The sequence below is a fragment of the Raphanus sativus genome, chromosome 4, assembly GCF_000801105.2.
Source record: "Raphanus sativus cultivar WK10039 chromosome 4, ASM80110v3, whole genome shotgun sequence".
NCBI lineage: Eukaryota > Viridiplantae > Streptophyta > Magnoliopsida > Brassicales > Brassicaceae > Raphanus > Raphanus sativus.
The window spans coordinates 19,773,189-19,845,277 of NC_079514.1; the positions used below are offsets into that span (position 1 = coordinate 19,773,189).

The 72,089-nt window shown below is 35.8% G+C and overlaps 5 protein-coding genes, 1 long non-coding RNA gene and 1 pseudogene across 6 annotated transcripts in view; 5 read left to right on the forward strand and 2 right to left on the reverse strand.

The window, feature by feature from the left end:
• The window catches only part of LOC108853915 (uncharacterized), a 574-nt gene extending 555 nt beyond the window's left edge, over window positions 1-19 (forward strand). Inside the window, exon 1 of the mRNA XM_018627396.2 lies at window positions 1-19. This exon is cut by the window's left edge and continues 555 nt beyond it. The gene's annotated coding sequence lies outside the window, so the exon portion shown is untranslated.
• Window positions 20-11,469: 11,450 nt separating this feature from the next.
• On the reverse strand, window positions 11,470-12,614 carry LOC108850541 (PTI1-like tyrosine-protein kinase At3g15890; annotated as a pseudogene).
• A 6,633-nt stretch (window positions 12,615-19,247) lies between these two features.
• Window positions 19,248-19,818, forward strand: LOC130511070 (S-protein homolog 4-like). Its single transcript, XM_057007902.1, has one exon. It carries the CDS (start codon window positions 19,254-19,256, stop codon window positions 19,722-19,724), a length of 471 nt encoding a protein of 156 aa, XP_056863882.1. The 5' UTR covers window positions 19,248-19,253; the 3' UTR covers window positions 19,725-19,818.
• Window positions 19,819-21,654: 1,836 nt separating this feature from the next.
• Window positions 21,655-27,091, forward strand: LOC130511101 (uncharacterized). The gene has a single exon (XM_057007943.1). It carries the CDS (start codon window positions 22,025-22,027, stop codon window positions 24,308-24,310), a length of 2,286 nt encoding a protein of 761 aa, XP_056863923.1. The 5' UTR covers window positions 21,655-22,024; the 3' UTR covers window positions 24,311-27,091.
• An 8,806-nt stretch (window positions 27,092-35,897) lies between these two features.
• Window positions 35,898-36,513, forward strand: LOC108851696 (nuclear transcription factor Y subunit C-5). The gene has a single exon (XM_018625158.2). The coding sequence runs from the start codon at window positions 36,011-36,013 to the stop codon at window positions 36,398-36,400; it is 390 nt and encodes a 129-aa protein (XP_018480660.2). The 5' UTR covers window positions 35,898-36,010; the 3' UTR covers window positions 36,401-36,513.
• Window positions 36,514-36,607: 94 nt separating this feature from the next.
• Window positions 36,608-38,795, reverse strand: LOC130511102 (uncharacterized). The gene is made up of 3 exons (XR_008944874.1): window positions 37,226-38,795; window positions 37,013-37,142; window positions 36,608-36,929 (listed from the first exon to the last, which is right to left on the reverse strand). It is a non-coding gene; the product is annotated as an uncharacterized LOC130511102 (long non-coding RNA).
• An 11,549-nt stretch (window positions 38,796-50,344) lies between these two features.
• On the forward strand, window positions 50,345-51,019 carry LOC108831685 (uncharacterized). The gene has a single exon (XM_018605215.1). The coding sequence runs from the start codon at window positions 50,345-50,347 to the stop codon at window positions 51,017-51,019; it is 675 nt and encodes a 224-aa protein (XP_018460717.1).
• Window positions 51,020-72,089: the final 21,070 nt, after the last annotated feature.

The window sequence follows — 72,089 nt, forward strand, 5'->3', positions numbered from 1 at the left end:
CAAGATTTATATGGGTTTATTTGATTGTGTTTTTTTGTGTTGGGTTGATTCAAAATTCTGAAATTGTCATTACACAACTAAGACGACGGATTTGATCTAAACAATAGAAAATTAATTTCTTTGCAACTGATGATTGTTGCAATATGTTCATGAATTATCATTTTGAATATTCATTCTTACCAAACTAAACGGATCAAGCTACATCTAAATAAGATTTTAGAAGTCCTGAAGGACATTGATTCAAACATAATCATTGTCGTTAGTAATTTAAGATGATTGGATAAATTGGATGCTATGTCAGGAAAGCAAAACAGCTTAACGTTGTCATCACTTATTTAAAGAATGCACCATTCATGCTAAAATCAAATAACATTTCAAAGCCTACATAACTAACAGAACAACACAACTACTACATGCGATCTGTTACATGTCAATGGAGGATTACTTGCATTGAAGGAAGCCTAATAAGCATGTGCTTCCAAGTTCCAATTTTTAAAATTATAGTATCAATACTTTCAGATTTTTAATAAACTAATATACACTTTATTTTTATTATAAACATACCGTAATAGTATCAATACTTTCAGATTTTTAATAAACTAATATACACTGGTATTGCATTGAAGGAAGCCTAATAAGCATGTGATTATTTATAAGTTGATACATATAAAATACTATTAATTATATATTATTTATATAATGGACCAATACAATTAATTATATGATGATATATATATGATACATAATAGTGATTAGGGTTGGACGTTTAGGTATCTATTCCGGTTTGTTTCGGATCTGTTTGGGTTTCGGGTTTCCGGGGCCAAAGATTTTAGCCCCATTCATATATTTTTAAATTCCAGTTCGAATTATAACTAGGGCTGGGCATTCAAGTATCCATTCAGGTTCGTTACAGATCTGTTTGGGTTTTGGATTTCCGGGATTAAAGATTTCAGCTCCCATTTAGATATTTCTAAATTTCAGTTCGAATTATATTCGGATCTTTGCGGGTTTAGTTCGGGTTCGGATAACCCATTTAAATTATTTTATAAAATTCATTATGTATTTTGAATTTCTTAAAATATATAAATAAAATAATATATTGTATATAAATCTGAATAACATATGTTAGAATACTTAAACTTAACATATAAATTGGTTTGGTTTAAATTTTAGATCAAAAAACAATAATTATTTTAAATATTTTTGGTGTTTTGAGTGCATTTCCACTATGTTAGGTATTTATATTTGACTATTTTATATATTTTAAAATATTTAAACCAACCTAAAAGTATCATATATATTCTGGATGTTTTTATATACATTAAAACTAAAAATAATTAATATATATATAAGTATATAAATCTTTTTCGGATATATTTTGATATCCAAAATACTTTGGTTCGAATTGGTTATGGTTTCGGTTGTCTAAAGATCAAAGTTTTGATAATTTGGATATTTAATCAATTTTGGTTTGATATTACTCTTTCGAATTGTGATCGGTTCGGTTCTCAAGATTTGAATTTTTTATCCAGCTTTGATATTGACATAAAAAATCTAGTTTTTATTATTAAAGTTGAAATACACAGTTAGATTGTTTGGAAACAAGAATTGTAGAATAAATGAGATATGTTTGGAAATATGGATAGTAGAATAAATAAGATATATTTGGAAACATGGATAGTAAAGATGTGTATTTTCTTTTATTTACACATTTAGCCATTGTATTTTCAATAAATTAAGAACAAATGAGAATTGTTTAGAAACATGAATAACATATTTAATACTTCTTTTGATTTAAACATTTAGCTACAATAAATTAAAAACCCTTCTTTCTATGTTTTTTTATTTACAATTCTGTCACTATATTTACAATTTTTTTTTATTTACAATTCTTTATGGTGAAAATAAAAATCCAAACTGAAATATAAATAGTATATTATATAAATTTTTTTTTTTAAATCTATATTATTAAAATTGAAGTACACAATTGGATTGTTTGGAAACAATGATAGTAGAATAAATGAGATATGTTTGGAAATATGGATAGTAGATTAAACAATATATGTTTGCAAACATGGATATATAGTAGAGATGTGTATTTTCTTTTATTTACACATTTAGTCATTGTATTTTCAATAAATTAAAAACAAATGAGAATTGTTTAGAAACATGAATAACATATTTAATACTTCTTTTTATTTAAACATTTAGCTACAATAAATTAAAAAAACCTTCTTTCTATATTTTTTTATTTACAATTCTGTCACTATATTTACAATTCTTTTTATTTACAATTCTTTATGGTGAAAATAAAAACACAAACTGAAATATAAATAGTATATTATGTAAAACAATTTTTAAAAATATTATTATTACCTTATTTAGTTTAGTCAAATATAAAAAATTTCAAGAGTTCAATTTTCAAAAAACAAATATCATAAAATTAATAATAATTCATAAAAACTAATGCAAAAATTAAAATTTTGAAACATGGATAAAAGTATATCAGTTTTTAAATATACAAAATGGACTAATCTAATTACCTAAAAACATTGTTTTGTCTAAAATAATCATAAAATAAAAATTTAAATTTTATATACATATTTCAAATCACAATAATAATTTAAAGTTGATTTATATCAAAAATTGATTTAAAATATGCATATATTCAAAAATTTATTTTTACTAAAATATTTTCCAATAACCATTATTAAGAAATGTTTTCAATATATATAAGAAAAATACAACAAAAAGATTAATTTCATACACCAACTTAAATTATGGGTTTTATATTTCACATTAAACTTTAAGAATATAATATATGTGATTATTTATAAGATGTATATATAAAATACTATTAATTATATGATTATTTATATGATAGACCAATACAATTAATTATATGATGACATATATATAATACATAATAGTGACTAGGGCTGGGCGTTCAGGTATCCATTCCAGTTCCATTCGGATATGTTTGGGTTTCGGGTTTCCGGGGTCAAAGATTTCATCCTTATTCATATATTTCTAAATTTTAGTTCGAATTATGACTAGGGCTGGGCGTTCAGGTATCCATTCAGGTTCGTTTCAAATCTGTTTGGGTTTTGGGTTTCTCGAGTCAAATATTTCAGCCCCATTTAGAATTTCTAAATTTCAGTTCGAATTATATTCGGATCTTTGCGGGTTCAGTTTAGGTTCAGATAACCTATTTAAATTATTTTTTAAAATTCCCTATATATTTTGAATTTCTTAAAATCTATAAACAAAATAATATATTGTATATAAATCTGAATAACATATGTCAAAATACCTAAACTTAACATATAAATTGGTTTGCTTTAAATTTTGTATCAAAACTCAATAATTATTTAAAATATTTTTGGTGTTTTGAGTGTACTTCTACTATGTTAGATATTTATATTTGACTATTTTTATATATTTTAAAGTACTAAAACCAACCTAAAAGTATCATATATATTCTGTATGTTTTTATATATAATAGAAATAAAATAATTAATATGTATATAAGTTTATAAATCTTTCTCGGATGCATTTTGATATCCAAAATACTTCGGTTCGAATCAGATCGTGATCGGTTCGGTTCTTCAGTTTTGAGTTTTTTATCCAGCTTTGATATTGACATGAAAAATAAATAGCAATATATTTTTTAAATATACATCCGCACGGGCGTGCGAGTCAAAATCTTGGAATATTGAAAAAAATTGAAATGTTTGGAAACATGGATTGTAGTCTTTAAAAAAAAAATTTGTTTGAAAACAAGGATAGTAGTATTAAGAAAAAAGTAATGGGTTTATGTTATTAAAAAATTGAAATTCCATCATATTATAGTAAATTATCTATTTGGACCAGCTTTAAAATATACGAAAATGGGTCAATCTAATTGCCTAAAATATCTTTTTCTAAACTAACCATAAAACAAAATTTAAACTTTATATATATATTTCAAATCAAAATAATAATTCAAAGTTGATTTATATCAAAAATTGATTCTAAGTATGCATATATTCAAAAAACAGATTTTTACTAACTATTTTCCAATAACCATTTTATAAAAATGTTTTCAACATATATAAGAAAAATATAATACAAAGCCCAATTTCAAATACCAACTCAAATTATGGTTTTTATATTTCATATTAAGTTTTAAAAATATAATATATGTAATTATTTATATGATGGTACATATAAAATAATATTAATTATATGATTACTTATATGATGGTACCTATAAAATACGATTAATTATATGATGACACATATATGATATATAATAATGACTAAGGATGAACTTTCGGGTATCCATACGGGTTTGGTTCTGATCGGTTTGCGTTTCGGGTTTTCGGGATCAAATAATCAATATAAAAGTAATGTACATTTGGATTCAAAATCATTCATTTTAACAACAAACTACACAGAACTACATATCAATATAAAAGTATTGTACATTTGCGTTCTAAGATCATTTATTTTAACAACAAGCCAAATAAATATGTTGATTGGAGAGGGAATAAAACAAAACCAGAAAACACATCGTCTACTAGAAAGACTCTGTGTGTCGAATTTATTATAAAGAATTTTTTACTAATATAAATACATTCAATAACTACAAACAAATAATATATTTCATAAAAGTGAAAATAATACCCACCTTTTAAAAGCGGGTCAAAATCTAGTTCTTATTATATAGCAAACTGAGGAAATGCCCAAATTTTGGTGCATGTCACTTGTCTCATATTTTTTACTAGGGGTATTCCGGCGCTACGTGCCGGGTTCGGACATATTATTTTCATGGGTTTTTTATTTTACGTATTTGTTCATGTTGTTTATTTGCAATAGGATAAGCTGACAGTATTTGCTACGTAGATAATATTTGAACATCGTAGAATTGGTATATTTAGTTTATGTTTTGGTGTAGTGATGGAAATTCATGTGCCGGACTTGTGAGTATGCTTGGTTTGGACGTCAGGTTAATGTATTATTGTCAATTTGGAATAGGAAGTAGATATCAGAGTAACTACAAAGGGAAATCAGAGTTACTTTTGAAAGGAAAAGAAAAAAATATATATATAGCCTTCCAAATCATTTTTACTCATATATCTTCTACATCTTCAAAAACCATCTACCAACAGAAAACCAAACTCCTAAGAAAAGAGAGAGCAAATTTGGTGGAGAAAACGGACAAAAAAACCATCCAAAGTAAAGTAAGCATGCTTGCTGCTGCACTCAGCAAATGCGATTCAGCATGTGCTCGCAACTTCTACAACACCGTTTTGTGATATCTCTTCAGCCACTTCTGCTATCACACTGGCTTCCTTAGATTTGTCTTTTGGTGTTACCTTTTTTGTCACTGGTAGTAAAAGATTGCTGAAAGATAAACAATCTCCATCAGATATTTATCTAGATAAGCGCACCACACTATGAGCAAGCAAGGAAGACATTTATAGATGCAATGGTCGACGGTTATTGACATGACTAATCATGATTCATAACAAACTCCAAAATAGAAAGATAGTCAAATTGTCATTTTCCCCATTATCTTTCAAAGCCAGGAACATTCAGTCCATTTGCTCAGTTATTTTGATACTCTGAGAATTAACTCGCACATGTATTACGTCACCAATTTCAGGCGGATGGTGCCCCTTTTGCACCGAGTTACACACAGCCTAGCCCATTACCCCAATCGAAAGGCACATTTTTATAATAATTCTATTTCATTTTTTTTCGTTTTCGCCTAGACTATTCTTTTGTTTCACTTAAAATGAGAAAATCAAGTTACATTAAAAGTTAATGTAAGTAGTTGAAACTATAATCAGTATATTTTTGTCAACTGTACATATATTTTGTTAACTATGACTGATTTTTGTGAATAATTTGTTTCTATTTTTATTAGTAATTTTTCCATCATTCTTTTTCAATCTAAGCTAAAGTTTGGTGCTTAAGAAAGAGAAAAACAATTCATCAGATATTTTCTTCTTTATTTTGATGAGACTTGGAAATATTTTATTAAATTATCATTTGTTGACAATAATTGATGTCAACATTTTGATTGGATTGGATTGAAAATAAAATATTAATTTAAAAATATGTTGTTGAACTTTCTAAATATAACATTTTGTAAAATTATAACATTTTGTAAACATGATTGTTTCCCTTGCTTTTTTGTAATCTTTTGTTGGAGTTCATGATCATCAACAGGCCTGGGCAAAAGGCCCGAACCCGGTCATCCGAACCGAACCCGGTCCGTTTTAAGTGGTATGGGTCGGTACCGGATCTTATGAAAAAACCGAATGGACTTGATTTGTTGAGAATGTCGGGTTATGGGTCGGAGCGGGTATAACCCGAAATACCGAACAGTTACCCCCGAAACCCGAGCTTCGCTAACCCTAACCCCTCTTTTCCCTATCGACACTCAAAATTAGATTTCTCTTGATCTTCAAGGAGAGAATCATGAAACCTTCCCAAATCTCGAACTCCCAAGATATTCTCACCGAAATTATTTCCTATCTCCGATTATTGTATCACATCTCCAACTGTTTTCTCACATCGTATCCGATTCTCTTCCTTGATTTGAAACCGCAACCCTAAGTCGAAGATACTATATATACTTCTGCTATCATCTTCGTCTCCTCCATCACATAACTCGAGTACTCAAGCAAAGGTACTCTTCCTTTTACAGAGTACTCGATTCTTGTTTCAATTTTTTTTCTTGCTTTCGGGTTTTTTTGTTACCGTTGAATTTTAAAGATAGAAACTTTTCTGTTTTGTTTCGTTTTAATCAAGCATCACGATTCAAGACTTATAATAGGTTTTGTAAGATACCAATTTTATGTTCTGTTTCGTAGTAATCAAGCATCAAAATTTTTGATCTAGCTTTCTGTTTTGTTTCTTGAACTTACGGTTTGGTTTTTCGTTTGTTTTTAAGAAGATCGAGAAGCTTATGTTTTGTCTCTTTTTAATCAAGCATCACGATTCATGCAAAAACAAGTTCATTTACATGAACTTGTTGACTTGTGAAATGAAAACATATCGTGATTGTTGATGTCTGTTTTGTAAGGAACTCTTTTGTTTTCGGTTATTGGTTCGTTTTGATGTCTGTTACTCTGTTTTGTAAGGAACTTGTTGGATTAATCATAGGTTTTATTTTTCATTAACTTACGGTTTAGTTTCGTATTAATCAAGATTCACTAGTAAACTAAGTTTTTGTTAGAGATAAATATGTTTCTACATTTAGCAATTTGCTGTTTTGTTTTACGGATATATATATATATATGTTTTGCAAAATAATTTCTTTCATGTTGATGTTTGTTCTTGAGAGATTAGCTGAGTTTTTGGATTGAAACTAATCATTGAATCGTCTCTTTTGATGTCTCTGGCAGATGGTTGCCTCATCCTCGAAGATCCCACAAACTGTTGAAGAAAACATGGCCGTTGATCTTCAAGTTGAAGGAGAAGAGTACGCACGAACTCAAAACCGAAGGAAGGCCATTGCTGTTGATGAAACTTCTGGTGTGTCTTCTCAGTCAAAGAAGGTGATGAAGGTCGTTGTGCCAAGGTCCGGTGTCTGGAAGAATTTCACCCGAACCAAAGAAAGTCGTGACAGATGCATCTGCCACTATTGTCAGAAGGTCTTCTCATGCGCTACCAAGTCAGGAACATCAAACCTCCAGAAGCATTTGTACATCTGCAAAGAGTACCAAGAATGGATTACCAGTCAAGGCACGAGTAAGATGGAGATCAACACTGATGGCAATCTGAAGTCATCAAAAGTGGCCGAGGCTGTTTTCAGAGAGGCTTCTAATGAGTTGATTGTGCTAGGAGAACTTCCTCTTTCATTTATTGAAAGCTCTGCTTGGAAACACTTATGCAGAAAGGTAATCAGTTTACTAAATCGTTACCTTTTTTATCTTCTTTTTACATTTACAGATACTAATATGTTTGTTATTTAAACTTGCAAGGTGAACCTCTACAAGCCACACTCGAGAAGGACTGCAACCAGAGACATCGTTGAGATGTATGTGAAGAAGAAAGAAGCTTTGAAAAACATGCTTCGCACAACCAAGCAAAGAGTGTCACTTACAACTGACATTTGGGTCTCACAAGTCACAGGTAACCTATTTAAAGTTTTTTCTTTCTTTTATTTATGCTATACGTTGCTATATCATAGAAAGTCATGTTTTAAAAATTCTAAAGTCGTTTACAACTTCTGTGCATCTGATATATTTATAAAGAATATTTTTTTTACATTGTCACAGGTAACTTACATTGTTTGTTTACTTGTTACAGGTGCAAGTTACATGGTGATAACAGCACACTTCGTGGACGCAACTTGGCAGCTGAAGAAGCTTATCATTGGCTTCAAGTATGTAATGGACTACAAGGGTCAGACCATCGCAACTGTGCTCTTGGAGTGTCTAGCCGAATGGGGCATCGAGAAGGTATTTTGTATTACAGTAGACAACGCTACTGCTAATACTTCTGCCATTAGGAGATTCCACAGGGAGTTTAGTGAGGTTTCCCCTGAGGCATTAGTTCTAGATGGTAATTTCTTGCATATGAGGTGTTGTGCACACATTATTAATTTGATTGGTAAGGATGGGTTAACCGAAGTAGGAGAAAACGTGTTAACCATTAGGAATGCTATCCAGTATGTTCGTTCTTCAACACCTAGGCTTAATGCATTTGATCTTAGAGTTACCACTGGGAGAATGAGTCGGGGTAGCTTGCCATTGGATATTAAGACTAGATGGAATTCAACTTTCCTTATGCTGTCTAGGGCTCTTCAGTTTAGAGCAGCGTTTGATAAGATGGAGGCAGAAGATAGGTTATATAATGACTATTTTTTGGAGATGGAAAATGGAGTTAAGAGGTGTGGACCACCTTCTTTGAGAGACTGGAGTGCTGTTGATAAACTCAAGAGGTTTCTCATAATCTTTTACAACAGCAATCTAGTTGTTTCTGCCTCATCGAAGGTGAATTCTTACCAATGCTACGGTGAGATAGTGACCATAGAAAGAAACCTCACTGCACTGGCCAACAGCTTCGATCCAGAGTTGAAGGTGAAGGCGTCAGAGATGTTGCAGAAGTTCCACAAGTACTGGGATGGTATCAAGAGTGTCAACAGGATGCTGATCTTAGCCACAGTTTTCGATCCAAGGAAGAAGATGCAATTTGCCAAGCTGTGCTTCGAGAAGCTGTATGAGAAGGACAGCTTGGAGACTAACGCAATGCTTGAATCCGTTGGTGATCTCCTCAGGTATATGCCCATTAATCCATCTCATATTACTTGTATAAATATTTAATTTATGTGCTTTAATTTTTTTTTCTCAGGTCTATGTTCAAGGAGTACAACACAAGATTCAGAGGGTCTGCTGGAGAAGCCTCTCAGTCAAATCACGCATCATCATCTCAGCCTCCACCCGAGTCCCAAGATCAAGGAGCGGATAGAATGGAGCTGGTGGTTGAAGATTTCGGTTACGAGAAGATGGACTGTGTGTACAAGGAGCTGGTCGCTGAGAAGGGAGAGGATACAAGGGATGAACTTGAAGTGTACTTGAAGGAGGCAGTTGAAACTCCTAAGGTCTTGCTTGGTGTTGAGTTCGACATTCTCTCTTGGTGGAAGGTTCAGAAGATGAAGTATCATGTGCTTGCTGAGATGGCAAGAGATCTCTTTGCCATGCAAGTTTCTTCAGTGGCATCCGAGAGTGCTTTTAGCACAAGTGGTAGGATCTTGGAGCCATATCGAAGCTGCTTGACTCATTACATGATCGAAGTTCTCATGTCCACCGAGCAATGGATGCATGCTGATATCAAGGTGACTGAGCAAGTGACTACAAATGAGCAGATGCTTGCTGATGTGGAGATGCTTGATCGACTTCAGAAAGGTGTGTATATCTCTTCCCTTAAGTTTATTTATACTGTCTTATGTAATGGATTTGTTTATGCTAAGCTCCTTCTTATGCTTTGTTTATATGTTGCAGAGTTTCAAGCACAGAGGCTTGATGATTGAAAGTTCAAGTTTGAAGTATGAAGTAGAAGAAGGCTGCGTGAAGGTTGAAGTATGGACCTTGAAATTTTCTGCATTTGGTTTTTATTTCTTTCTAGTTTGAATAATGTTTCTCAATTTGGTTTTATGGATTTGGTTCTGCATTTGGTTTTTGACTCTGCTATCAATAATAAAGGTGTTTTCTTAAAGATGTGTTGCCTTAGGTTTTTCTTTTCCGTTTGGATGCTATATTTCTGTGGTTTTGGCGCTTTCTTGTGCTGTAAGTTATGATTTCTTTTTAAAAATTTCGGTTACATTCGCTACAATCAGTACATTTCAGAACCGATACACTTAATCAAACCCGGTACCGAAAGTATTCCGGGTTCAACCGGTTCCACGCTAGTCTACCACCCCCGATCCGAACCGGAAGTGCTCCGAACCGATACTGAACCAAATTTCAATTATACCCGAATGGAGGTTGTTTTGGTTAACCAAGAAAACCCGAACCCGGTTAGTATGGAACCGAAATCCGAATGGTACACCGGTTGCCCAGCCCTAATCATCAAGATCAAAGCTAATCTGATTTCTTTGGCTAGAATATCTTTATTATTCTCTAACTGAGACCTCACAACCTTGGTGGCTTCTAACATTCTTTATCAGTCAGAAGCTTTGGCCATCTCTTCTTCGAACGTTAGGGATTTGCCAATCACGCTGGCTCTATGCAAGCAACATGACTTTTTAAGTTTCAAGCAGCTCGGAAATCTGGACGCAACTCACTACGCGCTGGGTTCATATATTTTATTCTCTAAAGATTTCAATTGTTTTTTTGTCTATTGATAATGGTTAATGACAATAAAATGGAGTAACTTTTATTCTTTTGTTCATACTTTATTTTCCATTTCCAAATTATGGAGCGGAGATATAGATATTGCACATAATTAAATGGTGGAAGCCTTGTTACTATATTCTTATTCAATGCTGGCGATTATAGTTAAATACATATATTCATTTACTTTTATGTTTGTTTAAACTGTTTAGGACATTCTTCTAGTGAAGTTTTTATCTATTTGAAGATTTTATTATTATATTGCAAACTTTATTAATTATATACCAGAAAGTTTGATCTATTTGAAGATTTTAATATTATATCGCGACTTTTATTCAAAGATTCGATAAGTTTAAAGTGTACAATATTTCAAAGTTTAGTTAGTTATCGGAAAATTAAATAACAAAGAGTACACAGGAAGTGATCTTGTACATGTATTAATAAATTATTTTATGTATACCACAATAATTTTAAATATTAGTGATTGGCCAGGATGGGTAATGACATCGGTTTGGAAATTTGAAGAAGTTTGTCGATTATTAATAGTATGATTTGAATTCATTTGTTGATGCTTTGTAATGGGTGAGGTAGGAAAATGTTCATATTGTATACACGTGAATACTTAATGCCAAAAAGATTATAAATAAGATTTTGGATTTGTAAAACTTTATTATTTGTCAAGGTAAACTCTGTAAGATATTTGAGCCATTTGACCGTAGCGTACAGCGGACACAACGGAGTAGCTCACATGGTCTTCTTTTGAATGAATAACCATGAGACCAAAGGCTTATTAATTTCCTAGTACAACATTTAGTACATGTTAATCATCACATCCGAGGCAAGTGAACGGATACACCCACTCGGTTATACCACGCTTTGTTGTTGCGCTTAGCCTCCCAACTTGTCTCTTACCACTAACCAGTTCTAGCAATAAGATACCAACACTGTACACGTCCTCGACTTCTGATTCTTTCCCTGATGCAACACATTCTGGTGAGATATACCCATTGTTACTTCTGGCTTTAGTAGCTCCATTGTTCGTCATCATCTGGCATCAGTCTGCCATTTCCAAAGTCCATAACACGAGGTTCGCACTCAAAGTCTAGCAACATGTTGCTAGCTCTGACATCTCCCTTGACTATATGCGGGGTTGCATGACGGTATAGGTATCTGAGCAAAAGACTAAAAATGTCAGAAACTAAGAACATATTAAACTTATTCTTGAATGGTTTTAGAGCTTGAGACTCACGCAAGGGCCTGAGCAGATCTTATGGCAATCTTTATCCGAGTGATCGAATCTAGAGACCATTATGCTGAATGCTGGCCATGAAGATTTGAGACATGACTCAAGTTCGGCATGTAATCATAGACAAGAAGACGTTCCTGTCCTTCATCACATACCCACGAACACTCAAAATTTCTTGTGCCGAATACGGGAAAGCTCGACTTCAACAACGGCTGTTACTCCATGCCTTGAGTCTCTTGACTGCAACCTGAAAGAACACAAATGATCAACAAAATACCTAATAGGCCAGCAGATTGTTTCACCTCACAAGCTGAAAGAAGAACGTTCTACATAACAGTTTCAATTAAAGAGAAAAAACGTTGAGATGAATATACTTGGGAATAACTGGAGAGCTGACCCCAATACACACTGCCAAAGCGACCTTCACCGAGTTTGTTGTCGTAGTTACAGATGTGTGTGGCCGAGTGAAACTCCTTCAATGAGAATATCTTCCTAGACGGCTCTGTTTCCACTTTCTTTTTTTTTGTGTAAGCGTGACATCAAAGGAAACTTAACCTCAATTATGTCCAAAGAAAACTTTTTTTTCAGACCAACAAATCAAGAAATGACAAACTGGGCCATAACTGATCTTCATAACTATTCAACGATTAGTGAAGTTGATAACATAGTATCTGTGTTTTTTCTAGAAACCTCCAACAAAAGAAATAAGCTTCACATGAAAACCATTAGATACGAAGGAAGGCATGAACATTGGAGCATAAATAGACTCCAAAACTGAAAAAAAAATCTTGCACACAATCAGGAAGAACTCCATAACAGATTTAGCCGATAACACTTTTCACTGTAACCAACGGAAAGATCAGACAAAACCATAAATGAAAGAAGAAGATTTTAAAAATTATCGGAGTCAATGAACTAAGAAATAAACAGATACGTACCTATCAAATCCTTTTCCACAACAGCTAGTACAAAGGATTTTCTAGCTGTTACAATAATCAGAATTAGAGGAAGCGAAGGAAAAGCTACGACTACTACATGTTAGTGATAGCTGAGAGAATCAAGTGCAAATGCAGTTTCTTTGGCTAACTCTGATGAATATCTCTTAATGATCTCTGTAAAACTCACAAACCTTGCAGAGATCAGATCAAGATTGAAGAAAAAGTATATAAATGAAACTGAAATCGGAAATGAGATGATACCTGAAAGTTATTGAATTCAGGCTTAGGGATTATGTCATTGAACTTCATCATGTCTGCCCATGGTCCATCTCCAACACTGACTGAAACAATCGACAAAACATATGAGCTGCAACGTGAAAGGAACTCCGAGAATTAGCTTGTGGAGAAATAGAGTTGTTGAAATGAAGAAGAGACTACTGCGCGTTTTTTACCTCTCGTAAACAATGGCTTTGATAAGTAAAGTGATATGTAACATTCTGATTAGGTATTAGCTTTAACTTTTGCTTCAATGTACATTGTAATAGTGACCCTAAAAATTACCAAATAGAATGGGCTCATCAGAGGCTACTTATGAGTATCACTACAAATAGTATTGAAGAATACAATTTGAACTTAAAAAGTATAGCAAAAATGAAGAAATGGCAAGTTTATGTGGTGGTCATATCCCTATTCGGCCATTTGGTGGCGTCACGTGTAGAAACTATTATTGAGGGGAGAACGGTGGAGATGACCAATAAGCTTTTTGAAGGTATTTGTGGGAGGAGAACGGTGGAGATTATCAATAAGCTCGGTGGTGGCTTAACACTAACACTCCATTGTAAGTCTAAGGATAACGATCTCGGTGTCCAAACTCTCGCACCAGATAGTAGTTGGTCATTCAAGTTTACACCAGCTTTTTTTGGCACAACTCGCTTTTCTTGTAATTTTAAGTGGGGTAGAGAATCCCATTGGTTTGATATCTATGATGATGACAGAGATGTTGGTGATAAGCAATGCTATTTGTGTTCGTGGAATATATACAATGGTAGTCAGGGTGGTTTTACATGCAGATTTCAGGAGAGTACCGGTAGATATGACATATGTTATGTTTGGGATAAGTAGTTTACATATATATATATATATATATATATATATATTATTACATTTCTGAAATCTGAATTTCTTTGAAAATTCATGATTTGATTAAACTATATACTGTAATCATACGGAATTATCCATATTCGATGATAAATTTACTTCATATGCTTTTTTTTAGAAAAACGAATCCGAACAAAGTGAACCAAAATAAGATTGAAATACATATATATTGCAAACCTTGTAAAGACTAATCCAACTTTAAATGGACAATTGGGAAAACATTGATATTCAACCATAAAGCATTAATATAATTTTATTTCAATACAATGTAGTGAACCAATTACACTATATCTATCCAGTGTATCTAGTACTTATAAGGAAGTCGTCCAGCAAAGAAAACTTCATTATTTAATTTTAGTTAGACGATTTCTGTGTAAGTTGTTTCAGATTACTTTTGCAATTGAAAAATAAAACTTAAATATTTAATTTTATCCTAACGACTTACACGGAAATCTTCCGATAAATGACTTCAATAAAGTCTTTCGATAAACGATTTAAACGGAGTCTTCTGTACTATCCAATGTTTGACGTCGACCGGAAGACTTCCGTGTAAGTCATCCAGATAAAATTAGATATTTAACCTGAAATGATTTACATTGACATCGTCTAATTATAACTAAATATTAAAGATTTATTTTTCTGTTGGACGACTTTCTTGTAAGAATGAAAATTCAGCATCTTTGTCATCTTAGTATAAAAATATTTAAAAAAATAAATTTGTATCAAAATTTTAAGATTTTTTGTATTAATCAAAACATATGAGATATCAGTAAGTATTCGTAAATATCTGCAAATATCTATTAATTTTCCGGATATCTATTTTTCCGTATATTCGTATTTTTCTAAAGCAAAGAAAAATAAAAAATTATATATTCGTAACATACAAAGCAAATCAAAAATACCTTCAAAAATTCGGATATCTGATCTGTGCCCAGTCCTAATTTATTTATTTTAGTAGATTTTAAAATATCTTTAAAAATTAACGATAGATTTGACAAAACTCTTAACCGAAATCATATAAAATTATTCATAATCGATTTGATTTTAATTTGGATATAATTTATTTATAAACAGATTTTCCAAAGAAAAAAAAACTTAAAAATGAACCAAAATCAGATTAAATCTATATAACCTTGTATGTGAGTAAGTCAACTTAAATTGACGATGCCCAAATATTGATATTTAACCATTAGCAAGAACATGCTACAAGTTCAGTGTTAAAAAAAAACGCTAGTGTCCATGATCGTAACAGATCTAAATTATTTTTTGAAACCAACAATTTCATATAAAGCGTCTACTTACCACCTAGCGATTTTTGAGTATTTCAGTGAAGAAAATAATGCCTTTGATTAATTTATTCCTCAGATAGGGATCCAAAAGAATAAATTTTGTTTTTCAGGTGTTTCAAAGGAAAATATTAGTTAAGTAATTTTTAATAAATAATATTTTTTCATAATCATTTAGGCAAAACAAGGTAATAGAATATACAGCATCTTTTTAAATAATGAATTTGGACTTACGTTTGTGAGTAATGGTGAAGAAAAATATGTATGGAAGTGTTGATGAACGATAAAAAATTAATAAAAGTATAAAAAATTAAACACATGAAATCACTGGATCTAAACTTTTTTTAACTGAATGCAAAATTTTAATATTACATTAAATATCTAAAAGAATTATTTACATAAAATTATTGAATTCTAAATTCTTATTGAATCTGGTTCCATTTCGAGTAGTTTTAGATTTATTTTTTCAGAGTATATAGTTTTGAACCAATATATGTATCTATAAATTTTTATTTTTATTTTGTTAAGAGTTTCTTACAAACATATCTCAACATTTTAATTTGGTAGCACAATCAGATACATTACCAGATTTCTAACCAATAGTTTTGACGTAGTGTCAGTTTAATTTTCAAATCTAAAACAAAAAATGAAAAAAATATCAATGACTTTATCTTTTATGGGAAAATATATTTACATATATGTTAATGTAAATCTGTGAAGTGATATGTAACATTTTGATTAAGTATTAGCTTTGACTTTTGTTTCAATATACATTGTACTATTGACCCTATAAATTTCCAAAATAGAATCAACACCGAGATGGGCACATCAAAGGTTTACTATGAGTACCAATACAAATAGTATTCGTAGAATACACTGTGAACTTAAAAAGTATAGCAAAAATGAAGAAATTGCAAATTTATGTGATGGTCATATCTATATTCGTCTATTTGGCGGCGGCACGGGTGGAAATTTTTGATAGGGAGAGAAAGGTGGAGATTACCAATAAGCTTGGTGGTGGCTTAACACTAACACTCCATTGTAAGTCTAAGGATGATGATCTCGGTGTCCAAACTCTCGCACCGGATAGCAGTTGGTCGTTCAAGTTTTCACCAGCTGTTTTCAAGGTAACACTCTTTTTTTGTAATTTTAAGTGGGCTGGAGAATCCCATTGGTTTGATATCTATGATGATAACAGAGATGGTGATGGTAGGGATTTTCCATGCTACTTATGTCGGTGGAATATAAACCGTAGTCAGCCATGCAGAGCTGATAACAATAGATTTGTCAAACAATGTCATGATTGGAATAAATAATTTACATATATATTTTTTCTTTATTTTATTACATTCCTGAATTTATTTGAAGATTGATGATAGATTTGATTAAATTCTGGACTGTAATCATAGAAAATTATCCATATTCCATGATAATTTATTTTGGATGTTTCTTAGAAAAAAATCCGAACAAGGAGAACCAAAATAAGACAGAAATCCATATTGCAAACTTTATATAGGACTAATCCAACTTTAAATGGAAAATGCATTAAATATTGATATTTAACCATAAATCAGTAATATACTTTTGTTTCAATACAATATGGCGAACCATTTATATATTTTTATGAAAGAACAAATTAAATTAGCAATCGTCTAGTGGTGGCTTAACAGTAATCCTCTATTGTAAGTCTAAGAATAACGATTTCGGCGTCAGAACCTTCCAACCGGATAGTCCTTGGTCATTTTAATTTAGACCAAATATTTTGGAACAACTCTCCTTTATTGCCGTTTAATGTGCTCTCGAGAAGGATAATCATTTAATATTTATAATGATTAGAGAGAATCAGAGATGGTGTTCGTAAGAGTAACCCATGTGTCGAGTGTGCGTGGAATATAGACCGGAATAGGCCATGCAGATTAACGAAAAAAACAAATGTATTTGACCTATGTTATAATTGGAACAAGTAATTTGCATATGTATTCTTTTTTCTTTATTTTAGTTAAATTTCTACAACTTGAATTTATTTGAAAATTAATGATAGATTCGATTAAACTCTAAACCGAGATCATACAAAATTAACCATATTCAGATTTTACATTTTATATTATTTATACATAAATATAATTCTTAGAAATAAATCGGAACACCTTGAACCAAAATAGATTAAAATCCATATTGCAAACCTTATAATATAAGAATAATCCAACTTGGAATGGACAATGCGTAAATATTGATTTTCCTTTTCAACCAGAAACCATAATATTACTTTTTAAAAATAAAAGTACTAGATTCTTGATCCGCGCTTAAAAAGCGCGGATAGACTTTTTATTGTTTTTTCTACAAATAAATCGATATATTTTTTTATTTTGATTATATAAACTGTCACATGATCAAGTTCAGTTACACGAATATGTTTTTTGTTACTTAATTATGTAAAAATATTGGTATATGAATTGTGGATTTTTTCTATAAACTGTAAATAAGTCATATGGTTTGATTATATAGAATAAGAAACGAAACATAAATGTTATAGTGCGTTGCAGTATGACCAATTTTAATTTTACAATGTCTCACATAACCTTTTTATATTTTAAATAAGCTAAACTTTTTTTGTTACTTGAAATTTTTATTTGGGAAATATTTTAGATTTACCAATTATATAGTCCATAATTTTTTTCTAAACATATAAAGTGGATATATTTTTATTCGGTTATGTGATAAATTAGTAAAATCTTTTTGATACAAAATTTCTATATCTAATATTACTTTTTAAAATTATTTCAGAAAAATATCTTTAGAAAAATATAATTGTTACCAAAACATAAAAATATGTTTTTCATTTTTTCGGTTCAAGAAATATAGGAAACGTTCGATTATTTATGAATTTGGATTTAATTTTTGGTTTGGATAGCAATGTTAGGAACCTGTTAAAATTTCGAGTTCAATTCAACTATGGTATAATTCTTTTTTGGAAAATTTAGAATAATTGGGGTAAAATGATATTTTCAAATTTCTGGATAAGATAACAGATATTTCAGATAAATATAGATATTTTGGATAAAAAATATTCAGGTGATTCTATTCTAGCATAAAATTAAAATGCTTTTAAATATTTTGGATTAAAATAATAGGGTAATCCTTTTTTGGGTAGTTCGGTTTATTGGTAGTAGTTTAGAATATTTGATTTTAAAAAAATATATATTCTAAAACTATTTAAAGTATATAAACTGTATTTTGAATATTTGGAATTTGGTTTCTAATTTAGCTCTGATTTGATTTTAGTTTTTTTCTGTCCCCAATATATAGACTTCTGTTTTAATTGTATTGATTTAAAACTCACAAATATGTATAACGATTATTAACACACATCATAATTCTTCTCAAAACTAACCGTTAACATATATCAATATTCCTCTATTTCAATAAATGTTCAAACGCACAAATATGTATAACGCACATCATAATTCTTCTCAAAACTCAAACATTTAATATACATAAAATTAATTATGTATAAAGTATATACAAATTTTATAAATAATTTTATAAAATTTTGGTCAGTAAAAAAAAATCCACTTTGAAAATATGGGTCAAAATCTTGTAAACTGTGAATATTCCTTTGTTTCAATACAGTGTTATATATTATTTTCTTCTTTTTGTAACAACAATACAATGTATTCAACCAATTACAATTTGGGACAAAATCAATGTCCTCATGTACATCTCATCGAAGACTTGCTATATATACCAATGCGAAAGAAACAAACATCATTCACAACATTCAATTCTTTAAAACATGGCAAACATCCAAAGAACACAAGTTCTTGTGTTAATAATAATATCTCTACTCAGCCGAATAGCTCTCTTACAAGCTGAAACCATTGCTTTAGATGTTCATCCAAATATCTCTACTCTTAAATCAATAGTGAGGATAACAAATCGCCTCGGTGATGGTTCCACATTAAACCTCCACTGCAAGTCCCCGGACGACAATCTCGGTCTCAAAATTCTAGCTCCGAATAAGTCTTGGTCGTTTACGTTTAGACCAAATATTTGGGGGACGACAGTGTTTTATTGTCATTTCACATGGTCTGAAGGACACTCAACACACTTTTATATATACGATGATATCAGAGATGGTGTTCATAGGGGTATTCCATGTATCTACTGTTTCTGGGATATAAGCAAAGATGGGCCATGCAGGTTCAACCAAGCAACAGATGCCTTTGATATATGTTATTATTGGAACGGGGATCCAAAACAATAGTTTTGTCTTATTATTATTTTCCTTGTGTTTTCTGAACTTTTTATTTTCTTGTGTGGCATGAAATGTTTTTTAATAAAGAATAAATGTTTCATAATCGTTTGGGAGAAACAAGGAAACGAAATATAAGATACGAAAATATATCAATTTAATAATCATTTAGATAATTTCAACTTGGATTTGCGTTTATGAGTAGTTGTGAAGAAAAACATGGCAGTGTGTTAAACAATAGGATATGCAATTGGCTAGCGAATTGTTTGTGTAATCAAATATTCAAAAGAGCATATAGACGATAATTAGATGCTTTGTAAAAGATTAGCTTCTAATCGAACACGTAAATGATGTCTAGACTAATTTTAAAAAATTGCCGTAGAAAAATTATCACTTATAACTTCGATGCAAGTAATAAGTTTCATATAAGAAGTGCTAATAATTTGAATAATAATTATAAAAAATTGAATAATAGTGAAGTTCTAAAACAAAGGACATCTCATGAGCAACTAAGAGATATCAATAGATGATATACCCTGCGATAAGAGTTTTAAACACATATGGAGGGTACTCTTAATCCGTGAGAGAAAAAAAATACCAGAAGCACTGCAACATTGACCGAGATCTCATTGTCAACTGCGATGAGAGTGACAGCAATCTCAGTTCCAGTGCTTTGGCCTTCGACTTAGCCTCCATATGTGTCTTTTTCTTCTATCAGTGCGTTAAAATCTTTACCATTACCCAACATTACTGTATGCAAATACTTTCCTTCTTCAGGACCAAAGTCTTCTTTCAAGCTTGGAACCTTAATGTAGGCAAGTCTCCAGATCTGAGCATGCCCTAGTGCTAATGATACCGGAGGGTATACTGGCCGGATTACGCTATAGGGACTACTTCTTGGTTTCCATAATCTATGTAGAACACTTCAAATTTATCATTTTAACAGCTCCTCGTGGTTCATTCACAATCTGAAAATAGGTATCAATCAAATGAATTAACAGAAGCAAAACTGTGCAAGAACGATGTCACCTCTCTTAGGGTTGAAGGATGCGAGGATGGGAGCATCTTTAACACACATGGATGCAAGATGGTCTCCAACCGATTGAACATAGAAGCGACAACCTCCAAGTACCTCTGTGACAGCAACCTATTATAATACAAAATGAAAGGAAACTTGAATCGATTGCTGCTTATTGTATGCATATATATAGGTCTAATTTTGTCTGGTTTCTACGGTTGAACTCCCGTTTGATATTTCTTGTCCGTTAACATAATTCTCCCAAATCTGTAAAAGATCAAACAACGTTTAGCAAGTAATGCTTTGACACATAGGATTAGCTTTTAGCCTTTTACTAAAGACATTTGTAGCATCTCTCTCTGCCAGTTCAAGAATAAGTGCTTCAACTCCCACATTAATGTACCGATTCAATCCATGGTTTCAACTTCAATCTATATTAGATTAGAACAGAGTGCTTTTAACAAACCATAGAAAATAATAGAAACCTGAGATGTAAGCTCTGTCGGATTAAACTATGTATCAAAGAATGTCGGAACAGCTCTGTCGGGATTGACTTCACCGAATCCGTCATTTCAACAAAGAATGTACCATCACTCAATCGAATAGACACAGGGGCGTCAGAGATTCAAAATTGTTGTTACTCCATGATAGGTCGACACCACTGAGCAAGTAGACCGAACCATCTTTGAAAAAGCTTTCGTAAGTATCGAGACGGTTAGCGATGACAGTTCCTTGGATGAGCGTTGATTATGACCAAAAAGACAAAGATCGGACTATCAGTATGGTGAGCGATATGTAAAAAGTGATAAGCTGGCGGTGCCGTTGGCGTTTGTGCAAAAGAGAGGGAGATCGTTGAGGAAGAGAAGTGGCTAAATGAGCAAGAGGAAGTGAAGTAAAGACTCGGGCTCGGAGAGAGTATTAGAGTCTTAATAATATGAGAGTTAAACGTTGTCGTTTGAGTTGTTGCTTTTGTATTTAACATGCGATGTGTGTGTTCAACAAACCTTATCATAATTGATCACAAAAGTTAATCTTATCTCCTTATCCTTTCTTCTGTCATTCTCCCCTTTCTTCTTATCTTCTCCCTTTCTAGTTACAGATAAGTTTCATTCTTATCATTGGTATCAGAACAGTACGATGCCTCCTAAGGATTCCCACGCTGACCGGATCGCTACGATCGAAGGACAGCTCGTTGGTTTCTCGGCGTCGATCGAAGAGTTAGAGTGTCGCGACGGCGAAGTATGAGCAGAAGTTTGCAGAGATCGATAACAAGGCGGAGGAACGCCATCGTGCGATGATGGCGATGTTTCAAAAGCAGACGGTGACGATCTCGAGTCAGGACAAAACTGATTCAAAGGTTGAAGGTTCGGTGGAGGTTCAGCGTTCGTCGGAAGGATCTACTCAGGTGAACCAAGGGTTACAGATCCGCCCTGATAAGGGTCTGTTACACGTTCCTGAAGATGTGCTGCCTATCAGACCCGCAGAAACTACTCCTGTGGCGTACAAAGCTGGATCCTCAGGGTTTTTCCCCCATCAGAATATTGAGTCACCACCTAAAAGGCTCGATCTACCGGAGTTTGATGGAAATAACCAAGACGATTGGATTTTTCGTATGGAGAAGTGTTTCTCAGTTAACCAAACGGAGGAAGAAGAGAAGCTGACGTTGGCGATGTCATGTTTGATCAAGGGAGCTGTGACTTGGTTGAGGATGATCCAAGACAGGGAGGAACCACTGGATTGGAGAGATTTTACGGTGAAGGTGAGGAAGCGATTTAAACCCTCACGAGGAGGAACTGTTCTGAGTCAGATGTTGCGGTTGAGACAGACGGGAAGTATTTCGGAGTATCGTGAGCAGTTTGAGGAGCTGTCAGCTGAAGTGCCTCATGTGACGAACGATGTGTTAGAGGAGATATTCTTACATGGGATGAAACGGAGTTTGAGGGAGCAGGTTGTGAGGTTGAGACCAGTGGGAATGGATGAGATTGTAGATATGGCGAAAATCATCGAGGCGCAGGAGAATGAGCGCAGTTCTTACCAGTCTCGTTCGTTCCAACGCACCAACTCGGTCCCATCGATCAACACGCAACAGAGGGGTTACCAATCCAACTCCAGCCCAGGAAGGCAAGGAGACAACACGTCAGCAAGGAAGTCTGCAGAGTCTCACAAGGACAACAAGGGTACGGAGAGTAGAAGAGCAGTTCAAAACCCTTGTCGTCATTGTGGAGAGAGATTCTTTGCTGGACACCGTTGTAAGGCCTTCCAACGCTATCGGAAGTTGGAACTAGAGGATAGTGATGCGAAGGAAGATGACGAGTTAAGTGAGGATGAGAAGTCAGTAGAACAAAATGGTGTACAAGAGCAGGAGCTACATGTTCTGTCTCTTAACTCATTGGTGGGGATCACAACGAAGAAGACCATGAAGATGAAGGATCTCATAGGCGATAAAGAGGTGGTGGTCCTCATTGATTCAGGTGCCAGCTGCAATTTCATCTCAACGAAGCTTGTGGAGGAGATGAAATTACCAGTGGTGGAGACTGTAGGGTTTGGAGTAGCAGTGGGAAATGGTGAAGTAATCTCAGGATCAGGGAAGTGTGAAGATGTGGAAGTATCGATTCAAGGAGTTAAAATAACCGAGGAGTTCTTGAGATTTGAGTTGGGAAGTATCGATCTGGTGTTAGGATATTCTTGGTTGGCGAAGCTAGGAGAGACGCGCATCAACTGGGGGTTACACATTCTGAGATTCCAAAAGGCTGAGAAGTGGGTCTCAATCTGTAGTGATCCTGGATTGTTGAAGGCACAAGTGTCACTGAATGCGATGGAGAAACTGTGTGAGAAGGAAGAAATCGTGTTCTTGTTGGAGTTGCAAACATTGTTCGATAGTGAAAATGTGACTAAGGAGAAGAGACCTAGCAGTGCAGTGACGTCCTTGTTGCAGAAGTTTAAGGGGGTGTTTCAAATGCCTAAAGGGTTGCCTCCTACACGATCGAGAGAGCATGCTATCACGTTGCAGGAGGGCACATCTCCGATCAATGTAAGGACATACAGATACTCCCACCATCAGAAGAACGAGATTGAGAAGCTAGTAAGAGAGATGTTGCAAGCTGGAATCATTCAACCCAGCATCAGTCCGTTTTCAAGCCCGGTGTTACTCGTTAAGAAGAAGGACGGGGGCTTGAGGTTCTGTGTGGATTATAGAGCAGTCAACAAGAGAACCATACCTGATAGATATCCAATCCCAGTTATCGAGGAGTTGCTTGACGAGGTGGCAGGAGCAACAATCTTCTCTAAGCTTGATTTGAAATCAGGATACCATCAAATCAGGGTGCGAGCTGAAGACGTGGGCAAGACGGCATTCAAAACCCATGAAGGTCACTACGAGTTCTTGGTAATGCCTTTCGGCCTTACCAATGCTCCCGCGACGTTTCAATCCGTCATGAATGACATCTTCAAGCCTTACCTAAGGAAGTTCGTCCTGGTATTTTTTGACGATATATTGGTCTACAACAAGAATGAGACAGAGCACAAGGAGAATTTGGAAGGTGCTGCAGCTCTTGCAAGACCATCAGTTCTATGCGAATGAGAAAAAGTGTTCTTTTGGGCAGTCTGAGATCGCATACTTGGGCCATATCATCTCTGGCAAAGGCGTGGCAGCGGATCCAGAGAAGATCGAAGCTGTGAAATGCTGGCCAAGACCCAAGAACGTCACTGCTCTTAGAGGTTTCTTGGGGCTTACCGGCTATTACAGACGCTTTGTAGAGGCATATGGGAAAATTGCAAGACCTCTGACTGAGTTATTGAAGAAGGAGGGATTTCTTTGGTCAGAGTTAGCCTTGCAAGCTTTCAACAAACTCAAGGCAGCTATGACACAGTTACCAGTGCTCGCGTTGCCGGATTTCACCAAGCCCTTCGTGGTGGAAACTGACGCCTCAGGAGTGGGAATAGGAGCGATTCTGTCGCAGGATAACCGTCCTATTGCGTTCATAAGCAAGGGATTTTCAAGCACATGACGAGTTAAGTCTGTGTATGAGAGAGAGTTGCTGGCAATCGTGTTTGCAGTTACAAAGTGGAGACACTTCTTGACGGGGCATAAGTTCACGATTCGAACAGACCAAAAGAGTTTGAAACATTTGCTGGAGCAGAGAGCCGTGTCAGTGGAGCAGCAGAAATGGGCTTCGAAGTTGCTGGGGCTGAATTACACGATTGAGTATAGGCCTGGGAAAGACAATAGAGTAGCTGATGCCTTGTCTCAAATTCCAGGTCAAGAAGAGATGCTAGAGTTGCAGTTAACTGCGCCGCTCACTATTGATAAGGAGGAGTTAGCAGAGCAAGTGGCGCGAGATGAGGTTCTGCAGTACATAATCAATGTTGTGAAGAATGGTGAAACGGGTACAGAAGGGTACAGTGTGAAGGATGGGTTGCTCTTGAAGGATGATTGTCTGGTAATTCCTGCTAAGTCTCCTTTCATCCCTTCCTTGATGAAGCAATTTCACAACAGCAATGTGGGAGGTCATGAAGGGGTACTGAAAACCTTCAAGCGCATGTCAAGAGAAGTGTTGTGGAAAGGCATGCATGCTGATATAACTGAGTTCATCAAGGTGTGTACAGTTTGTCAGCAGAACAAGTACTCGACGTTGTCTCCTGCGGGTCTCCTGTCTCTGTTGTCCATTCCATTGCAAGTTTGGACTGATATCAGTCTCGACTTTGTCGAAGGGTTGCCATTCTCAAAAGGGTTTGATGTGATTCTCGTGGTGGTGGATAGGCTATCAAAATACGCCCATTTCATCCCGTTGAAACATCCTTTCACGGCGAAGTCAGTAGCAGAGGTGTTCATTCGTGAAGTGATCAAGTTGCATGGGTTTCCAACTACGATGGTGTCTGATTGAGATAAAGTCTTCTTGAGTCAGTTCTGGTCAGCATTGTTTAAGAGTCAGGGAACAGCACTCCACAAAAGCTCAGCGTATCACCCCCAGTCTGATGGCCAAACGGAGGTAGTGAACCGTTGTTTGGAAGCGTATTTGAGGTGTTTTGCAGGCAGGAAACCCTCTTCGTGGTCGCAGTGGCTTCCCTGGGCGGAGTACTGGTATAATACGTCGCATCACTCAGCCACAAACACGACTCCGTTCAAAGCATTGTATGGGCGTGATCCTCCTAAGCTACTCCGGTTTGGTGACGTCCCTACTGCCAATGCGGAGGTAGAAGAGATGGTGAGAGGTCGTGATGAATTTCTGCAGGAGTTGAGAGAGAATTTGGCAGGGGCGCAAGCTCGAATGCAGACCTCTGCTAACAAGAAGAGAAGAGATGTGGAATTTCAGGAGGGCACTTGGGCGTATCTTAAGTTTCGCCCTTACAGGCAAACAAGAGTGGCATATCGCAGAGCAGAGAAACTGGCGCCACGTTACTTTGGACCTTACCTGGTGGAGAAGAGGATTGGGAAGGTAGCTTATCGGTTGGCTCTTCCTGCTCACAGTAAGATACACCCAGTCTTCCATGTGTCGCAGCTGAAGCTTGCTGTGGAGCCTAACACTCCAGTTCAAGAGCTTCCCTTGATCCTATCGTCTTCCTTCGAATGGAATGCTGAACCGGAGGAACTGATAAGCATCAGGAGATCGAAGGATAACAAGCAAACTGAAGTGCTGGTTAAGTGGTCTGGGTTGCCTGAATTTGAGAACTCGTGGGAGCCGTTGGATCGATTGAGAGAGCAGTTTCCTCACTGCCAGCTTGAGGACAAGCTGAGTTTTCTACGGGAGGGTATTGATAAGCTGGCGGTGCCGTTGGCGTTTGTGCAAAAGAGAGGGAGATCGTTGAGGAAGAGAAGTGGCTAAATGAGCAAGAGGAAGTGAAGTAAAGACTCGGGCTCGGAGAGAGTATTAGAGTCTTAATAATATGAGAGTTAAACGTTGTCGTTTGAGTTGTTGCTTTTGTATTTAACATGCGATGTGTGTGTTCAACAAACCTTATCATAATTGATCACAAAAGTTAATCTTATCTCCTTATCCTTTCTTCTGTCATTCTCCCCTTTCTTCTTATCTTCTCCCCTTTCTAGTTACAGATAAGTTCCATTCTTATCAGAAAGATCTAATAAAACACAGTGGTGTCTAGCCGGAGTTACCTGCTCGTCAATGAGAAGCATGTTGCTTCCCAGAATCGGAGTTGACAGACCTGGGCGGTGTTTGAAAAGTATCTAGCTTTCAGATCGTCCAGGAGAGTAAAGGAATTAGCCATTGCTGTATTTGATGCTTCACATAAAAAAACCTTTGGGATTTCGTTTGATGCAGATTCAGGCCGTTACCATGTAGGATGCAATGGTCGATGTAATTTGAAAGTGGGCAAAGTGGTGAATAGACGTTAATGCTTTGATTAAGTGAGGATAAATGAGGGTGTTACATCGACATCAGCCGGAATAGGTGACTTGTGAAGTACTACGGCGTTTGACTTTCGATATTCAACAAAGTAAAAAAAAATCGATAATGCAAAGATGGAGTAAATCCTAATCTCAACTGGGCTTGCTCAGATTAAAACAAAAGCCCACAAACTTAACACATGACAGCCCATACAATTAATCAAACACAAAACGATAGGATGAAAAGCTTAACGAAAATCGACTTTTTAAAAGATTTGTAAGGGGAAGATGGCTCAAAACCCCCCCACCCTACGAAAATCGACTTTTTAAAAGATTTGTAAAGGGATAGCTGACTCAAAACCCCCACCCTCCTTGCTGATGTGGCAGCTTGAGGTGACAGAATTGTCAACTTCATATATATAGATTTTCTTAATATTTAAATCAAATATATCAACAAAACATTTAATAGCCCATATTAGTATTTTAAAATTTATGACATTTATCAAAGTTTGGCATATTTTTGCTGAGTTGGCTCTCTAAGAATAGTGAAAACCCAGCTTTATTGTAATAGATTATAACTCTATTCTCAATTCCAACATAGTATAAAATAAATAAACTTCAAAATAAATATAAAGAATCATAAAACAAAAAGATTCAGTTAGGATATTTAGATGTTCCATCAAATCAAACTAAAAAGGTGAATCCTACGAAATACTTTCTCTTTTCCGGTATCAAGTTTAATTTAAGAGAAAAATAAACTATGGAAAACCATAATCAATGACTAATATATAATCACATATTTTTTAATAAAAATTTGATTTTTTTATTCTTAGAAATCCAACTCAGCAAAAAGATATGCCAAATTTTGACATGTCATAAAATTTTGAAAATTAATAATTTGTTTCATATATTAACAAAATATTGAATAATCCCTTAGTATTTTATAATTAATACTCTATTATCAGTTCAGCCAAAATTTTAACAGCAAACATAATTAGAAACATTAAATAATTAAATAATAAATTTCAAGAACAAATATAAAAATACATAAAACAAAAAGATCTGTTTACAAAATTATAGAGAAATTAACAAAATCAATAAAAAAGCATAATCAAAATTAATGCATAATCAAAAATGATTTAAATGAAAATCAGTTTGAAAAATTAAAGAATAACTAGATATAACAAGAAATACAAATTTAGTAAAAATAAATAATAGAACTGAAACTTGGTAAGAAATTTAGTTAACAAGTGATAGTTTAGTTTCTACGTAACTTTACATTTATAGGGGAATTTGCCAAAAATGACTCGAAACTTGATTTTGAATACAAAAGTGTACCCCAAATTCAATCAAATGAAAAAGTAACCAAAAAGTCTAGTGAAACTACAACAATCCCCTTATGAACAAACAAAAAACATGTATTTAGTTTTACCACTATAACCCTCTGTTAGAAAAGACTTACAAAGAAGTCTTCCTTGAGAAGACTTCTTTGTAACTCTTCTCGTTCAGTAGATCTTTAAAATAATTTATTTTTTTATAAAAATATTTTGATGGGTAAAAAATTAAAATCATGTAAAAATAAATATTTCTCAATGATGTAAATTTAGTTTATCTAAAATTAAATTATTTTCAATATAAATGGATGAGTCTTCCTAATGTGACTTCTTTGTTTATTATTTAAGAATACAAATTTATTTTTGAAGTTTTCTATTTTGAATTCATTTGAATGCTTTTGTGTATGCAGACTTTTCAGATCTGAGACAGACTTTGGAAGACTTCTGAGACAGCTCTTGGAAGACTTCTGAGACAACTCTTGGAAAACTCTAATGTATTTTTTGCTAGAAGATTTCCCATGAAGTCTTCAGGAAGTCTTCTCATGAAGTCTTCAGGAAGTCTTCTCATGAAGTCTTCCGGCCAAAGTAATACAAATAGATGATGTCAAGTGGAGTCCAAGCTTATCTATGTTGAGGAATAATATCTAGCTTAATGTGTAATAATTTTGTTAATGGTCTATTTTATGATGTGCATGTGTACTATTTTAGTTGTAAATTCTTTTATAAACTTTAATAGATTTTAATCAAAATAACTTGGTAAATATGTTCATGTTTTGAAAAAAATACTTGACAATATTAAATTTATTGGTACCAAGAACCATAACCATTCTATCCACTCATAACAAGACACAACAACACAGAAATTTAGTCAAATTTACTAAAACTAAGAGAGCAGACTTTTCTGTCGCGTGGTGGTGCCTCCATCAAAAGGATTTTGACACACTTTAAACTCACTCTACTCTGATACATGATGGGTGTCGATCGATGATGAAGTGGTAGTGTCGATCGATGATGAAGTGGTAGTGTCGAGCGATACTTGTACCGAATTGTCTACTATCCCAATGTGGTATCCTATATGCTCACTTATGTTAGGTGGAATAGCACAAGGAACCACAAACTTCACAGGGTCATGTATCATTTTCACTCTTTTGTAAAACCAAGTAGCCTCTTCTGCGCAGATAGGTGGTCTAAAATGTTTGTAGGCAGCAAGGTGTAAGGCCTCTTACTTGATTCTCTCCTTAATCGGTTCCAGCTCCACTGTATATCCTGCTAACTCGTCTAACTGTGGATGTTGATCGATATCATCAGGTGGGTGTCGATCGATGTCATCAGGTGGGTGTCGATTGATGCTCTCCGGTAGATGTCGCTCGGCATCAGGTGGGTGTTTTTGGTCGAGGATGTTGGGTGGGTGTCGATCGATGCTAGCTTTGGTGAAGTTTCCAGATCTTTTCCCGAAGTGTGATGATTGTCATCAAGCTTCTGCTCCGAGTTCTGATCCAATAAGTCTTCAATAGTGACTTCTCTACTCGAATCCAAATCTCCAAGTTGTTCTCCATCCTTTAGCTCCAAGAATTCTTGTAGCTCTAAAATATCTTCCATGGTGATCTATTTGTCTACATCTGGTGCAAGATAACAACTTGATACATCGATGCTCTTTAGTGTCGAGTCTGCAATGTCCTGAGGAAAATTCGGTTTTTCAGGGATTTCAAGTAATGTCGATCGACAACAAAAGTATGTGTCGATCGATGCTAAGGTTAGATCACCAGTACCAGCTTCGTCCACTCTGCTCGGGTCTCTGTATCCATGATGTTAATCATCATCTACCAAATATCCCATCAATGATTTCATCTCAACCTCTAGATTTGCTGCAACATCATAGAGAAATTTGTTGAGAAAGGCGTTCATGATGCCATTCCAAGTAGTGAGAAATCCTGGTGGTAGTTTCTTGAACCAACATGCGGCTTATCCAGCAAGAGAATATGGGAAGAGTTTGCATAAGCAGTGATCTTCCGAGACTCCATTGAAGATAAAAGATACCAATTCCTCAAGCATGGTGATATGAGCCATTGTTTACTTGTTAGGAAATCCATGAAAGGGACACTTAATCATAAGAGTGATATATATAAGTTTCAGCTCAAAGTCATCTCTCTCAGCAAAATTAATAGCATTAGGAACTACATCTCTCTTTGTATAAATCAATTGTTTTGCACTGTTGCGAACTCGACCTTCTTTATCTCTTAAGACTTTATTCTCATCAATACTTAGTATGAGTACCTTAACCTTCTCTGTCTTATCACAAGTGGTGTCGTTCGAAACTAGATGAATAGTGTCATTCAACGTTGGATGAATAGTGTCATTCGACACTAGCTGAATAGTATTGGTAACCGCTGTATGAATAGTGTTGGTCGATGCTTGATGAATAGTGTCGTTCGACACTGCATAAATAGCATCGTTCGACACCTAATGAATAGTGTTGTTCGACACCTAATGAATAGTTCCGTTCAACAGTTAGATTTCTACGCTTCTGATCGCTGCTTGGAGGATGTCGACTACTCTCTTAGACTTATGTATCACACGTTTTAAATCCAGTGGCTCTACGACTAAGAGCCCCATCCCTCGTTGCTTCTGGTACTCATATGCATGTGCCTGAAACACAAGAAATTTTTTATGAGTAAACTATATATAAAAACCTAGACAAAATCAAACAAATTTGAGTCTAATGGCGATCCAATGCTCCCCGGCAACGGCGCCAAATTTGATATGTTCATATTAACCCTTGAGCAACTTTGCACTCTCAACTAAGAGGTTCAGTTGTAGTATTTAGGGATCAAATCCACATGGAGCGTGGACAAAAAATAACCTCAATAGAGTCACGATTAAGCTAGACAAGTAATATGAAATCAATAAATAAAGCAAAGCAGGGGGAACAAGGTAGTTGTTCAGTTGGTTGATTGAGGTTGTAAGCAATAAAAGAAAATATGCTAGATCTAGGATTCAGACAATCAGGACTATAGAGATATAGAAACTAAAGGTGTGTGTATGATATCTCGAACTCTAATGTATAGATATCCAACTGTCGCAGTGAGTCTAATAATTATATAAGTCCAGTATTCCAGAGCTTTCTCTTGTAAACAAGAGTGAGTGTCGATCGTTGCTACCTTTCTAGCTTCGATCGATGGTACCTTAAATCGGGTTTAAGGTGTTATCTGAATGGTTCATTAAGCTTCCTAGACCAGATGTCGCATGTATCTAGCAACCTAGCTCAAAAGAATATATTCTGGCGACTTCCATAGTTGTCCACAATCCTAATATCAGAATTCTAGTTAGATACTCTAGAACACAAGCAGTGAGAACAATTATATTGATTGATATCTTTATCATCTTAGCAATTCTATAGTTTGGGCTAATCCATCAGAATCCTAATTAATTCCTAAACCTAGCAGGAAATCTACTCAAACACGATAGTTGTCACAGAAAACCATAGATGCATAGTTGAAATATAACGAATATAAAAACCAAAGGAATTCCAAGAGGACTCTGAAGGAGTTTCTCTCTTCTCTCATAACCTAAAACTTTGAATAATGAATAGAATAAACCATAGCCGTCAATAATGGCTTAGAAAACACATAAATATTGTTTAAAGTCAGCCATAGGTATTCTGGTAATTATGATGGCTTATGGGCTTACGTCGATCTTGAAACATACTCGGTCCGCGTTCTGGAATCACCGTCGACAAGGCTTTGTTGTTGATCAACAATCCTTTATCTCTTCGGCAGCTTCCACTAGCGAGGTAGACATACCAATCTTTAGTAAAATATAAATAGCTTTACATCAAACCATTGGATGGACCTCAAACCGGTGGCATTGGATAGCTAAATCAAAGTTCTATCTTTTGTCAGTATATAAGCTGAATCGCACCATGAAAATGTCTCCATACATAGCTAAACTTCTGACACATATTTGCAGTTCTTCAGCTCAAAAAGCTCCAAAATCACCAAAATTCTCTAAAACGTATTTCAACCTGAAAAGACTCTAAAACATACTTTAAACCCATATAATAAACTCTAAATAAGACATATATTATGGTCAAAATATGATAAAATCCATGGTATATCACTCTACATTTTCTCACTATTTACTATAGTACAAACAACATAACACTATAACAACGTTGAGTAGAGGAGTACAAAATTTAAATTTTAATACTAGCGTTATCAAGTTTTGCGTGGGAGATGCCTTTACAAATGTGATTTTCTAGAAAACATATCATTATATGATATGGCCTTATTTAGTTGTCTTTTTATACCAGTGCTTTTAACCCGTATCAGATCATCGTCGGTTGGATAAGGTTTAATCGAGAGCCAGACACCAACCCAGGTTGGGCTATTGGTAAAATCCAATTAAAGTTTAACCGGTAAAAAATCTATATTCAACCGTTAAAATCCTGAAAACCGCCGACTCATTGAACCTGTTAAACTCTGGTTTGTATATAAAGCAAATTTTTTTAATAAAAAAATTAACTTTTTTGTTCTTTTAAAGTTAAAATAGGGTTTGTAAGATTAATAAAGTATCGTTGTCTCATCTTTTGGTTACTACGTGATGCAAAGCTGCAAGTTTCTGTGATTATTGACTCTTGTAGGAGTACATGGGCTGATACTAGTTGAACTTTGATGTGTGATGGGTGGAAAGATACTAGGAGAAGGCTATTAATTAATTTTTTTTGGTCTAGTGTTCTAAGGGAATAATTTTCATCAAGTCAGTTGATGCTTCATAAATATATACAAATGCAAAGAATTTGTGTAATCTATTTGCTGAGTTTATGGAAATGATTGGCTCCCCAATATGTGGTCCATATGAGGATAGATATAGTGCACCTAACTACAAAGCTGGTGGTGGTAGGCCTGTAATACTGGTCACTGTGTGCAACTCAATGTATTAGCTTGATATTTAAAGATGTGGGAAAGTTAACTCATGTGGAGAAATTAACCATCAATTCATCAAAGATCACTGTCTGTGTATAACTATCAATATATTTTGAACTGGCTGAGAAACATACCAGTTGGAGAGAGATAATTCCCCCTTGGGAAACTCGGTTTGCTAGAATTTTCATAGCTTTACAAACTTTACATGCACATAAGAATTACTTGCAGATTACTGTTGTTGAAGAGGAGCTCAGAAAGATCTCAAGATCTGAGAATGAAAAACGTGTGAAACAGCTTATCTTTGATGAAAACTTTTGGACTGAGTTCTTTATGATTGTGAAAATTGTGACTTTGTTAATCCGTTTGTTGCGTAATTCTGATGCTGATGAGAAACCAGCGTTGCCTTATGTATATGAAGGGATATTTAGGCCACAGCTAGGCATCAAAACTATATTCAAGAAAGGTAAAACTCTTATAGGTCATATACGAGGATCATTGACAATAGGTGGGATAGGATGTTATGTCTTGATATCGATGCTGCAACGTAATTTTTGAATCCAAGCTTTTTGTATGACAGATAAAACTCTTGTGGTAAAGCCGAAACTACAAGAGGAATGCTAAATCTGATTGAAAAAATGAGGGGAAGTCTACGTGAAAAATGTTGGTATCTACCTTTCGTTGCTATAGAGACTGAGAACTTAGTTTCTCACGAAAAATGGCACTTACTTGTAGTAAAACGACTCGACCCGGTAAGTTATTTCATTATATTTATGCTAATATAACATGTTTTCCATTTTAATTTGGTCATTTACTAATTTATATTTTTATCGTATGTACAAATGAATGGCAAATCTATTTGGTAGTGATATTCTTTATTTGAAAAAGCTTGCAATCCAAATCTTTAGTTTAACAGCTTCTAAATCTGGATGCAGTGTCTTTGAATGCATTCACACCAAAAAAAAAAGCTAGAGCATCCTCTTGTATTTTTCAATACATTTTGCGTTTGCAAAACAGGTTAGTTAATTGTGAAGTTCATAACAAATATTTGTGTGTTATTATTTTGGTAATATGTTATTGTTTTTATGTTGATATGCGACAAAAATCATATGATCATGTTTTATGAGTTAATTGATAAAACTGAGTTTTGGAACGTGAAATGTAGGGGATAGATTCCATCTCTTACAAGGCCCATTGGATAGATAGATCCGGCCCGCCTGAAGACCGAGATCCAGTCAGATTAGGGTGAACAACGATATCGTCGTGCCCTTGGTCGCCAGATGGGCCGAACAGGAGCGCCACACTGCATCCAGGTAAGTATTTCATTATATTTATGCTAATATAAAATGTTTTCCATTTTAATTTGGTCACTTACTAATTTATATTTTTATCGTATGTACAAATGAATGGCAAAACTATTTGGTAGTGATATTCTTTATTTGAAAAATCTTGCAATCCAAATCCTTAGTTTAACAGCTTCTAAATCTGGATGCAGTGTCTTTGAATGCATTCACACCAAAAAAAAAAAAAGCTAGAGCATCCTCTTGTATTTTTCAATACATTTTGCGTTTGCAAAACAGGTTAGTTAATTGTGAAGTTCATAACAAATATTTGTGTGTTATTATTTTGGTAATATGTTATTGTTTTTATGTTGATATGCGACAAAAATCATATGATCATGTTTTATGAGTTAATTGATAAAATTGAGTTTTGGAACGTGAAATGTAGGGGATATATTCCATCTCCTACAAGGCCCATTGGATAGATAGATCCGGCCCGCCTGAAGACCGAGATCCAGTCAGATTAGGGCGAACAACGATATCGTCGTGCCCTTGGTCGCCAGATGGGCCGAACAGGAGCGCCACACTGCATCCAGGTAAGTTATTTCATTTTATTTATGCTAATATAACATGTTTTCCATTTTAATTCGATCACTTACTAATTTATATTTTTATCGTATGTACAAATGAATGGCAAAACTATTTGGCAGTGATATTCTTTATTTGAAAAAGCTTGCAATCCAAATCTTTAGTTTAACAGCTTCTAAATCTGGATGCGGTGTCTTTGAATGCATTCACACCAAAAAAAAAATGCTAGAGCATCCTCTTGTATTTTTCAATACATTTTGCGTTTGCAAAACAGGTTAGTTAATTGTGAAGTTCATAACAAATATTTGTGTGTTATTATTTTGGTAATATGTTATTGTTTTTATGTTGATATGCGACAAAAATCATATGATCATGTTTTATGAATTAATTGATAAAACTGTGTTTTGGAACGTGAAATATAGGGGATAGATTCCATCTCCTACAAGGCCCATAGGATAGATAGATCCGGCCCGCCTGAATACCGAGATCCAGTCAGATTAGGGTGAACAACGATGTCGTCGTGCCCTTGGTCGTCAGATGGACCAAAATACCTCTATATAATTAAAAAAAACTATCATTAAATTTAATTTAGTCCACAATTAAATCCTATTGAATTCGGTTGAACCACAATACCCATGATCAAAAATATTTTTGATTTGTTAGTTGGTCGGGTTTTAAAAGTATTGGTTTATATACTTCTATTTTTTTTTTCATATTCCCGCGGTGTCAATACGAGACAGAGCGCGTAAACGAAAAATCCCCAAATTTCTACAAAACCCTAAAATCGTTTTAGTCAAATCTCTAAAAACAATTGATTCCATGGCGGAAGAAGAAGAGACGATTCGACCGGAGTTTCCAATCACAAGAGTGAAGAAGATAATGAAAGTCGACAAGGACATCAACAAAATCAACTCGGAAGCTCTTCACCTCGTCACGTACTCCACCGAGCTCTTCCTCCGCTTCCTCGCCGAGAAATCTTCCGTAGTTGCGGCGGAGAAGAAGCGTAAAACCGTTAACCTCGATCACCTGAGGACCGCCGTGAAGAGACACCAACCTACGAGGGAGTTTCTCCTCGACTCACTCCCTCTCCCTTCCGCTCAGCCCGTCCGAGTCACTAAAACGGTGTCGGATAAGAAGCCGCCTCCTGTTGGGACACGTCGCATCGACGCTTTCTTCAGTAAAGGCAAGGCGAAAGTTGATTCTCCCTAAAACCGAAACTTCTTGTTTGCTCGATTTTAAGATTTGTAGTGTGAATCTGGATCGAGAGGATTCTCCATTTTGTGATTCTTGTTCTGTTAAGTAGTAAATGTTTTGTTTTAATCTTCTCTAGTGTCTTCTTCTGACAAGCTTTATCAAAGTATAACAAGTGTGTCTGATTGGTGAAGTTAAACAAAAATAGTTGTCTTTTAACTAATACTTCATACATATCAACAAGAAACTTAAGAATTGTTTTCATCAAAACATATATATATATAGCCAGAAAAATGGAGTAAGAGTCATTGTACTCAAACCTTCATGAACTGGCTGTTCCATTAGTAGAGATTTTAGAGTTATCTATTGATATAGCCAGGAAGATGTTGCAGACTTCTCTATTCTTTTGTTCTGACAAGCTTTACCAAAGGAGAAAAGTGTGTGTGATTGGTGAAGTTAAAAAAGAATACAGTGTCTTATTATTGCTATCAGATTTGTCCTCCTTTTACTCGAATTGAACATCAAGCCATCTAGACAAAGTTCCAATCTGCGAAGGCAAATTCAAATTATATACCAAAGAAGTGTTTTCTTCATGTAAAGCTTAATTTACTGCGTTTTTTAGCTTTGCACCTGCACCAAAACTTGCTTTTCCTGCTGGAGTTGGAAGAATAGCTGATCATATCAGAGATGGGATATGTCGGCAATTCACCTGCTGAATCACGAAGTATCTAGTTTAACATTGCCACAGTCTACTGATTAGCTGTTTCATAACATGGCAGTAAAAAACAAATTTAAGCAGCTATAAAAGAAACTGGTCAATCGAGCTAAAAGCTAAACTCATACCAAATTAGCAAGCATAAGTAGACAACCATTTTCTTGTCTTGAACCTCTTAGTGGGCCAAATCTTTTACTAGCAGCTTTAAAAGCATGCTTCCATAGCTCTATAGCCGTAGCATAGAGTCATTGGTTCTTATGACCTTACCATATTTTTCTGAAACTTTCTCCGAGATTGATCCTTTGACCACTGCATGCATATACTGATATACAGCGCCATACTCTGCAATGTGATGACCATTTCGGATTAAAGGTTTGTGAAATTTGATTCATTCAAGAGGAACGAAAAAAAAAAAAAACTTTTCAAGAGAGAGAGAGAGAAAATATTCTCTCTAGAGTCTCTCCCATTAGCTCTGCCGTCAAACCCTAATTGCAACCAACTGAAAGCTCCTTCTCGCGGTGGTCGCTGTAGCTTCGTCTCCGGTCACTGCGGGGCTCGTGCTCCGGTCATAACGCTCCGCCTCAACCCCTTGCCTCCTCTTCTCGTCTCTCCTCCTTGTCTGGTGCGTCTGGGTTTGCTGGATCTTCTCCAACGAATCAAACTGAAATCAAAGGTGTCTTTGGTCTCTCTGGAACACCAACGAGGTCTGGCTAGTCGGGGTAAGCTGCGGGTGCCTTGGATATACCTTTAGTCACCGATTGCGCTTGGATCTGGGTCAGGTTTGAGATCTGAGATTCGCCGGAATGTACGACGCGTCGCTGCCGTCACCGCTTTCTGTCTCATCGTCTCACTCCAGTCGGTCTTCTCTTCTGTGTAGCTCCAAGGTCTTAGTAGAGTTTCTCCTCTCTGTTTAGAGTGAAAGGTGGCCTAGAGGCGCACCACCGAGAACCTCTGTTCCATAGTTCGAAAGACAGTAACCGTGGCGTATCTATGGTGATCGATTGGCTTCTTCTCCTGCTCTCGGCGTTGTCTCCTAGGGTTTTGAGGACAACCCAAGGTGTCGGTGCCTCTTGCTCTCGAGGAAGACCTATCAGTTGCCGCTTAGGACGTCTGTTTCAAGGAGTGTCACTGTTTCTTATGTGCTTCAATTCCCTTCTTCCAAAGCTCCAGCGGATTGCTTTATGTAACCTTGTTGTCTCCATCGCAACTTATGTGTCGCGTAGCGGAATGGGGAGCTGAAACTACCGTCTACGCTTGACCGTAACCTGTCCTTCACTTCCAGCGGGGTTGATACGGGCCAACATTTTCGTCGTCTGCTGCGATAGCTTGGGTTTTGTTTCGTCGGCGTCTTCCTCCAAGCGGAGCTCCGGGGTGTGTGCCTGACGCTCTGTCGATGCCTGCTTGGAGCCACTTCGGTGAGTGTTCGATTGAACTTGACTTCTGGCTATTCTCTTGCGTTCTGATTAGTTCACCACAGCAAGAAGGCTTAGGATTGGGAGCTTAGTTTACTGTCTTTTGTTCTTCAATGTTTTATTAACTTCAAGCACCAGTGTCGGGAAGCTTGGATTTAATCACCTAGGTTCTTTTGGGTTTTTTAAAACTTTTTGCGGCCCTCAAGATCCTGAATAGCTGAAAAGCAGATCTTGGTTTCAATTGATTTTGTAACCAAACCTTCATTATGTTTAATGATATTTACAATTTAGCAAAAAAAAAGAAATTTGATTCATTCCTTTTTATTACCTGCCACCTTACTGACTTAACAACTCGGGAGACTATCCAAGACTCTGAACTTCTTCAAAGCCGTAAGAAATGCTCGGGGATTGATACTTGCTCAAATTACCCTATAGCAATATTATTCTTATTAAAAGAGGTCAATTGTAGTATTTAGGGATCAAATCCACAAAGACTCTTTGAATTACACGATAGATTTTATACTCTTCGAAATAAAGCTAGATTAAAAGGTTTTTAAAATAGTAACTTAAATGTAAACAGGAAAATCGATCGATATCCGGAAGTGTATATCGATCGACGAATAGGACAATTGCTCGATTTCAGATTATGGGTTTGTTATCAATTCGGGAAAGTAGCTAGATCAAGGTAAACCTTTAGGTATGACAAGTATGTTGTTTTTAAGGATTATAAGGATTTTAAATATGGTTGTTCTCGAACTCAACTCTTAGGAACAATCTAATGATTGTCTAATAGCTGGATCTCAAGGCAGTCAGCTGTCGCTTGTTCCATCATGAGAAAGCATCAATCGATGTAACTTATGACAATCGATCGAAAGCCTTTTAGATAATCGATCGATGACTCAAACATCTTATCGGTCGATTATCCTTCCATTAAGCATTACCAAGCAGGTTGATATGTCCTCAGATTAATTAGGGCAACTGTCGTTTTTAGCTAATTAATAAGATCAGTCTAGTTTGTTTTCAGACAATTTACCATCATGTCGCTTGCGCAAATTAAACCTAAGATCTAAGTCAAGGGTGATCAGTTCCTTTACTTAGCATTAAGTGCAAGTAGAATGAAAGAACTATTAAAACACCTTAACAATCATGTTATGATCAGCAATACATAAATCAACATTTGGTAGACCTAAATCTAACAGTAAGACTACTCAGACATATTCATAAGAAGCATAATTCCGATGGTCTGAATAAAACTTAATAAAAATAGAGTAAGAAAACAAAAGGAGTTCAAGATCTTCTCGGTTTATGCAGCTCAGATCTCTCTATCCAGGATGGATATCTTCTTCTCTGCTATTACTTCTCTCCTTGGTGATGACTTTGGTGACTTGCTTGTAGCCTCCTTGATTGCTTAGTTTTTCTCTTCTTAGTACTCCTCTATTTAAATGGTACAAAACCCTAAAAATATGACCTAACAGGCGACCAGGGTGTATTATGCAAATATGATATCTTTTTGGTAAAACTTGTAAATCTTCTAATCTTCATTAATCGCGATCAGCTCTGTATCGATCGATATGGTTGATGGCCAATCGATCGATTCTTGTGTCTCTACATCGATCGACCTTGGTGTCGATGCATCAGTCGATACTCTCTTTAGTGGTCAGCTCACGAGTAAGATGAAATATCTCCAAAAAAGTGTCAAAATGCTCCATAGTCATCACTTTATTCCAATGAGTACCTAAACCTGAAATATCTGTAAAAGAGCTACGAAATGCATATAAAACCTTTGAAAATAAATGAAATCTATAGGTTAAATAGGATAAAATATAGAGCATATCAGGGATCATTCCATTTGTCTGAACCGGGCTTAATAGAAACTAGATTCAGTTTATCTATACCACGGCATAAAATTGCTCTAAGAACAATCAAATTTGATAGCCAAAGGTTAACATGTGGATATAATTATAGAAACAGAAAATATTGGAAACTAATTAACTGAACAAAATCGAAATGATACGGTTATGTATATATACGTTGGAACATCATTTCCACATGCTTTGGAAACTAGTATCAATCCAGAAACCGCGGCTCTGGCTACAAATACTCGCTTAGAATGATCTGTCATTTATTTTACAACACATGATGTTAAAACCTAGCAAGATGATGAGCTGGAGCATGAACCTTGCTCATGGAGCTACTATGTGTTAGTGCAAATATGACACCACAATAGTACTGCAGAAAGTAAACCAAGAGACAAAACAATACAACCAATCACTATGCTTTATTAGAATTTTTTTTAAACAATCTATTACAAGATATGCTTAATTCAGCTTTTACACGTCTAATGTTAACACCTAACACATGCTACTGAAAGATTTCTAAGCTACTCATTTATGTCTCTCCTACGTCAAGTACTTCAGCCACTGCTTCAACACGACCCCATAACACTTCCAAAAGTTTATCTCTCTCTCTATAAGACCAGCCTCTGTGTCTCTGTCCTTCTACAGAGGACCCCATAACTATCTTATATAGTTCTCCACTGCTCTAGCAAGACCCCAAAACACTTCCAAAAGCTTATCTCTCTCTCTATAAGATCAGCTTCCGTGTCTTTGTCCCTCTACAGACGATCCAATAGCTATCTTATATATGAACATAGATATGAACATTTTCCATAACAATAAGTGCAACTTTCCTTTTCTTGAAATGCACTTATTCTTCTTACTTTAAATCATAAACTTGCTCGCCAAGTTTATTCCTCTTTCCTTATGTCCAAGATACTCCCTTACTCTCTAAGTCTACAAGACTCCAGATTAGCATATCGACTCCACATGGTATTCACCACTCAACAAGACGTCTACTTCAGCAACTACGTCAGCGACTACTTCTGCGAAGACATCTTACATCTTCAATCTCCTCCCTTTAGTTTTGTGTGCCGATCAAGCACAACATCCTTCTGGTTCAACAACCACGTTTCTTTCCTGGAAACTCCCCCATAAAATGTGCTTTTCTCCCCCACGAAATGTGCACCAAAACATGATTTTCTCCCCCATAAGATAAGCATCATCTACATCAGGACGTCCATCACCATGCTCTTCTCCCCATGAGATATGCACTACTTGGACCATAACGTCACCATTTTCTCCTGCTTGATTGCATACTAAGCTAAAACACAGATGCTTAGATGTCAAGCCTTACGGACCCACCGTCTGTTTCTTCATGCGTAATCATGACACATAATCTGCTGCAGCGAAATAGATTACAAGTACTGTATCCCGATCTGACGCATCTGTCGAGCGTCCTCTCAACCCACTTCTGTTGAGGACCTGACTTTCTTCATGCGTCGTCTCCTTGACCATGAGCCCTTCCTCATCCACACCGAGTGCACTCTGCACTTCTTGCTGTTGTCTTGGAGTGATTTCACTATCACCCTCTTGAAAATTACCTCGCATCACTGCCCGACGCACTTTAAATCTCATTGTTAATCTTCCTTTTTCTTTTAAGCAAAACTTCCTTTTTCCTTAATGACAAACTTCCTCTTCAAGTAAACTTCCTTTGTCTTCACACATATATTTCCTTTCCTTTTTTTTCAAGTTCAAGCAATCAATATACGAACTTTAATATAGCTCCAGCTTCATGCAACATGTTACGTACTACCTCCTGTAGTACTCCGCGAACTACTACATCAACAATCTCTCCTTTTTGATTATGTATGTGAATTCATCACCCTGGTCAAAAACGTCATCTTCAATCTCCCCTATATGAATCACATCATTGTCAAAAAATAATTTGTATTTCACCACCCTCTAAATTGAGGATGAGATCCCATTCCATTATCTCCATAGTCATTAAGTCTCCTAGACCATGTATTCCTGAGCCTTATCCCACCATGATTAGCTCTCTGAACCAACTTAAAACAATTACGTTGAACATGTCCTTGAACTCCACAAGAATAACATATAGGACTATGACACCTTATACTATAGACTTGCTTCATCTGATTCTTCTCTCTTAACAACTTGAAATATCTTGGCTTAATGTGCCCAACCACACAACAATGATGACAAATAGGCTGAAACTTTCGTTGAAAGACAGTCTTCAAGTCATAAACTTTACCCGAAGTAGTCATTGTAGCAGTACACGTAGCAGTCACATTCTTCACACCAGTTGCAGTCTTTACTGCAGTTTTTTCCATATTGGATGTCTTCTCCGCAGATACCTTAATCTTTGGTCTTATAGCAGACATAGCTATAACCTCAACTTTTCTTACTGATATAAAAACACCTTCAGCTTTAGAAGATTCCCTTTGGTATCCAAGGCCACATCGATCACTCTTTTCAATATTGAGAAGATGATCCAACTGCTTTGTCCCATTATTTAGCATCCTTAAACTCTTCTGAGTCTCTACAAGTTGAGCAGCAGCCATTCGTGCTTCTTCTTCTTTCTCTGAGGCATACTTAATTGCTTCAGTAACTTGAGATTATAGCTTGACTTTCTCCTTAGTCAACTCTGAATTCTCCTCAACCACGTTGAGCCAATTGTCATACAACTTCTCATAATTTCCAGCAAAATCAAAGCTTCCATCATCATCATCATCATTTTCACATGAAGACTCTGAGACAGATGCTGACGAAGATCCTGCCGTAGATTTTGCCTTGGAACCAGAATCAAAAGTTGTGAATGCCATAAAGTTCTTTAGCTGCTCACTATCATCTGAATCAGTATCAGACTAATTCTTGACATCACTGTTATTCTTTTACTTCAGTAAATTCTCATATTTCATCTGAGCATGCCAAAATTCATTAGCCTCAAAGTTTTTGAATCGTATTCTCTTGAAAGCTGGACAATCCCTTTTAAGGGTCCATATCCTCTGCATTTATAACACTGCATCTCTGTATTACTTGCCACTTTATCACTTCGTATAATACTTGGTGAAGGACGCGAATCATCTTGATCACCTCATCTTAATTCTCTGATTTTTTACTTGTTGTTTTAGAAACTGCCAAGTTCACTTCAACATGATTGCCCACGCCATCAAGCTCCATCTCATGAGCTTTTACCATACCTACAACTTCGTGAAAGCTATATTCATCAATGTTGAGAGACACAAACATTGCTGTCTTATATGCTGTGAATCTATTTGGCAGACAACTTCTTTTACCATACCTAAAACTTCTTCACTAATTTCTTGTCCTTGTATTCCATGCCCAGAACACGAGCCTCTTGTGCTAAAGCACTGAGTTGAAAACTAAAATCTGATACATATTCATGTTTTTCCATCTTCAAATTCTCAAATTTAAGATTTGAAGAAATCCATTCTTGAACTCTTAACCTTTTCAGTTTCTTCAAAATGTAATTGCAGAATATTCCATGCCTCTTTTGCATCCTTGCATCCTTGAACCATATCAAGTTACTTCTTCTTGACTAATGTAAAAATACAATATAAAGCTTTTGCATTATACCTTGACATCTCCTTCTCACGGTTTGTCTATTTAGCCAATGGTTTGTTGACCAAAACACCATTTCATCTACTGTCTTGGGACCTTCATAGCCATCTTCCACTGATGCTCAAACATCCATATCCATACTTTGTAAACTTATCTTCATCTTCACTTTCCAATGCCCATAATGTTCAGGATCAAGCATAAGTACTATATCATTCATCTTGCCTTTGGGATCTCCACCAATGAATTAGGTGACCCACTCTGATATCAATTGTTAGTGCAAAGATGACACCATAATAGTACTGCAGAAGGTAAACCAAGAGACAAAACAATACAAGCAACCATTATGTTTTATTAGAATCTCCTTTTAAACAATCTATAGTGTGAACACTATAATACACGCTATTGAAAGATCCCTAAGCTACCCGTTTATGTCTCTCTTCCGTCAAGTACTTCAACCACTGCTTCATCACGATCCCAGAACACTTACAAAAGCTTTTCTCTCTCTATAAAATTAGCCTATGTTTCTATGTCCCTCTACAGATGACCCCATAGCTATCTTATATAGTTTTCTACATTCACAAAATCATAGTCTCCAAGGTAACATAGATATAAACATCTTCCATAACAATAAGTGTAACTTTCATTTTCTTAGAATGCACTTATTCCTCTTCATTTTAAGTCATAAACTTATTCGCAAAGTTTATTCCTCTTTCCTTATCTCCAAGATACCCCTTTACTTTCCAAATTTACACGACTACAACTTAGCATCTTGACTCTACATGGTTTTCCTCATTCAACACGATATCTGTTTCAGTAACTACATCTGTGACTACTTCAGAACAGACATCTTACATCTTCATTATGTTCAGCGACCATTAAGTAAACAGCTGCTTCAAGAGAAGCCACTTCCTTCAGCTAAGCTTCAAGCGTTTTGTTCTCAGATCAGGCCCTGGCTAGCCAAATTGGTACCAAAATTAGAGTAGACGTTGTTGTCTTATGCAGTAACAAGGCAACGAGAGATAATAAATATCTTATCCCACCATAACAAGCGTTGGTGTCATGTGAATTAAATTCAAACTAGATCTTAAATCGCGCAACCACACGGATGTTAATTTTTATTTTTATCTATACATAAATATCTTGTTTTTATTTGAAGATTGATATATTTTAGAATCACATATATTCAAATGTATATATGCATTTTTCAAACATAAGTATGATTCAGTTTTCATGTTTTTTCATCAAATTAATTATTTCAAATGTAACATGTATTTTTATCTTCTTCTATATATTTTTGTTGTCGAATTAGTGTTCTATTATTTAACTTATTAACAAAGTTTTGTACAATATAGAATTATTTTCATTTACAAAAATATTGTAACATCTCACAAAATTATAATTTTTTAAAAAATTATACTTATATCTTGTTAAATTATAATTATCAAGTAAGTAATTAGACATTTAGTATTGGTGTTTTTTAAATAAACTATCAAATATTAAAAAATAAAATTGACATATATTTAAATAAATTATATTTGTAAGTATATTATTAAACATAAATTTCAATATTATATTTAATTTAAATAAATTTGCATAAATATACAAATCATATCTATTAAAAGTATAGTATATATTTTCACATTAATAGAAGCATTTAAATGGGACGATTTTTACGGATCAATATACTATATTTAACCTAATGGGTTACTGACATTGAAATGGTTTAATTAATTATTATAATATTTGTTGACTAATACTATTTAAATTAAAACAAAACTAAAAATGTCTATAAAAAATATTTTACATATATAAAATAGTTTCTCAAGAAAAAAAATAAAAGAACTGATTTTTATTTTTAAAACATTAAATGATACTTTATGAAAACTAGTTTTACCACAAGCATTCTTTGAATAAATAATTACAAAAATATTTTTAAATAACATAATCCTAGACATTTTTAATGAACTAAACATATTATATTTTTCTAAGTTAAAAATATATATTTTACTTAATTTTGTTTTGTTTTTTCCCTTTATATTTGTACAATCTAATATACCTATAATAAAAGTACATAAGAAAATCTGAATTATTATATTTAAGATTATTTAAAATAATTTTCAGTTTAATTTTATATATCTAAGGTATAATATTACTTAAAGCTTACAAAATATTTTAATTATTATTAATATCGATATGCGTTTATGAGCTTACAAATATTTTATCAATTATTTTGTTTTATGAAACTTTCTACTGATCATCAGTTTATTTTTTTTAAATATTTTATAAAATCAACAAATAATAAATTATAATAAATATTATAAAAATATATTTACACATTTAATATTAAAAAATAAAACTGATGCCATAAATAAATCAATCTTATTTGGTTTAATAAAAATAAAAAAATATAAATTCAATACAAATGAATATATGTCACCCTATTCACAAAATGGGTATATAGACTAATCAATTTTATTATATCTAAACTCAAAGGTAAAATAAAACATATATTATTTTATAGTAATGTTTATTTATATTTATGCATATAAATTACGGGATGCTTCAAACCATACCAATAAACTAAAATAAAATATTAACTAAATATTACCATTTATTTATTTTTCAAAACATATATGGATGAGATTTTAAAATCTTATTTTATTTTATATTTATTTATGTATTATGAATCGATCAACATTTAGGTATATTTTTTTTATTTGATTTTCAAAACAGTATATGTAATACTATTACTAAAATATATTTACATATCTAATAGAAAACCAATCTAAATGCAAAACACAAATTATTCAAAAAAATTGATGTTATCTAAAATACTAAGGTGACAATAAAACTAATCATATATTACATATCCACGTGAAAACACCCGATCCCATTCCGACCTCGATATGTGGAATCGTCTGTATTTATAAAAATTATAAATAATTGAAACTAAAATTAAACCATTAATAAATTATTACAATATATTTGCTTTATAAATATTTATACTTGATGCGGTGCTCAAATTACCGTGTAGCAATCTTACTCTCATCAAAACATGTCAAGTTGTAGTATTTTGGGATCAAATCCACATGGAGCTAAGGAATCACTAGATCTTATTGTAACTAAGCTAGGTTGGAGATTTCAAAGCAGTAAATAATAAATAAATTAAAGACTAGTTTGAACAGGACAATTACTCAATTGATTGATTTGGAGGTTAACAAGTATGATTAAGGCGCTAGACTTAGAATTACTAATCAGGTTATCAGGACTATAATAGTATGAATGCCTATGTGAGATGCTTGCGTGATATTAAAGAACTCAGCGATGCAATAGCCTAACTGTCATTATGACTATCTATTACTTGAACCGATGATACTCCCTTTGGCGAATCACAGATTAAGGCATCGATCGACTTGATGTCGCATGTATCGATCGACAGTGCCTCGCGTCTATCGATCGATTACTCTATAGGAGTATCGATCGATGTGCTACTAGTCAGCTTTAAGCGTGTGGCTGATAACAGTTCGCTAAGGAGTTTGCCAAATCAGCTGTTGCTAGTTTCCAGCAAAATTAAGTGCAATTTTCTAAGATGAATATCACATGTTCAGGGATTCATATTTGAGGCTAATCCCTCAAAACCTATTTGAATCCTAAATCTAACAAAGGTGTTTACTCAGACATAGCCAAGCAAAACAGAATCATAGTAATAAAAAGCTTCATAATATAGAATGAAAAACAATAGTGTTCAAGATAGCTCTCAAAACAAAGCAAATATGTCTAAAGACTTTTAGAAAATTCTTGTAAAACCGTGTCTGTGGCAAAACACTTATGCAAGACATAAATACTATAGAATTAGGTTAAAACTCGTGAGGGGCAGTTTGGTAAATAGATGGAGTCTTGGGCTTCAAGTCGGTTGTGACAAAATCCGGGCTTCTGCGGTTTAGTATCGACCGTTAACACTGGATGTGTATCGATCGACGCACATCTCTCCTTGTCGACCTCGGGTGGTCGATATGGTCTTCTCGGGTGTAATCTTTAAAGTGCTCTAAAATGCTTTAAAATCATCATCTTTCTTTCAATAGCTTCTGAACCTATAAATATACTATATAGACTCCAAAACAGATTAAATATATCCTAAAACACTAATATACCATGACTAAAAATGGGTCAAATTCATGGTATATTAATACCCGTGCATGAGCACGGAAGAATCACATAGTTTAGAAAAATGTTTAAAAAAAAAGACAATACGTCAATACAGTAAATTGTGGTCTTACGCCGTTCTGATTTTGATAAGTGATAAACAACTATCATGAAGAAAATACGAGAATGGATATAAGACATTCCCATTTGTTCAGTCGGAGTTATACAGCGTTGTTTTATGATTGAAAATAGAAAAAATTGCCAAAAGAGAACATAAAAACAACTACATTGTCCTTTTGCCATAAATCATTTTTTGGTCCGTTCTGGACTCAGATACCCCTGAATAACTTTAAAAATTCATATCAATTATTTTAACAGTCAGAAAAATATAGATTTTTTTTCAAAATGTACATAAACAAAAAACTATATTATGAAAAATATTTTTATAGACTTAATATTAGTATATCAAATTTTCATATTTTGATCTACGGACGGCAGAAAACTTAATCTACTAATTACGGGCCGTAGATTGTATATTCGGTTAATAATTTAGTTATCTACATATGGTAGAACTATCATATCTACCATTATATACTTCTCTACCGTCGTAGAATTATTCAGCTGCCAATAAATACATTTCTACGATGGTAGATTTATTCAGCTGCCATTTCGCTTATTTCTGGATTACAGTTGATTTCAATAACTATATTTCTTAATATATCTACGTATGTTTACTTGGTATTTTCTACCAAAATATTCTATTCTACCGTTGCTGGGTTATGCAACCTACTGTTTTATCTACTTTCTATGGCAGTAGAATGTATACTCTACCAAGTTCGAAATGAATATTTTCTTAAAATCTTTCCAAAATTTTCGTGTTTTTATCAATTATTTATGAAACCAACAAGTATATTAAACTCTAATTTCTATACACACTAAACTTTAACTTATAAACACTAAATTCACAATCACCATTTATTTGATTTAGGCTTTAGGGTTTGAACCCTATGTGATTAAGTGTTTAGGGTTTAAACCGTACTTGTAGTGTGAACTATATTTGTAAATCTTAGTGAAATAACATGTTCGGTGTGATGGTTATTAAATACATATAATATCTTCATCATTAAATAGCTGTTCATCATTGTGATTTATAAGAAAATGAGTATAGTTTGCTTAGAATGGCTCTTGTGAGAGAAAATCATGAGAAAAGAGTGAAACAACTCACAACTAAAACACATTTACTATTGTTTATGAGAATCCGAGTACAACACGTAACACATATATAACGATTACCAGTAACTAAATCCAAAGTCATAACAACTCTCACTAAGTATCCACTATTCGAGCTTGAACAACCTTGAAGTAGTTTCCGACACGAGAAACATAGATAAGCTAGGAAAGTGTATTCTGGTGCAGGCACAAGACCAAGAAGAGCTTCAGTTCCTGTTAGGAACAGTCTATTACATAAGGAACATTTACCCGGAGTGGAACTTGAAAAGAAACAGAACCATTTTTACAACTTTTTCTGTATATCCCATGAAAAGAAAAACACAAAATGGGTTATTCAATCAGCCATCGTCGTCTATTTGTAGTTCCTCATTCTATATTAGCTAAATAAATATTAAAATTTCATGTATTGCTAATGAATCACTCGTTCTCTTCACAACCTCGCCTCTACAGCTTCTAATTTCCCGTAAAGGAGAGAAGTCAGTAACCAAATGTGAAGCTCCACACTCTGTAATGAAATCAGGGATCATCTCCCTTGCAGCTCCCTAAATTATAAGAATCAAAAGTTCATATATCCCTTAATCATAATTTACTAGATGATAGTATGTGTGGGTTTTTGGTATCTAAACTTTTTCAAGGTTTTCAAATTGACATGTAATATATATATATATATATATATACTCATGAAGCTAATTATGCCACTTAACAACAATATTAGCACATAACTTTCTTCTTTTTTTTGTGCTCTCCACCGGAAATCGCCTTTCCTTTCTTAACTTCATTGCTCCTCACCGTGAGTGGGCCTTTCTATCACCGGCTTTCTTAGCCTCGGTATCTTGGTTTCCTTTTTTTGCCTCATTTAGGCTTCATTTCGTATCTCATTCTCTTTCTTCTATTACTTCTTTTCTTTGATTTTTCTTTCTTTACTACCCAAGTCTTCCTTTTTGGTTTTCCTTGTTGTTTCCTTTTCGTATTTTCTTTCCTTTTTCACCTGCATTTCTCTCCAATAAATACCTATTATACAATGCTGTCTTTTAAGATTTACTCGGAATTCACGGAATCAAACTGCGCCCCTGTAGTTGAAACCATCGATCTCTTACCTCACCGTCCGCCAAACCTCCTCTGTTCAAACCCCAGTGGTAGTGGAATGGCTGACAAACTTCACAAAGCTATTTGTTCCATGTCCTTAGACGATGATGATCCGATCACCCTCCTCGACGAGCCTCGATACTGTGTTTTTGATGCGAACGCCAACAGCATACTTGGTCGTCTACTGAATCCTGACGCTCAAAACATGGCCCGTATGATTGAGTTCATGCCTCGTGCGTGGAGACTGTACAACAGAGTACAAGGCATAGCGTTGTCTCGTGACAGATTTCAATTCATCTTTGATAGAAAGGAAGATCTACTGACAGTCTTGAAGGAGCGCCCGCTAACTTATAACCATTGGACCATGCTCGTGGAGCGTTGGGTGGCTGATCCTCCAAGAGATTTCTTAACCTCTTTTGAGGTCTGGATCCGTATCAGAAATATTCCTCTAAACCACTTCACCACAGATACCATGTACTTGTGCGCTAAGAAGATCGGAAGGGTTGTCAAGGTGGCCTATGATCCCAAGGTCTCACACACTACATACTACATTCGAGCGAAAATAGTAATGACAGTTGACAGCCAGGCGTTTGAGGCAAAAAAAACCTAAATCTTCCTTCTGGTGATGTCGCTGTTATCCAATATGAATACGAGAGGATACACAAACGATGCTTTGGTTGCTTTCGCCTGACTCATGAGAAACCTTCTTGTTCCTACTACAAGAAGATAAACATGAGACTAATAAGCAAAGAGGTAGCTCCTGTCTCTAAGGAGCAAGCACTACAAGAAAAATACGTTTTAATAGCAGACCAGAATAGCGTTTTTTCGCTTTCTGCTATGATTGACATATCCATTAGTTTTAGATAGCGTTTGTATTTTTGGAAACGCTATGATAAACCGGCATATTTGGAAACGCTATGATAGTATACATTTAATAGCACATAAAATAATAAACGCTACAATAATGTACTTTTTAAATCCATAAACCCTAAACAAACTGAACCCTTATACTCTAAAAAAAAAATTAAACACTAATACAGTAATAATCTTTATAATATTTTAGAACTTAAACTCCAAATCTTAAATATAAAATTATAAACTTAAATATTTAAAAATTAAACATGAAACCTATATACATTAAATCTAAACCCTATATTATACATCTATCTTATTAAAACATGAACATTACAACTTTTTCTAGGTGGATTTTTAAAAGTGGACCTCATATATTTAAATTAAATATCTCATTCTTTATATATAATACATACCATAGTCTAACTTTGCATTGACGTATTTCCTTAAATATAGTTCTTCTTTTTGTCTATATTCCATATATGATTTTTACATTTATTACATGTCGATTTAGATAAGATATATACTAAGAATACTAAAAATATTAATCGTTCTATAATTACCCTATACAATTCATTTTAAATTGATCAGTATACTTTCATTGGCCATATTAATTTTATTAGTACAAATAACATTAGGTAGATAAGTCATAGACACATACATAAATATATGACTATTCTTATAACTACGTTGGGCCTAATCTACTTTCTAAAACAAATAACACATAGCTTCATATATTGTATAGAAAATAGTAATATTGTATAGTATTATACTTATACAATAATACTAAAAACAAACCAAACTGAAATATAATATATATCGAAAATGCTTTGAACCATTACACACAAAATATATTAGACTTTAGAGATAAAATTCACTTTGAAATTACGTAACAATTATTTAAAAAAATTAAATTTCGTAATGTACAAAAAAACATAAGTTTTATATAAAATTTTGTGTTACAATAAAAAAACACAACTCGCGCTTGCAAAGTGTTATTTTTACATACGAAAGACAGTTTTGATATTGTTCTTTAAACACAAAAGTGAATTATACAAACTCGATACTACATAAAACTAAACAATATAGAATACATTTTAAAAATAAAACCCGTGCGGGTGTGCATATGTTTATATAATATATAAATATATTATGTTACACATATTTTCATATAAATAATACCCCAATGTAAGTTTTGTATAATAAATATTGAAAATACAAAATATATAGCACTATATATTTTAAATAATATAAAAAAATCTACTTTACGTTATCATAAAATTTAAAAATCAGATTTAGTAATTAAACACATTGCTTATTTAAACACATTAGTACACATTGTTATATCAATACACATTGCAATCATATATAACATTTAGTAAAAACAAAGATAAAAAAAAATTGACTCCCGCTAATAAAACCCATTTTTCTTGTAGTGAAGTGAAAATTACGAATGAAGCTCCTTTGGAAGGTCCTCCTAGCTTCCCACCGCTGTTCACTGAGCTCCCTTTGGAAGAACGACAAATGGCGATACAATATATCTCTGACTCAGATAAAACAGAGCGTCAAGCCCGGATATTACGTGTTCAACACTCTATCGAACTTGAGAAAGCCAACCCGCCTGCTCTCCTTACAAAGTTATCTCATGAGTTGAACAAAGAAAAGGGTCATGTCTTTGACTATAGCAAGAACTCACCTGCCCCTGACGATGTAGTGAATCCAAAGCCCTACGCTACCCTGTCAGCCCCTGTTTTTGGTCGTCTCTCTGCTCCTAATGAAGCTCTCTCCTCGGGCGATAGCTCAAATGCTCCTTCTAGGCCTAATAATCCAACGGTATTTAATGTGGGCGCTTCTAGCTCTACTTTCACCAGGATTTCTAAGGCTAAAAAGAAGGAGAGAAGAAGACCACCAGCTTGGGTCAGACATATTAGACCTGTGAACAGAATCAACACGTCTCTTACTTCATTTAATAAAAATGGGAAAGAAGAAGTAGTCTCAACGAAGAGGAAGCAGATGAAGGTCAAGAGATACTCGGCAACAAGAACCCAAAAACCAAACCCAATATGGTGGCTTCTGATTTGAAGCCGCTGCCTCTCCAATGAGCATACTGAGCTGGAACTGTCGCAGGGCGGGAAACACCGAGACAGTTCGTCACTTAGCGGAGATGCGTAAAACACATTTTCCGGATTTTCTGTTTCTCATGAGATTAAACAAGTGGATTCGTAAATGTTGGGTTTGCAAAAGGATTTGGGTTATGATAAGATGTTGACTGTTGAGTCTCTTGGTTTGAGTGGAGGCTTGGCGGTATTGTGGAAAGGTTGTTTTAAAGTTGATGTTCTGTCCTCTGATAAAAGGATCATCGACTTGTGTGTTACGTTTGGTTCAATAAAGTTCTTTCTGACTTGCGTATATGGTGACCCGGTAAAGGAAAGGAGGCAAGCAGTTTGGGAAAAGACATCACTATTGGCCATCAAGAAAGGTTGGCCTGCTGGCGACCAGTCTGAGAACCTCTCTCTCATGGATCGTCTCGCTAGATGTAGAACAGAGCTGTCACGTTGGAAGAAAAATGTTCTGTTTAATTCCAAAACGAAGATTCAAAAGCTGCAACAACAACTGGAGAAGGAGATAGCAAAGATTTACCCCAGCGTTAGGTCAATGAAAAGACTTAAAACTCAGCTGGCTGAAGCATATAAAGAGGAAGAGAGGTATTGGAGGCAACGAAGCAGAGAACAATGGCTTCGTGAGGGAGATAAGAACACCACTTACTTCCACAATTTTGTCAAAGGTCGTAAGATCAGGAACACTATCTTGATGTTGAAAAATGATTTGGGAATCGAGCATTTTTCAGAGGGAGCTAAAGGACAGATTGCTATTTATTTCTTCAAAGATCTGTTTATGAGCTGGAACCCGGTTGACCTAGAGTCTCTTTTCGACGGCTTCCAGAGTAAAGTTACATCAGAGATGAATGCCGAGCTGACTAAAGAGTTCACAGATGAAGAAAATAAGAAGGCTGTTTTCTCTGTTAAAGGTAGTAGTGCCCCTGGAGAAGATGGCCTTACCGGAGCTTTTTATCAGCATTACTGGAGTATTGTCGGTCCTACTGTTATTGAAGAAGTGCACAGCTTTTTCAAGTCTTCTACTCTTCCCCCTGGATGGAACCATACTCAAATATGCCTTCTACCAAAGATTACGAAGGCTAAAACCATGAAAGATATGCGCCCGATCAGTCTTTGCTCAATACAATATAAGATCATCTGGAACTTATTAGCTGATCGTCTCAAGCCGATCATGGACGTGATCATTTCTGACACACAAGGCGCTTTCGTTGCTGGTCGTCTCCCATCGGACAACATTGTTGTAGCTCATGAATTGGTGCACAGTCTACGTACAAAAGCTTCAGTTAGCAAGGAGTTCATGGTGATCAAAACTGATATGTCTAAGGCGTATGATCGCGTAGAGTGGAATTTTTTGGAGATTTTGATGGAAAAGATGGGTTTTAATCGTCAATGGGTCTGTTGGGTGATGGCCTGTGTGAGCACAATGTCATATACTATCCTTTTGAACGGTCGAGCTCATGGTTTTATCAGAACTGAAAGGGGAATTCGCCATGGAGATCCAATCTCTCCTTTCCTCCTCATAATGTGTGCAGAAGCGCTGGTCAGTGTACTGAATAGATCAGAAGCCAAAGGTCGGCTTCATGGTACAATTGGATAAAAACGGGCCTGCAGTTCACCATTTGTTATTCGCAGATGACAGCTTGCTTATGTGTAGAGCTGACATGATGGAGAGTCTAGAGATTTTACGGTGTGTCAAACTCTATGAGGAAGCCTCTGGTCAACAGATCAACCCGGCAAAATCATCCATCATATTTGGCGAAAACGTGGAAGAAAGCTTGAAAGCAGACATAAAGGTGTTGCTAACTATTGATAAAGAAGCTGGGGAAGGCACTTACTTAGGTCTTGCGGAGGTCTTTAAAGGTTCTAAGAAGAAGATCCTCAACTTCATTAGAGAATAGCTACAGAACAGACTCCATGGCTGGTTCGAGAGATCTCTATCTCAAGGGGGTAAGGAGATTTTGATTAAGTCAATTGGTTTTGCACTACCAGTATATGCGATGTCAGTGTTTAAACTGCCTAAGGACTTGTGTGCTAAGCTTACTTCGGCTATAAGGAATTCTGGTGGAGTAACAGGGGTTCGAAACGTAAACTCCATTGGGTCTCTTGGGATAAACTTTGTCTAAGTAAAGAGTCAGGTGGTCTAGGCTTCCATGACATAGAATGTTTCAACCAGGCCCTCTTGGGTAAACAAGCTTGGAGCATTTTGTCTAGACCCGGCTCGCTAATGGATAGAGTGCTAAAAAGCCGCTATTTCAAAAATTATTCTTTCCTTGAAGCGAGTTTGGGGTCAAGGCCATCCTATGCGCGGAGAAGCATCATACATGGCAGAGAAGCGCTCAAATTAGGATTATTGAGGAAGATATGAGAGGGTGAACAGACAAATGTGTGGTCATCTAACTGGTTGTTGACAGACTCAGCTCGGCCGCTGATGTACCACCAAGATAGCACTGTGGACCTGACACTACGAGTTAGTGATCTCATCATTCCTAAATCTTAGATGTGGGACGCCAATAAAGTGTATGAGGTTTTTACTCCGAAATATGCAGCCTATATTCTCACCATTAGACCGAAACTTGGAGAGCAAGATAGGGACGAGTGGGGTTTCACGAAGGATGGCTGTTACACTACTAAAAGCGTGTACCGTATGCTGTGAAAGATACACGAAGGAAATAACCCTCCCTCTAGACGAGTGCCTCCTGTGGAAAAGCAGCTGTGGAAGAGCATACGGAAACTCAAAACTACACCTAAGATATGTCACTTCCTATGGCAGGCACTCTCTGGGGCTCTTGCAGTTGTGGAGCGTCTTCAATCACGCGGTTTACATACTGACTTGAGATGCAAGGCTTGTGGGCAAGCTCCAGAATCGATATGCCATGTTCTCTTCACATGTCCAACAGCCATTGATGTATGGAGACTAGCTAATATTGCTCCTCCCTCTGCAGGTTTCTCCCAGAACTCTGTGTTTTTAAACCTGCATTATCTCGTGGCTGGGACGAAGAAGAAACAAGTTGGAAGTAAAAATAGCATGGCCTTCCCTTGGATTCTGTGGAATTTGTGGAAAAATCGGAATGCTCTAGTATTTGAGCGCTGCAGAAATACGCCTGATTCTTGTGTCTCTAAAGCTTTGGAAGAAGCAGGGATATGGTTCTCTGTGAACAATAACATCCAAGATCTCAGAGTATCACAGGCGCCAAATCTATCTCGTCAGGATGTATGGGTGCCTCCTGTTGGAATTTCATACCGGTTTATAACAATTTATAAATCAACCTATGAATTCATATGCCTAGAATCTCATGTCAATACTGAAATAAACTTAGATCTTAGGATCTCAAATATACCTGGAAGTTTTGTAGCGAAAATATAAACAAAACAAGGCGAGATTTAAAGCACTCCAAACGTCGTGCCTCTACTGGTATCCACACGCATACAAACTGGATCGATACGGGATGCTAGTGCCGTCGAGATCAAATCTCAAAATACTTTGACAAACGCTTTGTCTCTGTTGCTTCTAGGGTTTTCGTGAGATCACTACATCATCAAACCATCACGCACATGTTTTATAACTAACGAGTTATTAACTTAACCCATTAAAGGGCCAGGCCCATGCATACATGTACGTGATATTACTTTGGTCGAGTGATAATTAATTATCATTATCACGTATATACATCTTTATGTATATCTTATAATATATATCATATATATATTATCTCCACAACCCAATATACGTCATTGATCCAATTTGCTTAGGTGTGTGATCCTGTAGGATCATATAATATTAGCAATGGATTCTCAAGTCCATAGATTATAAGCGGTTTCTAGCAAAACATTATAACCACCTAATATTATACGATTGTCGAATCTCGATGTTACAACTTTATTAAAAGTAAGAACAAATGATTTTAGGACATTCTCAACAATCTCCCACTTGTACTAGAATCATCTATTCTCATCATCCTTTTTTCTCTATATCTCGATCTCAGCATAAGGCAAGAACTAGTGTCATCCTTATTAAGTTAGATCACATTTATCGAACTCCAATTTATACTGATAAAACAAACGACTGACATTCACCTCGTTTGAGCACGGCCATGCATTTCTCAGTATCAAATCTTCGATAGGCCCAGAGATATTTATCTCCCGTTATATGGGAGGGACAAATCCCATCTTGTTCCATCCCTGTTCCTTACAAACTTCTTAGAACACCTAATCAATGCCTTTATAATCACCAGTTACGGCTGACGTTTGACAAGGTCAAAGTGAACTAATCTACAAGTAAAGAATCATGACGAACTCAGGTCTAAGGACTATACTCTATAGTCGTAATGAAAAACTCTCATGACACTCATATAACAATCTTGTAGAGTTCTCATAGCGGGTCAGTCCGATACTGTGTTCTCCAACACATATCTATGTGATTGACTTCATTACTACATAATGAATGACTCCATGAAACTTAGTCATCAATCACCTCACATACTAGTCTTTCTTGGTTATTAATGTCCCAAGTTAACAACCTTGACTATGGACCTCAATAACTTACTTTCATGATCAAGTCACATACTTGATGACCTATAAGAATGATATACATTATTATGGGACTTATTTAATTATCCAATAATCAAATAAATATGAAACAATTTCATTAATTTTAAAACATAACCAAATGTATGTTAATGTGAACATCATATCATAAACACAAAGCTCCCACTAAAATCAAGATCACATCTTAATATACTTAATTCCCACGGCTGGTGTATGACTCTCATGCTTAGGCCGTGGAAAAGACTTGGTCAATGGATCAACAACATTTGTATCCATTAAGACTCTACTATGGTGCTTTGCTTGGAACTCTTCCAACTCACTGCTTCTCTATTAAGACATAACTGATACTAGATTGTCATCGTAAATCATCTTTGTCTATCTGAAAGCTGGCATTGGTGTAACCATTTACAACAAGCTCATCATTTCCTCCATAGAATAAGAACATATCTTTAGTATTTCTGAAATACTTGAGGATATTCTTGACTTCTGTCCAGTGACTTTCACCCGGACCAGTTTGGTATCGACTCGTCATGCTCTGGACGAGGGCAGATCATGGAATATATGATAGATCCTATGGCCAAAGCATATGGGATTCTACTCATTCGCTCTCGCTCATCATGTATCGAAAGATACTGAGTCTTGCTAAGAGTTATGCCGTGAGGCATTGGCAAAAAGCCTTAATTGGAATCATGCATCTTGAATCTATGTAAAACCTTATCGACATAAGCGTCTTGACATAATCCAATAGTCTTATTTAATCTATCTCTATAGATTCTTATTCCAAGAATGTATGCAGCTTCTCACATGTCTTTCATTGAGAAACAACCTCAATAAAAATATGTAATCTGCATACAACACCAAAAAAATAACTACGCTCCCACTAGTCTTCTTGTAAACGCAAGGTTCTTCTTCATTTAAAATACAATCAAACTCTTTGATTGCCTTATTAAAACGAAGATTCCAACTCCGAGATGCTTGCTTTAAGCCATATATCGGAGTTAGGGCCCATCATAGCTTCCTCAAAGGACATAGGTTCATCACTCTCTATTCTCAATAGATCATGATGGTCCGTCACCCAAACCACATCTATCAGGTTTGAGACGTGTCCTTTCGGATCTACGTACCTCAGGTTCCACAGGTGTAGATTCTACGACTCTTCGTAAATCTAATTGATCATCTTCTTGAGAGGATGAAACAATCTCCTATGTTTCTCGAACTTCTTTGAGTTGTACTTTACTCCCAATATTCTTCTTAGAAAGAAATTCTTTCTCAAGAAAATGCCACTACGAGCAACAAACAGTTTGTTCTCGGTGGGGTTGTAAAGTAATAACCTTTGGTTCCTCTGGGTAACCAATGAAGAATTATCAGAAAAGACAAAATTGGAACCTTTCCAGTCCATATCTCATATGGTGTCTTCTCTACTGATTTTGATGGACATCTACTTAGCGTAAACGTAGACGTTTTAGAGCGTATCCCCAAAAGGATGGTGGAAGATCTGCATGATTCATCATAGACCGAACCATATCTAATAAAGTTTGATTCTTCCTTTCAGACACACCATTCCATTGTGGTGTTCCTGGAGGAGTGAGTTGTGAAACAATTCCACATTCTCTCAGATGATCATTAAACGCTTGACTCAAATATTCTCCACCTCGATCAGATCGAAGAGCTTTTATTTTCTTGTCAAGCTGATTTTGTACTTCATTCTGAAATTCTTTGAACTTTTCAAAAGATTCAGACTTATGTTTCATTAGATAAACATAACCATATCTACTGAAGTCGTCAGTAAACGTAATGAAGTACTGATAGTTTCCTCGAGCATTTATACTCATTGGTCCACATACATCAGTATGTATGAGTTCCAATAAGTCTTTGGCTCTTTCACTGTGTCCAGTAAAAGGAGCCTTAGCCATTTTACCCAACAAACAAGATTCACATTTTCATATGATTCATAATCAAATTAGCTCAAAAGTCCATCACTATGAAGCTTTTGAATGCGTTTCTCATTTATGTAGCCCAAACGACAATGCCAAAGAAAAGTTTGATTCATGTCATTAGACTAGAAACTTTTGGTACTGATATTATAGACATGCACACTTTGGTTTAGAATATAAAGTCCATTCTTGAATGGACCGCTACCATAAAAGATATCATTACGATCAAAAGAACAACACTTGTTTTTGATCGAAAACTGAAATCCTTCCAAATCCAAACAAGAAATGGAAATAATATTCCTACTTATAGTAAGTACATAGTAGCAATTCTTAAGTTCTAAAACCAAGCCTGAAGGTAAAGATAAATGGAATGTTCACACGGCTAATGCAGCAACCCTTGCTCCATTACTCTCGTGTAGGTCCATTTATCCTTTGTCCAAAATTCTACTGTTGTTTAGGCCATTCATATTTCTACAAATATGAGCACCACAGCCGGTATCCAATACCCAAGAAGTAGAACCAGAAGTAGTATAACATTTACTTCTATAACATAAATACCCCAAGACGATGTTTCAAAAGTCTTTTTCAGATCTTCCAAGTAGGGTTTAAACTTAGGAGAAAGATCAAACTGGGTAGGATTCGCAATCCAGCTTGGCTTATCCTTTCCGTTAAAGTTTCTATACTCTTGGTTGAGAACAATTCTCTGGTTTCGATACCATTAGAGGAAATTTGATTCATTCAATTTGTCTTTCTTAAGGACATATCGCAATAAAAATGGGTTGCGGGGAACTATCATTGCTGGTATAGAAGAATAGCGAATATTAATATGATGTTCAGGAGTTATAGAGATCTTAACAATTAAGAAAACTTATATTATATTCAAAACAATTTCCTCAAATGAATATAATAATCCAAGATCCATATTTCACTAAAATCCGAGTGAGCTTTGGCTCATCGTCCGAATGTTTAGCTATTTAGGTAAGCAACACTTTACTAATTATATCCAATATAATTCTTAGTTGTCAGATGACATCTTATGTCTTATCCAACCTATGTCACTAAGCCCAAAACCGTTTTGATAGCCTAGTCAAGTAAACCAATCTTGTTTCATATGGTAACCGTTACCATCCACTTCACTCATGTAATTGCAGACACCTTACTTTAGCAAACCCATCTTACAACGAAACGAGCCTTGATAGTTGATAAAATTGGGTAGACATCATAAATGCTTGAAATTAATTGAGGAACGGGTTTTAATTCAATTTTATTTTATATTTAATTTTTATATCATATCATATATAAAATATAAATATAACAAATACATATAATATGTATTTTAATTGAATTACAAAAAAATAAATTATTTTAATCTAATTAAAATCATTAATTATTTTACATCGTTAATCTTAATTTAATCTTGAGAATCTAATCATATTAGTATTCCAATTAAATGAAAGATTAAACATGTGTTCGACTGAACCAAACCAATTTAGTTTAGCCGGTTTAATAGGTCGTACAAGCAAATAATTGTAGAATCACTTATGTATTACAATATTAAATCATATATACACATGAACCGCACGTACAAAACATGCATGGTCACATCACATGCAACCATTGTTACAATAACACGTTCAGGATTTTAGATTAATTATACACTAGATCATGATCCGCGCGCATGCGCGGATTTATCTTTTGATTCACATATTTTATATATATGTTGTATATTACTTAAAATTTATAATATAAAAAAGTTAGAATGATCTGGAACTAACAAAAATCGACCCTGACAAAAAAAATCAAATACCTATTTAGATCCAAATGTTGAGAACTCGAAAAACTCATACATCAAATGAACAGATTTATACCCGACCCGGTGAGCTAAATTTCAAACATAATATATTTTGTTATATTTTTAATTCATTTTTTTGGTTGGTGAGATTTACTATTTATTCGAAAAAATTTTGGCTAACTTAATGGTATATATTCGTAGGTTTCTTTTTTTTCTGAACAGAAAAAAAAAGATTTGAGTCTTGATTAAATTTATCTTATATAACAAATTGCTGCTATAAATAATTTTTATAAAAACTAATTTTGTAACAGTAATATCGTTTTTGTTATAAATTAGTATATCATGGTTTATAGGTTCAAAGTATAGAATTTGCCGTCTTCATAGTATTGCTAATATTGATAGATGCAAGTTAATGAATACATATAATATATTGTATTATTATTAATCTGTCGTATAGTATTATATGTTAGTAGATGTATTATTAATAATATATCTTATAGTATAATATGCTAGTGAATGTATCTAACTTATAGTAAAATATATGCAATATAAGGAAACATGCGTAGTGGATATAATAATAAGGTAATAAGTGAAAAACTATGATAATGATTGATATTAATTATTTATAAAAAAAGCATGTCTAATAATAAGTAGATTAATATAGCATTAATTACATAAAGTCCAACTTTAAAATCCACCTAGAAGAAGTTGTAATGTTTATGTTTTAATAAGATAGATGTACTCTACATGCATATAAGATATGAAAAGGTGTGATATATATTAATCACATATCTAGCGGGACGATCATATCGGCCGAATAATATCTCTATCAACATATATTCTAGACTTTCCAAAAGTCAATATACCTTAACATATAATTCAGTATGTCGTGATCGTACAATATCAACTTAGGATATTGACATTTCCAAAAAGACATGTGTATCTAATATACACGCATATCTCAGTTTTGGAAATTGATGAACATCTTCATCAACTTACGATTATCACAGACTCGGTTGATTAACAGTTTAACCAAAGATTGAACAGAACTATTTATCTATATCAATATATAAACTAAATAAGATTCAATTTCAGTATTAAACAAATAGGTTTTGATACCACTGTTGGAATTTCATACCGGTTTATAATAATTTATAAATTAACCTATCGGATATGTAATTATTGGAATAATTGTTGGAGACTCAAATGGTGGATATGCGAGCATGATAACTTATATGCTGTTCTATATCTCCATGATAAATTCATATGTCTAGAATCTCATGTCAATACTGAAATAAACTTAGATCTTAGGATCTCAAATATACCTGGAAGTTTTGTAGCGGAAATATAAACAAAACAAGTCGAGATTTAAAGCATTCCAAACGTCATGCCTCTACCGGTATCCACACGCACAAACTGGATCGATACGGAATGCTAGTGCCGTCGAGATCAAATCTCAAAATACTTTGACAAACGCTTTGTCTCTGTTGCTTCTAGGGTTTTCGTGAGATCACTACATCATCAAATCATCACGCACATGTTTTATAACTAACGAGTTATTAACTTAACCCATTAAAGGGCCAGGCCCATGCATACATGTACGTGATATTACTTTGGTCAAGTGATAATTAATTATCATTATCACGTATATACATCTTTATGTATATCTACACAACCCAATATACGTCATTGATCCAATTTGCTTAGGTGTGTGACCCTGTAGGATCATATAATATTAGCAATGGATTTTCAAGTCCATAAATTATAAGCGGTTTCTAGCAAAACATTACAACCACCTAATATTATACGAATGTCGAATCTCGACGTTACAACTTTATTAAAAGTAAGTACAAATGATTTTAGGACATTTCCAACACCTCCTACTCCCTCCTACTTAAAATGCAACATTGGCTCGTCCTGGTCACAAACAAGCATGATAAGTGGTTCTGGTTGGATCACAAGAGACAGTAAGGGTCGTACACTACATCATAGCCGTCGGGCCTTCCCAGCTCTGGTATCAAAAAGGGAAGCTGATTTGTAAATGCTCTTATGGGCGGTTGAAGCAATGAAGAACATGAGACAGAAGAACATCATTTTTGAGACCTCCTATATTGAAGTTAGAGAAGTCCTCCTCCATATCGATAGGTTCCCGGAGCTCAGGTACTTAACAGTTCATCTCTCGCTTTTCCTCCAAGGCCTAGGTGACTGGTCTATCGACCATGTATTCTCGAGTAGGAACAAAATAGCAACTGCAATTGCAGACATTGTCATTGCTAATGAGTTCACTCAATCTATGTGGCTTCGGGTGGTCCGAAATGGCTTGCTCATCAGATCCAACAGGAGGCACCAGCAAATTAAGCAGAACATCCCTGTCCGTTAGTTCTTTGCTTGATTTCTTATCCTCTGGTTTTTCTTCAGAAGAGACTCTGTTTAGCTCTTCCTGTTGTTTATTTTTATCGGTGCCTACTGGTGTTGGCTTTCATCTTCTGTACTAGGGGTTTTTTCCGAGCTACTTTCTTTGTCCGTTTGGACTAGCAATCAAATGAAGTATTCAATGTTAAAAAAAAAAAAGAAGCTAATTAGGAAATCTTAACATATATTATCATCAATACTACTAAAATCAACACAATAAAAGCATAAGGTTCTTTCCAACACATCAGATTTTAAACTAACTGTGAAACTGCCATGTCACTAAAATAAAAAAACTGTGAAAACCAATCATAACATTTGATCTCCGCGTCACTTTCTTCTTCTGCACATTGTAACATCCCTATCCCCCGGCGTCCGACCGGGGTTATCGAAAGGGAGTTATGGACACGCATATACCCTTATAGGCAACCCGCGATGTCCGTTACTGGTCCCAAGAGTCGACGGACGAATTGCTTTCTTTGAAATTTCAATCCACCCGTATCCATACACTTCTACTTACAGTCCTGCGCAAAGGGAAATGGAAAGGGAGGGTCTGAGTATTGGGTTACTCAGTGAAGTGACTCTAGACCAGCCTACCCGCAAGACACTCTACATTACTCTATGCGGGAATCAGGACTGACTAGCCACTACAATCAATCAATGCAATATAAGTCATTTCATAAAATCACAATTTCTAATCATTGACATTTCTATGCATTTCTAACAACCTAGCGATCAGTCAACACAATGAACTCAGTCACTGCTACACTTCACTCAATGAACTAGACTACAATCAAACAAACCGACTCGACACCAAACAACCTAGACGTAGGACCTATAACCGTTTACGGATGTCCCTACACATTCCGGCCTATCCTGAAAGGGGCGCCCTCTCTCTGGAAAACCGTCCCCCCCCTCAGCTTCCTAAATGACTATCCGAACCACAACACGTTGGCCCGTCGGCACTGTCTGCAGCCCGGTCGTAATAGCCATAATTATGTCACTACTCAGCATTGACTCGATCTTAAGGCGCCACTACACGTTTTTATATCCCGCCTCTCGCGGTAGGAACTTCTTATATCCCGCATCTCGCGGTAGGCACTTCTTATATCCCGCATCTCGCGGCAGGCACTTCTTATATCCCACATCTCGCGGTAGGCACTTCTCGTCACTTCCCGTGGGTACCTCATGTTAGGCTACTGTCCCACGGGTCACATCACATCTTAGACTCTAGATGCCCACCCGTTCTCGGTGGTCCAAACATGACTACAAGCAAGTTCATTAATGCAATTCCTTTCCGACTCATATCCCCAATTCTCATATACGCATTTTCTTTTCTCAACTTCCATAACTCATTTCTCCCCCACTTAGACTCTTACTCCATCACTTATATTATACTCACTATCACTTAGCAACCAACACTTATAAAACAATCACTACTCCATATACCAATACAACTCTAACACCAAATGCAACTACTTTCTCTAGCAACTTAGCGTACAATCAGACGTCATCATTTGGGACACAAGATCAATCACACAAACATCCAACAACAATAATAATCACATCAACACAAGGCAGTCCATTAAGTCCCATTTAACAGTATGAAGGTTCTTATGCAATATGCTCTACTCAACTATCACCCTAGTTTCCATCATGATCTACATCCTAACTTTCAAACAATCACTAACCAATCCTAGATCCAACACAAAATAATATAGGGATCATGAGAACAAGATGGGTCAAGACACCTCACCTTAGCCTAGATCTAGATCTGGAACCAAGAGATAAGGGAAAACGAGATCAGATCCGGTCACCACCACACCACACGGCTATCACCACCACCACCACCACAAATAGATCGCCGGCAAAGAGAGAGAGAACGCCGAGGAGGAGAGAGAGAGAGAGACCGCGAGAAGAGAGGGAGAGAGGAGAGGAGAGACAGCGGCGCATGGGAGAGAGCTTGACGGCTAGGGCTTCCAGTCTCCGGGAATCTCTGCAGAGCTTCGCTTCAAGCTTTGTGATGAGACAAAAGAAGGGGAGAGGCTGACTATTTATAAGAAAGGGAGGAGGAACCCTAGGTTTTTGTCAAATGGGCCATAGAGAAGCTCGTCTCCCTTAAAAAAAAATTTGGGCCAGGTTATGAGATGTTACAATCTCCCCCACTTAATGGAATTGTCCCCGAATTCCGCGTGTTGAAACCCCAATTCCTAACATCCCATACCCAAGTGACAACCAGCTCGTCATTTGGCATCCAACGGTTTCTGCACCATCCCGACTTACTTCCCTTATGGATATCCTTCATCCCTTTATAACTCATCCATCATTCTAGTGTCACTGATTCTTGCGGATCACCAACTTCGTCCATATTCTGCTTACAGTTCGGTGAGGCGTACTACTACTGATGGCTTCGGGATATTACCTAAGGTACTTCTGCAGTCCTTGCTCGACCAATCCTGTAGTGTCATTGTGAAGTCAAAATATATGCGGTGATGTATTGCCGGCTTGCCACCACGCTTCAGCTGCGCTACTCTGATTATCCTTGCTCCTTGTGCCCACATGTACCACCACCACCAATAGATCGCCGGCAAAGAGAGAGAGAATGCCGAGGAGGAGAGAGAGAGACCGCGAGAAGAGAGGGAGAGAGGAGAGGAGAGACGGCGGCGCAGGGGAGAGAGCTTGACGGCTAGGGCTTCCAGTCTCCGGGAATCTCTGCAGAGCTTCGCTTCAAGCTTTGTGATGAGACAAAAGAAGGGGAGAGGCTGACTATTTATAAGAAAGGGAGGAGGAACCCTAGGTTTTTGTCAAATGGGCCATAGAGAAGCTCGTCTCCCTTAAAAAAAAATTTGGGCCAGGTTATGGGATGTTACAATCTCCCCCACTTAATGGAATTGTCCCCGAATTCCGCGTGTTGAAACCCCAATTCCTAACATCCCATACCCAAGTGACAACCAGCTCGTCATTTGGCATCCAACGGTTTCTGCAACATCCCGACTTACTTCCCTTATGGATATCCTTCATCCCTTTATAACTCATCCATCATTCTAGTGTCACTGATTCTTGCGGATCACCAACTTCGTCCATATTCTGCTTACAGTTCGGTGAGGCGTACTACTACTGATGGCTTCGGGATATTACCTAAGGTACTTCTGCAGTCCTTGCTCGACCAATCCTGTAGTGTCATTGTGAAGTCAAAATATCTGCGGTGATGTATTGCCGGCTTGCCACCACGCTTCAGCTGCGCTACTCTGATTATCCTTGCTCCCTGTGCCCACATGTACCACGGTTTAGGCATCCCAGATTTGTGGATTCCGCAATCCTAAGGCATCTCTTGACACAATCCTGTTGAAGCCTTGTACTCCTCCTAGGCAATATCAGGTTGTTCCACTTTCTCCAGGATTTCATAAGTCAGCTTCAACTTTGTCCTTATTTCTCCCCCACTTTCGATCAAGCATACGAGGTCCAACCATTCTGGTACATTGTACCCACAATTGTCCCCCTGGTCATTACCGGCTGACGAAGACATCCTGCAAGTAGAGATCCGATAAGAACCATAATAGAAGTATAGATATAATGGGTGGTTTTTGAAAACATCTCACAACTTTCTAAAGTATCAAAACTTTCGCAAACTCTTTTTCTTTAAAACAAGATTTTGAAAACTTCAGAAATGCCGACCCCTTAGAATAGCACTAAGGGATCTTAACCCCCGCTCTGATACCAATTTTAACATCCCTATCCCCCGGTGTCCGACCGGGGTTATCGAAAGGGAGTTATGGACACGCGTATACCCTTATAGGCAACCCGCCATGTCTGCTACTGGTCCCAAGAGTCGACGGACGCATTGCTTTCTTTGAAATTCCAATCCACCCGTATCCATACACTTCTACTTACAGTCCTGCGCAAAGGAAAATGGAAAGGGAGGGTCTGAGTATTGGGTTACTCAGTGAAGTGACTCTAGACCAGTCTACCCGCAAGACACTCTACATTGCTCTATGCGGGAATCAGGACTGACTAGCCACTACAATCAATCAATGCAACATAAGTCATTTCATAACATCACCATTTCTAATCATTGACATTTCTATGCATTTCTAACAACCTAGCGATCAGTCAACACAATGAACTCAGTCACTGCTACACTTCACTCAATGAACTAGACTTCAATCAAACAAACTGACTCGACACCAAACAACCTAGACGTAGGACCTATAGCCGTTTACGGATGTCCCTACATGTTCCGGCCTATCCTGAAAGGGGCGCCCTCTCTCGGGAAAACCGTCCCCCCCCTCAGCTTCCTAAATGACTATCCGAACCACAACACGTTGGCCTGTCGGCACTGTCTGCAGCCCGGTCGTAATAGCCATAATTATGCCACTACTCGGCATTGACTCGATCTTAAGGCGCCACTACACGTTTTTATATCCCGCGTCTCGCGGTAGGAACTTCTTATATCCCGCATCTCGCGGTAGGCACTTCTTATATCCCGCATCTCCCGGCAGGCACTTCTTATATCCCACATCTCGCGGTAGGAACTTCTCGTCACTTCCCGTGGGTACCTCATGTTAGGCTACTGTCCCACGGGTCACATCACATCCTAGACTCTAGACGCCCACCCGTTCTCGGTAGTCCAAACAGGACTACAAGCAAGTTCATTAATGCAATTCCTTTCCGACTCATATCCCCAATTCTCATATACACATTTTCTTTTCTCAACTTCCATAACTCATTTCTCCCCCACTTAGACTCTTACTCCATCACTTATATTATACTCACTATCACTTAGCAACCAACACTTATAAAACAATCACTACTCCATATACCAATACAACTCTAACACCAAATGCAACTACTTTCTCTAGCAACTTAGTGTACAATCACACGTCATCATTTGGGACACAAGATCAATCACACAAACATCCAACAACAATAATAATCACATCAACACAAGGCAGTCCATTAAGTCTCATTTAACAGTATGAAGGTTCTTATGCAATATGCTCTACTCAACTATCACCCTAGTTTCCATCATGATCTACATCCTAACTTTCAAACAATCACTAACCAATCCTAGATCCAACACAAAATAATATAGGGATCCTGAGAACAAGATGGGTCAAGACACCTCACCTTAGCCTAGATCTAGATATGGAACCAAGAGATAAGGGAAAACGAGATCAGATCCGGTCACCACCACACCACACGGCTATCACCACCACCACCAATAGATCGCCGGCAAAGAGAGAGAGAACGCCGAGGAGGAGAGAGAGAGACCGCGAGAAGAGAGGGAGAGAGGAGAGGAGAGAAGGCGGCGCAGGGGAGAGAGCTTGACGGTTAGGGCTTCCAGTCTCCGGGAATCTCTGCAGAGCTTCGCTTCCAGCTTTGTGATGAGACAAAAGAAGGGGAGAGGCTGACTATTTATAAGAAAGGGAGGAGGAACCATAGGTTATTGTCAAATGGGCCATAGAGAAGCCCGTCTCCCTTAAAAAAAATTTGGGCCAGGTTATGGGATGTTACAATCTCCCCCACTTAATGGAATTCGTCCCCGAATTCCGCGTGTTGAAACTCCAATTCCTAACATCCCATACCCAAGTGACAACCAGCTCGTCATTTGGCATCCAACGGTTTCTGCAACATCCCGACTTACTTCCCTTATGGATATCCTTCATCCCTTTATAACTCATCCATCATTCTAGTGTCACTGATTCTTGCGGATCACCAACTTCGTCCATATTCTGCTTACAGTCGGTGAGGCGTACTACTACTGATGGCTTCGGGATATTACCTAAGGTACTTCTGCAGTCCTTACTCGACCAATCCTGTAGTGTCATTGTGAAGTCAAAATATATGCGGTGATGTATTGCCGGCTTGCCACCACGCTTCAGCTGCGCTACTCTGATTATCCTTGCTCCTTGTGCCCACATGTACCACCACCACCACCACCACCAATAGATCGCCGGCAAAGAGAGAGAGAACGCCGAGGAGGAGAGAGAGAGACCGCGAGAAGAGAGGGAGAGAGGAGAGGAGAGACGGCGGCGCAGGGGAGAGAGCTTGACGGCTAGGGCTTCCAGTCTCCGGGAATCTCTGCAGAGCTTCGTTTCAAGCTTTGTGATGAGACAAAAGAAGGGGAAAAGCTGACTATTTATAAGAAAGGGAGGAGAAACCCTAGGTTTTTGTCAAATGGGCCATAGAGAAGCTCGTCTCCCTTAAAAAAAAATTTCGGCCAGATTATGGGATGTTACACACATGATCAAACGTGAATCATTATTATAGTCTCCTCTGTTTTCGTCTTACTTACCCGAGATATCTCCCTCTTAGAGGCGGAAGAGTTCTTGGCTTATTCTTCAGAGTTGGGGCTCCTTGCTCGGTCTTCTCACCCTTGCTTGAGTATCTTCTCTCTTTAGATTTTTTGGGTTGTAGATCTTGCTGTATTTTCTGTTTCGATGTCTATTGGTCTTGCCAACGTTTCTCCCGTGCCAGAATATAAGATTCTGATACCTTTTGGGTTAAAACATTAATATAATTTCGTTTTAAAAAAAGAGATGAAAAAAAATAATTATGTGTTAATTGACTCAGAGAAGAAACGCAAAAACAAAGGAAGGAGAAGCATGAGTTGAGATGAAGAAGGAGATGAAGCAAGAGTCTGAGGTAAAGAAGGAGATGCAATAAAAGAAAGAGACGGCTGTACCCAGACAACAAAGCGAAAAGAGAAATTGGGGTTGGTTTAGAAACTTTTGGGTGACCAAATTTTTTTATTTTTATTTTAGTTTTTTTTTCTTTAAATCGGTTGACTGTTCGGTTTTCATTAACCGAACCAATCCTTACTATTTTGAAAAACGAAAAGAAATGGCACTCTAATATAATAATCGAAAACTGAATTCAATTTTTCAATTTTATATGTGATTGGTTTTGTGTACTTAGCCGAGTAATAAACCGAATTATCCAAAATCCAGTTTGGTTCAGTATAATCAATTAGAATGTCATTTTTATTACAACCACTACAAGAAAACGCGTCTATAACAACGACGCGTTACGAGGAAATTATTTCCTCGTAAATTTACATGGTGTTTACGACGACGTTACGAATAAATAAATATTCGTCGTAAATTCGTTGTAAAGTTACAACGAAATAGTTTCTTCGTAAAACAAATGTAATTTTACAAGGCTTTTACGCAACTCACCCAGCAGTCTCCGGATGGATTACCCGTCAAATTGACGACGGGCCCAAGAGACTTCTCAGATGCAGGCTCGATTGGATACTCAGCAGGAGCGTTTAGACTCTCTCGAAAACCTGTTGGATATTATGGCGATGGGGAACCCGACCATGCAGAGAGCGTTAGTGGCCAGACGAGAAGCTCTCGGGATGCAACAACGGGATCCCAAATCTACCGATCCAGTGGGAGCAGGAACGAGCGGAGAGGGACCGAGCGGGACCGGCTACTTTGATGATGTATCGCTCCCGTAGATTTTTATTTTTATAATTTCGTTTTGTAAAATATTAAAACTTAAATTTTATTTATGGAATATTTATTTTCTAAACAATTGTTTTTTATTATTTTTGAAATTTTAATTTTTATAATTTCCAATTTTATATAAATAAAAATAAAATAATAAATGAAATTAATATAATTAATATTATAAATAAAATAATGATGTAAATTCGTCGTAAAGTTTACAACAAATTTACATCGAAGTACTCGTAAATACGATGTAAAAAATTACATCGAGTTTACAACGACGGAGATGTAAAGTCGTCGTAAATTTTACAACGAATTTACATCGAACATTTACGTGTATTTTACATCGAATTATTTACAACTCCTTTATGACGAATCTTTACGAGTTAGTTACAACGAGGGTTTACGTGGACATTACGACGAAAGCTTTCCTTCTCCTTTACGACGAATTCATTAACTCGTAACCGTTACGTGGCGTTTACGACGAATCTTCTTTTACGATGGACGATTAACAACGAATCGCGTTTCGAGGTAAATTCGTCGTAATCCCCCTTTTACAACGAATTTACAACGAAAA

Coding starts and splice junctions, on each gene's coding strand:
- LOC130511070 (XM_057007902.1), top strand. CDS start 19,254: ATGGCAAACATCCAAAGAACACAAGTTCTTGTGTTAATAATAATATCT.
- LOC130511101 (XM_057007943.1), top strand. CDS start 22,025: ATGATGGCGATGTTTCAAAAGCAGACGGTGACGATCTCGAGTCAGGAC.
- LOC108851696 (XM_018625158.2), top strand. CDS start 36,011: ATGGCGGAAGAAGAAGAGACGATTCGACCGGAGTTTCCAATCACAAGA.
- LOC108831685 (XM_018605215.1), top strand. CDS start 50,345: ATGCTGTCTTTTAAGATTTACTCGGAATTCACGGAATCAAACTGCGCC.